Source organism: Saccopteryx leptura, chromosome 9 (assembly GCF_036850995.1).
Source record: "Saccopteryx leptura isolate mSacLep1 chromosome 9, mSacLep1_pri_phased_curated, whole genome shotgun sequence".
Lineage (NCBI taxonomy): Eukaryota > Metazoa > Chordata > Mammalia > Chiroptera > Emballonuridae > Saccopteryx > Saccopteryx leptura.
Genome location: NC_089511.1, coordinates 20,740,634 through 20,812,722, shown reverse-complemented (window position 1 = coordinate 20,812,722; position 72,089 = coordinate 20,740,634).

Genomic DNA, 72,089 nt, shown 5'->3' with positions numbered 1-72,089 from the left:
AAAGAATGATAAAGTAACTGAACATTTCATTTAGAGACTTAGAAAAGAAAATAACGATAATAAATTCAATGAAAACCAAAATGGACAAATTAGAAAATAAAAATACACTAAACTTGATACGTGAAATGAAAAGATCTATAAAACTGACAAATACCTGGCAAAAAAGAAGAGATAGAGTAATAGTAGGAAATAGAAAAGGGACACATTTCCACAAACTCAGGAGTCAAAATGAGATGATATTTATAAGTACTTGAAAACAGATGCTCGTGCAATTGTACACCAATACATTTCAAAACCTAAGTGAAACAGATGATTTTCTAGAAAAATATATAAATTACCAACCTGACTCAAAAAAAAAGGAAGCAAAAAATGTTTAAATATGATAACCATACAAGGAATTAAAAATGGTATGAATGATCTGCACCCTTCAAAATTCTTATATCAGGCTCAGCTGGTTTTATAAATGAGCTCCTTCCTCCTTCCCGGGGAACCATAGAATGTATCACCTAGAGTGAAAGACGCTACTGTTACTAACTAAACTGGGTCAATATAAGAAACAGAACTGTTCGGGGCAAATCAGGACACATGTCTATACTGTTTGAACCAAATTTCAAAGGACAAATAATTCTAAAGCTATGAAAGTTACTTTATAGTTTAGAAAAAAATTAAAGATTTTCTAGTTTATACTCAAGAAACATAGAATACCAAAAAAAAAAAAAAAGAAGAAAAAAAATTCTAGGCCTCCTAATATATGTTCCCAAATAAACATAATGTGTATATTATATACATCCCAATAAGTACAAACAACACGGTAGAAAAGTAGTCAAAAGACACAAAATCCATTCATATAAAAGAAATATAAATCCACCATAAACATATAAAATTTGCTTAAACCTACTAGTAATGATTGAAGATAAGTAAAAAATGTGATATTTTATATTGTAACCCATCTGATTTAAAACAACAACAACAACAACAGCCTGACAAGGCGGTGAAACAGTGGACAGAACCTAGGACTGGGATGTGGACGACCCTGGTTCAAAACCCTGAGGTCTCCGGCTTGAGCATGGGCTTACGAGCTTGAGTGCGGGGTCACTGGCCTGAGATTGGGATCATAGACATGACCTCTGGCCGCTTGCTTGAGCCCAAAGGTAACTGGCTTGAAGCCCAAGGTCGCTGGCTTGAGCAAGGGGTCACTCACTGTGCTGCAGCACCCTCCTCTACCCCCCCCCCCCAGTCAAGCACATATGAGAAAGCAATCAATGAACAACTAAGGAGACTAAGGAGCCACAATGAAATTGATGCTGCTCATCTCTCTCCCTTCCTATCTGTTCCTATCTGTCCCTCTCTCTGTCTCTCTGTTTCTGTCACAAAAAAAAAATAAAATAACAACACTATTATATGTCAATTATATCTTAATAATGCTGAAAAAATAATATTAAATGTCAAAAAATATAGTCTGTCATGAATTCTTGGTAAGAATGCAAATTTGCACTACCTTTTGGAGGATAATCTGCATATTATTTGACATAAAAATTTCCCTGCTAGGAATCTACACTGCAAGGATACTTGGTCAAATTCACCAAGACATATGTGAGGGTGCCCAACACCATACTGTTTCAATAATAACAAATAACTGGAAACAGCCTAAAGTACTAATTTTTCAAGGAATGAAACACTCTCAGAGAAATTAAATAACTTGTTATAAATGGGTATATAGGACTAAAAAAAGTTTTACATAAGCAAGGACTTCAAAAACCACAGGGCAGTGCACTAATATAAAATGAGAATATTATAGTTTGACTTGTCCCACTGTTGGACAAGTTCCATTCTAAGGTTTCCACAGTCGTTTATAATCCCTTGATTAGAAACATACTAACTTCTTTGCACCAATGAGCTCTCACCCTCCAGAATCACCTCCACCCTTGGAATGCATAACTTCACTCCTTAATGTTTTCTTACTTTCAAATATTTAATGGAAATAAAGACTACTTTTCCCAAGCTTTGAAGTGATGGGTTAAAAAGCCCTCTAGATGAAAATATCTTTATATTTGGGCATTATGGCTATCATTTTCAATGTTATAAGCTGTGAAATAACTACTATGCTCAGAAGAAAAAGATCAACAGAAACAATGTATCACTACAGTCCTTGACCACATAGGATAATACTTCCTATGTTAACCATCATAACTATCTCTGTTTCAGAGAGAACAAGTGTTCTCTCTTTATAAGGATGTTCCATAGGTAAGTAATGATTTGCTGCATAATATTAGAAAATATAGTGTGTCCGTAAAGTCATGGTGCACTTTTGACCAGTCACAGGAGAGCAACCAAAGATGATAGAAATGTGAAATCTGCACCAAATAAAAGGAAAACTCTCCCAGTTTCATACCTATTCAGTGCAGTTCGATGTGGGCTCACACACAGATTTTTTAGGGCTCCTTAGGTAGCTATCCCGTATAGCCTCTACAGACTCGTCACTGACTGATGGCCTACCAGAACGGGGTTTCTCCACCAAACTGCTGGTTTCCTTCAACTGCTTATCCCACCGAGTAATGTTATTCCTATGTGGTGGCGCTTCGTTATAAACGTGCCGATATTCACGTTGCACTTAGGTCACAGATTCGAATTTAGCGAGCCACAGAACACACTGAACTTTCCTCTGTACCGTCCACATCTTGACTGGCATGGCCGTGGGCTGCTCCTTTGTATACACGGTGTTATGTCATCATCTGCACATGCGCACTTGCAGCCACATCATCCTACAGAAACTGGAAGGGTTTTCCTTTTATTTGGTGCAGATTTCACATTTCTATCGTTTTTTGTTGCTTTTCTGTGACCGGTCAAAAGTGCACCATGACTTTATGGACACACTGTATTTAGGAAAAAAAAGTTATTTTACTCTTTCTCCCTAAAGTGAAGCTTGCAATATCTTAGAAAAAGCTCCTGGCCTGATTTCCTGTTGCTTTCTGGCTTTGATCTCATCTATACTGTTCCCTACCTAACATGTAATCATCAATACTGTAATACAGTGCAGTATATATATATATATATATATATATATATATATATATATATATATATATATTTTTTTTTTTTTTTTTTTTTTTTTTTTTTTTTTTTACAGAGACAGAGAGAGGGATAGACAGGGACAGACAGACAGGAACAAAGAGAGATGAGAAGCATCAATCATTCGTTTTTCATTGCGCGTTGCAACACCTTAGTTGTTCATTGATTGCTTTCTCATATGTGCCTTGACCACGGGCCTTCAGCAGACCGAGTAACCCCTTGCTGGAGCCAGCAACCTTGGGTTCAAGCTGGTGGGATTTTGCTCAAACCAGATGAGCCTGCACTCAAGCTGGCGACCTCGAGGTCTCAAACCTGGGTCCTCTGCATCCCAGTCTGATGCTCTATCCACTGCGCAACTGCCTGGTCAGGCCTTTCTAGCATATAAATGTAAATATAAAGTGTGTGTAAATGCATGGAGAGTTTGGAAGGATTTTCAAGTGATGATCTCTAACTGGGTATACTCACAAATATCCTCTATTTTCTTGGCTTTGCTCATTTAGATATTCTGAGCATCTATAATGAATACGCATGAGTTTTATAGTAAGAAATGGTCTTAATAAACTTGTTTTGTTCTATTAGTGGGCTTTAATAGTTACAAAGAGTTTGGGTCGGTATATCTGATGCAGTGCAGAACTAGTTAGATTCGTTTATAACATCTTTGGAACATAATCTTTCCTGATGTTTACTACTCAAATTTCTGGGGCCAGAGACTGAGAGCCAGGTAAACCCCAGGAATACCAGCCTGTGCCTACAGAGGCTGTGTGGAGAAATAATTCATAAGAGACCAATGGCCAAAGCCATGTGGTAAAAACACAAGAACAGTTAGAATAATTTTGAACCCGCTAAGAGTGTGTGTGTGTGTATATATATATATATATATATACACACACACACACACACACACACACACACATATACATATGATTGAAATCACAGGTTGTAGTTTAGATAGGTCTGGGTGTGAGCTCTATCTCTTACAAACTGTGTCATGATAAGCAATTTATCTGTGCCTCAGTTAACCCATTTTCAAAATGAGGAAAATAATTATAAACACACCTTATGAGGACTGATGAGTCCCACCACGATCTTAAAATGGGATCTTAAAATGAGAGCTTCCGTTCATACATGTTCTGTCTTTTGGCTCTGGACTGTCTCCCAAAGTTGAGAGCTGTTAAGCATTGGCGGCCTGAATTGGCAGTGCAATAAGAGCTTCTTTTAAAACTCAGGCTTGAAACTCTGCTTTCTGAGAATATGGCAGGATAGGTTATTTGGATCCATCTTCCCACTGAACATAATTACGAGTGACTCCGGACATTTTTAAAATTAACTTCTTAAGATTATCAAAGATGTGATAAGGCAGTAAAATTATTACTTCAAAATATTACCGAAAGTAGAAACCCAGAAATGGAAGCAGAACACTAAAATTTTTTTGCCCTAAGGGCATTTTCCAAACAAGCAAACTTCTCCAAATTAAACTGGATTCCCAAAGGCTCACACGCTCAGAATAAGAGTCAGCCAGAAGTAAACACACCCACCCCTCCCTACCTCTCAGGGCACGGAATTAAAGTTGCCTGGGTACTAAATAGAGCTGGAAGGAAAAAATGACACTGAGAAAAAGCAAGTGAGCTCTCCTCACTTGGAGCTGCAGAATAAATTCGCATCAGCTAAGTAATTCCAAAAATCCTAATGTCAAAAATTCAATTTAGGATGGTCTTAAAGGTAATTCTAGGTTTCTGGCTGAAGCAAACTCAAATTATCTATAGAGGGAACCCCTTTTATCCTAGGTCTCAAATGATACCTATAAGTAATTACTATCAAGGATAATAAGCAACTTAGATTTAAGAATACTCAAGTACATAAGGGAAAATGGTAATATAGAAAGAATAATAGAAAAGAAAAAATGATTTTAAAAGACATAAATTAGAATTATTAGGCACAAATTATGAAACACTTATGCTTGTCAAAGTTAAAGAAATAAAAATGAAGGTGAAAAATATATTCAAGGAACTATAAAATATATTCTAATAAATTTGATAAGGTACAAATTAGAACTTCTAGAAATAAAAAATACAGTAACTGAAAAAAACACAATACATGAGTAAAACAGCAGATTAGAAATAGCTGAGGAAAAAGTAAGTAAATAGTAATACAGGTTGGTGAAATTATCTAGAGTGCAACACAGAGAGGAAAAAAAATGGAAAAGACAGAAGACAATTAAGAGTCATAGGATGATAGAGTAAAAAGGCCTAACATTTTATGGGGATTCAAAAAGAAGATAAAGAGAACGAGAAAGAAAATATTTGAAGAGAGAGTGACAAACTTTTCTCGAAGTGATGATAGACAACAATCCATAGGTTCAAGAAACTGTTCAGATCTCAAGCAGTATTAAATTAAAAAAAAAAAAAGAATAAAGCAGCACACACTTAGAAAAATGATAGTGAATCTACAGAACACCAAAGATAATGGGTAAAGATTTAAAGAGCAGCCATTCAAAAAAAAATTATGAAACAAAAATTAGATGGACATCTAATACCTCAATAGCAACACTGAAAGCCAAAGGACAATAGGATTCTTCATTATGGTGAAAGAACATTTTTTTAAAACTAGAATGTCATTCTTAGAGAAGGTATCTTTTAAGAGTGTCTTGGGCATTACTACAGGTTGGCAACTGGGGCCCTTACTGAAAATGCGTTTTATATGCTAAGACCAAGGAGACACACACACACACACACACACACACACACACACACACACACACACACACGCACACAATCAGTTGGTTATAAAAGGGTTTATTATTTATGTAGTTGAGGGACTCTGGGGGAAACATGGCAGGCCTCCCAAAGCAATCTAAAACTGGCTTGAGAAAGCAAGGAAAAGAGACTGGCCCGGAGATCTGACTGTGGTAGAAGACAGGCCCAGGGTGAGGGCTCCCACACAGGGAGGAGTTTGTGTTGTTTGCATCTGATGAGAAAACGAGAGAGCAACTTAGACTTTCTTACCAGCCTATCCAGATGTGGGCAGAAGGGAAGAAGGAGAAGATGAGACTGAAATGCTGTCAGTGGTCAAACATCAAAAAATGGAATCATACTCCTTATTACAAAGTGTGAATAGGAAATAAAGACATTTTTAAATAAATAAAAACCGAGAATGTTTATAACCAGAATATTTTTACTGAAGAAAAACAATAATTCAAAAGAAGGCAGGAGTAATCCCAAGAGAAAGATCCAAGATACAGGAAAAATATAAGAAAACATAATCTATGAATTCATTTAAACAAATATTGACATAAAATTAATAACATTTATAAAAAAATTAAAACACATGCTTAACAAAATTATGTAAATCTGAAAGGAAATAAATGAAGTTAAGAGTGTCGAAGTCTTTTTCTTTTTTCTGGAGAAAGAGCAAAAGTATTGATTTTCTTTAGATTTTGATAAGAACTCATACTGCAAATTTTAGGAAAAATTAATAGAAGAAGAAAAGCAGAGTGTATAATTTCTAAACTAGTATAAGAAATAATGATGAAAATAATCCAAAAGATAGCAGGAGAGAGAAAAATAAACATATAGCTTGGAATAGAGAATATAAAATATGATGACAAATTTAAAAGCAAATTTAACATTGGTTACATTAAGGCCACATATTTCTAAACATACAAAAATAGCAATGAAACAAAACAAACAAAAAGCAATAAAAAATAAAGTGCAAGTGGAAGGAAGAAAAAATTATGTAAATTGGATTTAATAAAATTGAAAAATATAGACAAACCAGTTGGTTCTTTAAGAATAATAAAAAAAATGGCAAAGAAAATTTAAAAAGCACTAAAGAAAGCGATACTCGGAATGAAACAGAACGTGACTATGGATGCGGCAATCATTAGAAAGATAAAATGAGAATGTGAAAAGCTCTATCTCAATACATGTAAATGTGCAAACTAAATTCAAGAAAAATGCAATAGAAAATTTAACTATTTAGGTAGATATTTTACCACTATTAAGAAAATTGAAACAGTATTCAAAAATATCCTCACCATAACCATTCAGACTCAGATAGCTCTATCTTACTTTGAAGCATAGGACAAAAACAAAAGCCTCTTACACAAATTAATCCAAAAAGCAGGAAAATCTGAAAATCTTCCCCAATCTTTTTTAATGAGACCAGTTTTACTTGATACCAACTCATGAACATAGATATACAAGTCCTAAAAAAATTACTTAATTCCACTCTAGTAATATACAAAATTGTGCTCTGATTAATTAGCACAAGGAATACAAGGTTAATTTAAACCTTGTATTTTACTATACTTACATACTAAAAGAGAAAGTTTATATAATCAATTAAATAATACGCAGAAAAATTGATAAAATTTAACAACCCGTTTATGATAAAAAAATCTTAGCAATCTACGAATTATAAGGACTTTTTAGTTGTTTTTTTTCTGTATATTTCTGAAGCTGGAAATGGGGAGAGACAGTCAGACTCCTGCATGCGCCCGACCAGGATCCACCCGGCACGCCCACCAGGGGTGACGCTCTGCCCACCAGGGAGCGATGCTCTGCCCCTCCGGGGTGTCGCTCTGCCGCAACCAGAGCCACTAGCGCCTGGGGCAGAGGCCAAGGAGCCATCCCCAGCGCCCGGGCCATCTTTGCTCCAATGGAACCTTGGCTGCGGGAGGGGAAGAGAGAGACAGAGAGGAAGGGGGGGGCGGTGGAGAAGCAAATGGGCGCTTGTCCTATGTGCCCTGGCTGGGAATCGAACCTGGGTCCCCCGCACGCCAGGCCGACGCTCTACCGCTGAGCCAACCGGCCAGGGCATAAGGACTTTTTAAAAATAAGACAAAGCAGGGAGAAGAGTGAAGGGTGCCAAATATATGGTGACCAAAGGTGGTTTGACTTTGGGTGATGGGTATACAATGCAACGAGTAGTCCATGTTCTGTGGGAATGTACACCTGAAATTTAATTTAAATTTAATTAATTTAAAATTAATTTAAAATTAAAAAATAAAGACACAGGTTATCTATCCCAAAACTGCATCAGTTGTAATATATTTAATGTTGAAATACTGAATACCACTTTCCCCCCTGAGATCAGGAAAATATGAAGATACTTATTAGCCCTTCAACTTAGCATTGTAGTAGAGGTTACACCCAATATAATAAGGAAAGAAAAAGATATATAAGGAATGGAAAGAAGAAAACTAAATGGTCATTATTCCTAGATGAAATAATTGTACATGTTAAAAATCCAAAATAATCTAGTGACATATTATTAGAATTAATAGGAGACTCTAGCAAGTCTCTTGATATAAAATCAATCTTCCAAAAAATTGCATTTTATATATCACCAATAAAAAATTAGAAAATAAAAAGGATACCATTTATAGTAACATAAAAAATGTTGGATAATTAGAAATAAATCTAACAAAAGGTTAATTTCAAAACATAATATATGAAAAGCTGTAGAATCTCATTAATAATCACAGTATGCAAATAGAAAACACAAAATTATACCATAATCACTAAATTGGCAAGAATTAAGAAGTCTGACATTACCAAGTGCTGATGAGGAAGTTGTTAAATAATGGACATTTTAAAAAACTTCTATGAGATTATACATTAAAAAAAAAACACTTTGAGAAACCAATTGACATGTAATAATCAATCTAAAGACATCATATCCAGTGACCCATTATTCCTACTTCTAGGTATATATGCTCTAGAGCAGTGTTTTTCAACCAGTGTGCCGTGGGGAAATTAAACATGGGTCCCCAAACTACGGCCCACGTGCCTGATACGGCCCGTGGAGGCTATTTATCCGGTCAGCTGCCAGCCGCCTCCATCCGAACATAAACATTCCCCTCACAATCCCTCCAGCTATCAGCGACAGGAAGAGTGGAGGCACAGGGAACGCTCACTGACCAATCACCTTCTAGGATTCATCCCGACCACTAGCGATGAACCAATAGTAGGCCGCCTCTCATCCACACCCAGGAAGGTCCCCGCTCAGGCTGCCGTGCACTTGTCATTGTGTGGCTGCGGCAAGTAGTTGAAGCTGCTACTCCTCCCCATGGTCCCGATTTCTAATCCTGGTCAGGACTGGAGGTAAATGTTGCCACCACTAGATGAAGCCTCAGCCTCAGCTGGTTATGTCTATCCTGATGGTATATATAGATATTTGACCTTTTTCTTTTTAAAAGAGGCCCCTGCCTGACCAGGTGGTGGCGCAGTGGATAGAGCGTCGGACTGGGATGCGGAAGGACCCAGGTTCGAGACCCCAAGGTTGCCAGCTTGAGCGCGGGCTCATCTGGCTTGAGCAAAAAGCTCACCAGCTTGGACCCAAGGTCGCTGGCTCCAGCAAGGGGTTACTCGGTCTGCTGAAGGCCCGCGGTCAAGGCACATATGAGAAAGCAATCAATGAACAACTAAGAAGTCGCAACGTGCAATGAAAAACTAATGATTGATGCTTCTCATCTCTCTCTCTCCATTCCTGTCTGTCTGTCCCTGTCTATCTCTGCCTATGTAAAAAAATTAAAAAAAATAAAAAAATTAAAAGAGGCCCCCGCAGAGGGTGATATACAATGCATCACAATGTTATCTAACTTTAAAGCTAAAGTTTGCTGATCTTCCTTTGGACAGTTTTTGGTTATCTGTTGCCAAGGAGTTCCCCATTCTGGCCAAAAAAGCTATTTTGACATTGCTCCTGTTTTCAACCACATAGCTATGTGAGCTGAGCTTCTCAAGCTTGACTGCGATAAAAACTAAAAACAGAGAGAGACTGAGAACTGTTGAGGAAGAGCTTCGTGTATGTCTTTCTACCATTCCTGCCAGGATATCCCTTTTGTGTTCATCGAAACAGAACCAGGTTTCACACTAAGTGAGTATAAATACATTTAGAAACTATTAATATATTATTAACTATATGTATAATATGTACTGCGTTAGAGTGTCATTTTGGTAGGTGGTGTGCCCCAGGATTTTGTAAATGTAAAAAATGTGCCGCGGCTCAAAAAGGGTTGAAAATCACTGCTCTAGAGAAACTGTTTCGCATTTGCACCAAAATACATACGTAAGAATGTTTATAGCAGCATTTTTGGTATCATTGCCAACTGCAAGAAACCCAAATATCTATAAAAAGTGGAATTATATAAATAAATTTTGGTACAATTATAGAAAACTATACAATAATAGAAATTATATATCGTGGCTTTGCAATCACTAAAATTAGGGGTTGGCAAACTATCAAATCTAGCCTGTTTTGTAAGTAAAATTTACTGGTATACAACCACTCTCATTCATTAACCACTAACTCTTGTTCAGAGGTAGTGAGAATGTTCCCCAAACCCACGAAGATCCTCAGATAAGGAATCCAAAGGATATGAAAGAATGTTGAGCCTCTCTACAGCCTTCAAAAATACAGTTTAGAACTAGAAACTACTGCTCAAAATTCAAAGTGGAAAAGAAAGCAACAATAGCTAGAAAGAAAGAGAAATATGAGAGAGGTTAAGAAGCATTAAGGAGATTAGGAGTTAAGGGAAGTTAAGGAGAAAGAGAGAGTAAGAAGGAGAAAAAAAAGGCAAAAACAAGAAAAAGAAGGTTTGGTTGAATTTCACCAATGATGAGAAAGTCTGCCCAAATATACATGGTTTCTACAATATGTACTGTAGCTGGATCTGCAATTAATAGACAAAAACCCAGGACAGTAATATGGAAAAACAAACAAGCAAAAAAAAAAACAAAACCCCAAACATCATGTTTGGCCAATCGGCCCCAATAACAGACATGAATTCACACACACTCCAGAGCAACATTTCTGCAGCTCAACATGGATGTATGTGGGAAGCTACCAAGCGCGTCTGCAAGAGGACTCAGGGAGCAGAGGGACTCTGAAGCAGGTTTAAAGAAAAACAGCATCCTTCCATCTAATTAAAACCTACTTTTACTTCATTTGTGTTACGGTGTCAGGTTCAGTCAGAGGACACATACAATTTGGCTGTGAGAAGAATGGTGGCTTTCTTTCATGAAGGAAAACAGGGGAAGAGAAGTAATTTCTAAATGTTATCATCAAAGGTTCTGAGGACAGTGTGCCTACTCACAAAGTCATTAATGTCCCTAAAGTGGGGGCTAACGGGTCTGTTCTCAGCTGTATGGAAAGATTTCAGGTTCCCCTCAAATAGAAATAAGGTATCCCTACTTAACTGGACGCACAAATTCATTAAGCAAGCAAAAGAATGGCAAATTTTACCCTCAGTTTGCAGTTCTGGGCCCCAACGGGAGAACAATGTAACAGTATTTGCCTTCAGTTTCTGTTTATCTGGGTGTACTCATCTGGGTATCAAGTAACATGCCCTCTTACTGTAAGCAGTTCCAAAATACTTAATGCGAGCTTCCTTATTAGCAGCAAGTAGGTCTGTTGAAGCTTAAGAAAAACCATTTAATAAAAAATAAAGCCACCCCAATGAACATGGAATGAAGAAAAGAAAAATTAGATCAATGGGGCTAGGTTGGTCACTGCAATTACGGAAGGTGTATCATTTCCTAAGCTCTCTTTGCATTAAGTGTATGCCATACATTTATCAGACATAATTAGCACTTTAGGTGACAATGATTTGATTTCTTCCCTTGTAATAAAAGCTCTCTGTGTTGGCATATACATTCAGAATGGGAAATTGAACACGGTTGCTGTTTATTCCCCCGAGGCAAAATTTAGGACAAACTGGAGAAAATATGAAGAGGGCTAGAGAACAGCCCTTTGTGAATTTTGCAAACAGAAAAAGAAAATAGTTCAATAAAGGCTTTTAAGGATCACAGTCAAATGCGTGCTTTTTGAAAGCGAAGGATATCTACAGAACGTTTCTCTACTTTCAAAGTCAGCATTTAACTTTCCTTTAGATGTGAACAAACCCACACTAAATTGATTCATAGGCACAACTGCAAAACTGAACACATTTAAATTACTGTGTCCGAACCAGAAAAGTATTTGTGCTGCCATCTCTGAGGGGACAGAGAACTGTTTAAAAATATTTTTCCAAATAAATATTAATCCTTTTATTTCCTTAATGGCCGCAATTAAGAATCATGTTAATCCACTCTTCTGTGGATTATATTTATATAAGTGTTAAGGTTATTTTTTATAAAGGGTAAAGGAGAAACTGAAATGCAAGTTGATCTTTTGTATATAGCTCATAAAGGTTGCTACATCCTGTTGAAATCTGTAGCCCCACGAAAAATGCTATGAAAATTTATATATCATATATATTTTTTAATTTAAATCTTGAATTCTCTTCTCTTTTTCATAAAAAAAAGTACAGTTGGGTCAGTTAATTACTTTGATTGCATAAATTAATCACAAATTTAGTCATGAGCAATTATTATTAGAAAAATTATTTCTGAAATAAATCTAATGTTATTAATTAACTTATTGCAAACCTTTCCACATAAGTTGAACTTGCTGACTTTAGCTGAATCCCAGGATTTGTTCTACTTAGATGCTGACACCCAGAGATATGATCTGCTCAAGTGACTTGCATGCCACCCTCTATTCCAAAGATTCTGAAATCTCACAATATTGCAATCATGTATGCAGAAGATGCTCAGACTGTACATAGCACACCTTCCCCCAAGGATGTTTTAATATCTTCTTAAACTTACATGGATCTCTTACTGATCTAAATAAGGACAGCTTTATAGAATGGGTCCTGGTTTTTATGTGAGTTCCTATTTTTAAAATGTATAAGTTATAAACCAGAAACACACAACAAAAACCTTCTAAAAATTTGTATGAAGAGAGTGGGTTGTGGCATAAACACATTTTGCTTATGTTGTAAAAAAGAGAGAGAGAGAGAGAGAGAGAGAGAGAGAGAGAAAAGAAAAGAAAAAAAAAGCAAAGGAACTGTTTAGAGTATTTCAAAATGAAGTTATTATAATTTAGAAATGTATACTCGTGAAAGATATTCAACAGTTGTATGCATCATAGTTGTCTAAGCATTTGGTCTGACGAAAGGATACGTGAGACAAAATAATGGTTTCAAAAAATAATTTCTCTTAGCTAATTTTTAACTCGAGCTCAGTGGAGGGTAAGGCCACATAGGGAAGTACCATTTGTGTATTCTCCCTCATAGCTGGATATTGTGTTGTTTTCGCAACATAAGAGTGATTTGGCTTAGAGATGCAAATTTGATTTCTGCAGGTTTGCATCTGTAGCCTAGGTTTTCTTGAGCACAGACACAAGAGACCAGAAATGAAAAGAAACGAATGAATCCCGTTGCAGGAGAACTCGGAGTGACCAGACAATGCTGGCTTGACAGAACGCGGAGGCAGGTGACAATCCCACATTCCCTCTCATCCTACGTGCTATGTGAAAGTGTCATATGACACTCCAGAAATTACTACGTGATATAATCATCTGTTACAGAATAATATAATACTTGTTAAAACCAACCGGTTACTAAGCAGGTTTACGACCAGTTTTTGTTAGCACTTTTGTTCAAATGCAAAGCCGTCTTCAAGACTTTTTTTTTTTTGCTTTTTCCATACAATTTTGTATTAATGTCATAAAATGTTTTCCCTCTCATGTGAAAATATTAAACAGCCGTGACCTATCATCATGAAGTTCCTTACTATTTCTCATTAGATGGTATCTTTTAAGCTTTAAAACACATATGCACATATATACAGAACATACATATGCAATGTCAGACGGCACATTCGATTTTGCTCCTATGTTCCCCTAGGATGATGTTGGGACCCTCCCTCATGTCAGAAACCCTCACTTTAGAACAATAAATAAATAAACCAGCCACTGCCTTCCTCAGGCTGGCCAACTCTAGCATAAGTAATTCAAGAGGCTGAGAGATGCCAGATAAATTTGATTACTATAAAAGATGGGAATATGTTTCTTTCCTTTGAGAATTCACAAAAAGGGGTCAAAAACAAAGCAACGCTGAAAGCGAACAATTTCATTTCGCCTGCAATTCAAGGCGAAAATTCAAAGGCAATTTTGCAGGAACATTTTATCACAATTTTATAGACCCTCATTTCCTGCACACATCACAATCTTTAATTTCTGAAAGAGGAAAGCAAGAAAAAGGGGAAGCAGTGGGGAGAGAGGGTGAGGAGGCTGAGACCAACCGTGAGGGGCTTTTTCTTCTTCTTCTTTAGATATAAATGCAGATATTTATAAAGCAGTGAGAGATTTGTAAATCTTTCTTCAAAGCTGAACCTGCCGCTGGGATAGTGATTTGCTAAAAGCCGTTATAGGCATACTCCAAAACTCAGCAGGGTCATCCCTCCCCTTCCAAAAAAAAAAAAAAAAATAGAAGAGGTGGGGAGAGAAAAAGCCACTCTGATTAGTAGTGTCTCAGCCACATGAGTTTTGAAAAACTGTTTTCATTTTATACCTTCTCCTTGAATCATATTTTTTCCCTTTCCAAATATATATATATAAAAAAATTAAAACCCAATACTTTGCTTCCCATCTTGCTGTCTGATTGGACTCTCTCCTTGATGCTGTTTGAAAATGACAGGTCATTTTTCAAAGACAAGCTGTTAGGTGGTCCTTTGGAAGGTCACAATCCAAAGACAAATGCAACAGCCAAGACCCAGAAGGTACCTTGACTCCCTCTAGTCCCCACCCTCAGGTCCTGTCTGGTATAATAAAGGGTGGGTGGGGTGAGTTAGCTGGGAGCACAGAGACACGGTTTCCAGTTCTAATCTTGCCAATAACTGTGTGTGTGATCTCAGAGGAAAGGCCACACTCTCGCTCTCATATCCGAGTGAGGATAAGAAGTCCTACTGGCTTCCCACGGAAGTAAGGGTAACAAAAACAAAAACAAACAAACAATCAAAACAGCAAGGGGAAACCAGTTTGCTTATTTTGAATATTGATGCATCATTCCCCAAGACCCAGAAAGTGTCTGGGACAGAGAAGGTGGTGAGTAAATATTCCTGAACAAAAGAATGAATGCGGTTTGGAAAGCATCAGCCATGAAATGCGGAGTAAAACTGTGATAGTGGATACCAAGCGAAATCAGTGAGGGAACCTGCTATCTCTAAGAGGGCACCAGACTGGCTTAGGATACAGCCGGTGTTTCTTCCTCATTGGAGAAATTAAATTCCATTAGCTATATCACCTCCCACTTCAATTTCATGCCCTTACACACTTATCATCTGTACGCAACAGCCTCAATAGACTGGAGAACCTAGTGGGACTGCAGAGAGCAAGGCCATTTGGAAATGTGGCACAGTGATTTTACATTATTCTCCAAATAGATAGATACATTGTTTTCAGGGAGACGTGGATAAAATAATCGTACTTTGCAAAGGGAAAGTGGTTTAAAAAGGAAAAGAAAAAAATAGGAGAAAAAGAAAACACTTTGGCAAGTCACTGTTTTCCAAACTGAACCAGGTACTGCTTGCTGCCAGCGAGGAGGGAACGTGACATTGCCAAGCGGCGTTGCTGACCTTCTCCCGCACGTCTGGCAACCTTGCCTTCTGGGGGAAGTTCTTGGGATGCCCTGGTACTGCTCAGGGCTGACCTAAATCCCCATTAAAAACAAAGAACTACAGTAAATGGAAGAGCTGGGTTTTGACAATTGCAGTAATATATATATATATAATACAAAGATCCGAGATGTTTAAAGTTAAAGGCTCTACATCCAGCACAGTACTGTATGGATAGTATTAGAGAAGGTCTACGGAATGGCTAGATGTTGACGTCCTTGCAGAAACCTACTTTGTAAAATGCCAGACCCTAATTCAGTGATTACAACTGGGAAACAGGTCAATCAATCTCCACAACTAGCCCCAGATCTGTACTGAGATTTGAAATTCCATAGCGGCTGCCGTCTCAGACTTCCCATCCTGAGGAGCAATCACGTTCATTTACATGCCCAGAAGCCACTGAGCAACTGCACACTCAGTGCTACGATGAGACACAGCGCGGACTGCAGAAAGCACTCGTTTGAAGTAGCCACCACCTGGTTACATCCCAGCCAACAGAAACAGACCGACACACAAACCATGTACCAAAGAGGAAATTTTAACAAAAACATTAAGATACACCAAAAACAAAAACAATTGTAATGGCAATAACTTTGCTTTTCCTTACCGATAATATTCTGCAGGTAGATGATGGCTTAGTTAAACTATTTCCACAAGTATTTTTCTTTAAAATGCAAAATGGCATAAACATGGAGTAACACAACTGGGGCCCGTTAGGGATGGCAGATGCCCCTAATTTATTTATTTATTCAAAATATGTATATTTTGCAAGAGCCGTCAGTCTGCTTAAAATAGCACAGCGAATAAGAGAAGCATGGTCCCACAGAGCTTAGAGTCTAATGTAGGAGATGAACAAATAAGTAATTAATTAAATACAGTGCGACAAATGTAATGAAAGGGGACATGAGTGCTTGGGGACCAACGAGATGATCTCTCGGATCATCATTTCCCTCTTCACTTTTGAGAAGACAAGCTGAGGCCCAGAAAGAGGGCGGCCGTTTCCCACGGTGAGGCAGAGAGAGGGCGTGAGCACAGCGAGGAGCGTGGGAGTGGGACTGTGGCCCAGTGAAACGGGTAAGTTTCAGGGTGTCTGCTTTACCAAGAGGAGCCACTGCAAGGCCACTTTAGAAGCAAATGAGATACAAATAACTTTTTAAACCACAGATATAATACAGGGATGGTTTGGCATCATTAAAGAACATGTTTTACCATATGGCTTAGGATATAGCATATGGTAAGTTTTGTTGTCTTCTTTTAATAATGTTTAAGCACCTTGAGTGGAAGTTTAGAGACAGTAAACTGGAGAGTTTATTTATATCTGGAAAAGTGGATGTGCAGATTGGGGTTTTTTTTCTGTTTTTTTTTTTTTTTTTTTTTTTTTAGAGAGATGTGAAAGACAGAGAAAGAAAGGTGTGGGGAGGAGTGGGAAACATCAACTCATAGCTGCTTCTTGTATGTGCCTTGACTGGGTAAGCCCAGTGTCTCGAACCGGTGACCTCAGCACTCCAGGTCAATGCTTTATCCACTGCGCCACCACAGGTCAGGCCAGATTGGTTTAAAGGATTCAAATATCCACAGGTTGTAAGGCCTGTAGATTTGTCACTCACACTGCAGAGAAGTTACATGGGCTTTGATTATGTCATACCCGTATCTCGAAAGAGCCATCTATTCGTCAATCCTTTTGAAGCCGTGCTTCTTTATTTATATACAAGATACTTGTGTTTCAAAGAGAGCTTTTTACCATTGAACTCAGTAGCGATGTAAGGATCTCTACCAAAATTCTGAGTTTTAAATATTCCTTCAAGGGATGATGAAGTTTATAAATAAAACCTCATAAGATGGAGAAGACGCTATCATGTGAAGAACTGAAGATGCTACCACAGGCCACCAGTGAGAGGAGGTCATAATGTCAGATATATAAACATAAGACTGTTGGTCACTTCTTTTTTAAAGTCAGGCTTACTGAAGCATAATTTGCAAGAAATAAAATCCATACCTTTTCGTGTACAGTGCTATGAGTTTTGTCAAATGTATAGCCAGGTAACCACCACTACAATCAGGATACTGAAATATCCCATTACTCCCCCAAATTGCCTTGTATTCTTAGTCAACATCTCCCCCCAGCCCTAAGCTCCTGACCACCACCCATCTGCTCTCTATTCCTGCAGTTTAGCTTTTACCAGGATGCAATGTAAATGGAATCAACAGCCTGGAGATTTCTGAGTCTGGCTCCTTTCACTTAGCGTAATGCATTTCAGATCCATCCATGTTGCTGAGTGCATCCGTGGTTCATTCCTTTTCATCGCTGAGTAGTATTCCACTGTATGGATATAGCACTGTTTATCCAATTACCAGTTGAAGGACATTTGGGCTGTCTCCAAGTTTGGGCAATTATGAATAAAGGCGCTATAAACTTTCACAAACAAGCTTTTGTGTAAAAAGTAAAGTTTTATTTCTCTTGAACAAATCCCTAGGCATGGCTTTTCTGGGTTATATGATACATGCATGTTTCACTTTATAAGAAGCTGCTAAACTTTTTCCCAAAGTGGCTCTACCGTTTTGCATTCTACCAGTATATCTGACGGTTTAGTCACTTAACGAATATAAGAAGCAAAGGAATTGCGAAGCAAGATGAGTTAAAGGTGTTTAAGAAAATACGGGGCCCTAATGTTTGAACCTATAAGAATATTTTTTAAAATTTATAACAACAGAAGGGATAACAATCAGCAAAAGAAAGATTAGTACTAAATTTCGTTTCATATCATATAGGCAGATCCAACACTTAATCGCATTAATGATTCTTTAGGTAAGAATCTACTTTGGGCCCTGGCTGTTTGGCTCAGTGGTAAAGCGTCAGCCTAGCATGCGGGAATCCCGGGTTCGATTCCTGGCCAGGGCACACAGGAGAAGTGCCCATCTGCTTCTCCACCCCTCCCCCTCTCCTTCCTCTCTGTCTCTCTCTTCCCCTCCCATAGCCAAGGCTCCATTGGAGCAAAGTTTGCCCCGGCGCTGAGGATGGCTCTGTGGCCTCTGGCTCAGGTGCTAGGATGGCTCTGGTCGCAACAGAGCAATGCTCCAGATGGGCAGAGCATCGCCCCCTGGTGGGCATGCCGGGTGGATCCTGGTCGGGTGCATGCGGGAGTCTGTCTGACTGCCTACTTTGGGAGTCACAAAACCTATTGCCATGGAGCTTTGTCCTCACTGAACTGGCAGACTTGCCGGAGCTTGTCTACTCGCTCCCTCCTCTTCTCTCACTTCCGCGCCACTTGTCCAAATCACAGGAAGCCTAAAGACCCAGTTCAAACACCACCTTCTCTAGAAGCATTCAGGGCAACAGTAACCAATTCTTTCTCTGAATTCCTATAGCCCATATAATTCCTTGTAATTTATAACTTCATTATATATCCCATGGCTTGTTTTCTATTAATAATATGTTTGTTCATTTTTCCTCCTTGAGAATCATAAGCCTCCTATTTTAGGGCTTCCAAAGAAGCTCAAATCATTTCTAATGTAGGTCTCTGTAGGCCAAAGCTTTTTTCAGTACACATGTCCATCATGCTCAAGGTCAAATGCACCAGCCACTCTAAATATCCAAGAAGACAAAGAAATATGCAACTCCAGAGATAATTCACATATGCTTCGATAGTCAATACATGCAAGTCAAACTGCTATGTTTACAGGATCTGGCTTAACTCAATTCCACTGGAGAAATTTCCATGTGATCTTCAGATGACTGTCGGAAGAAAATTAGAAGACGCCACCACAACGTTGCTGGTTGGTACTCCAACCAAGAGACTCAGGAAAGCTCATCGATCTGAACCAGTAAAGAAGTATTCATCAAAAGAGGCCAACTACTTAAAAGGGTTAGAGAAGACTAGCAGAAACAATCCCAAGAAAAGATCTTGGTGCAAAGTACCGGAGGCTAAGAAAGTGAACATCATCCCTATGTTTTATCTGCATTTCCTCTCCTCTAGGTCTAGTAAATGGTATATGAACTACTTTCACTTTAATTTCAACTGAGCTTACTTTCTGATCTCTCAGACGCCAACTCATTGCTACTGTGGCCATAGCATCGTTAGTGAGAAATATCATAGTCGAACCCCAAACAGCTTTCCTGAAGTCTTTTTTTACATCCCAGAAAAAAAAATCACCTTTTATAAACTTTGATTTTAAACTGTGTTCTTGAGCTAAACTGTTGTACTTGACTATGTCCTTTTAACCTAGGAACTCACTGCCAAAAAAACTATTATTGAGCGCAACAGCTTAATAAGTTTTATAGAAGATTAAATATTTATATGAATAAAAATAGCACCTGCAGCGACACCAGGAAGGATAAAATTACAAGGGCTAAGAAATCTTCATGCTTCAGGGCATGAATTGCTTACCAGCCGGATGAGGCGATTTTCACAACAGAACAACACTGTACTGCTAATTCCTCAGAGGATCTCAATGCTGACCACTTCAAGGACCAAAGACTGTAGCAGAAGGGCCATAAAGATCTTGGTATGCGCCCAGTTCAAAGTTGTTCAGGAATTTAGGAGATGGACATGATACTATCTCAATCTCAAACACAAAAATAATTATATGAGAGAGCCCAACAGCTCCATTCAAACGGAATATGATTAAGATGGAGTGAAATTATAAAAAAGGAAAGGGGCTCAAGAACAGAAATGGCTCCTAATTTTGATGGCCGTTATAGAGTCTTTGTAGTAAGGAACTGAGGACCTTAAATCTTAATGTGAAGACAAAACAGGGAAGGAAGCAATCAGTCAACTACTTAGGCTAAATGTTTCCTTTCTTTAATATGCTCCCCAAAGTAGAAATGGAATATGAACATTATTAATAAGACCTTATTCTTCTCACCTCGCTAGAGCAAAGGCCAACATGTAACTAGAGAGAAAAACAACATGGAAAACATAATGAAATTTATTTCAAAATCAAGAGAGACTAACAGAATATGTGCACCAATTGTCGTTGCCAGATTTCACGCCTCCCAGCGCCAACTACACAACGGTGTTTGCAATTGACTCCTTTCTCCTTATGCATTATCGGAACGATAGTAAATATCAGTTGATCCATTTTATAAGTAAAATATTCAACAAAGTAACGAGTAGCATCCAGCCAGGCAAAGTATGCTAATAAGGTTAATAACTTACTAGCTTTATTGAAAATTCACTTGACTTGGCAAGTTTAGATAACCCGAAGTGCACAAACATCGATGGTTCCTAAGACGACTCGATGTTCAGTTACATAATTAGTTGCTTTCTACAGACAGATTATTTAAGAAATAGTGATGGGCTCCAGGAAGATGCTCTTGTGCAAAACAGTGTTTGGAAGTGCATAATGGGGGGCCCTCAGAATGATTAAATGAACAAAGGGCTCCTGTGGATTTTAATAACACTGATCCACTTATGAATCATAAATCAAATGGGAACCTTCTTGCAGTTCAAAGATTTCCAGGATTTCTGGGGAGAATGCTCCAGCAAAGCAGCATGTTATCATCCAGGATGAACCACGTTTGCTCGCATTTTTTAAAAAACAGTGTTTTGCACCTGAAACCCGTAGAATTTGGTTAACCAGTGTCACCCCAATCAATTCAATGAAAAGGGAAAAAACAACAACAGTGTTTTGCACTCTAAGACAGGTGCTGGCAGGGACTAGCAAAAGGGCGATGGTGGGGAAGGTGCGGAGGAGGGGCATAGTGAACAATAGGACCTATGGTGGGTGTTCTATTTATTTATGTATCTATCCTTTTCATTAAAATTTTGGAGTGATACTGGTTAACAAAATTATACAAGTTTCAGGTGCACCGTTCTATAACACCTTATCTTGTCCACTGTATTGTGTTCCAAACCCCAAGTCAAGTCTCTGTCCATCATCTTCGCTTCTACGCCTCTCCCCGCCCCCGCACCTCTCCCCCACAGCAATCACGCACTGTTGTCCACCTCCATGCGTTTTCTCTTTTTTCTTTTCGCTCCATCCCTTCACCCCGCCTACCTGACCCCCCCAGCGCCCCCACCCGACAGCTGTCAGCCTGTCTCTACTGTATCTCTGAGTCTCTCCCTATTCTGCTTGTTAGTCCATGTTGTTCGTTAGATTCCACGTATGAGTGATGGGTCCTTTAGAAGCCACAGTTCGCACAGAGAGGGCCAGAGCCCAGAGGAGCAGAGACGTGCAGGCTGATAAAGCGCTGGAGCCATCGCGGCCTCAGCCAGGGAGACAAATAAATGGTTGCTATTAACAGGAGCCGTTTCTTATTATTTTTAGAAAAAGCCTTTAATTTAATGCATATTTTCTTTGCTGAAAAGGAAATAGTGATATTAACAAATTGGTTTTATTTCTAACCTGGCAGGCTGCCTGCAGTGAAATGTAAATACATGTACATGGGAGCCAGGATTAGCATTTACTGAAGAAAAAGAGTAGTCAATATTTTAATGAGGAAGTCTAAGAAAGCAATTGCATGAAACACACTCCGATGTCACAGGGGAGCTTTTTACGTTAAGCCGACTAGTTCCAAATTACTACTTTTCTCAGCTTTCCTTTAAGGGGAGTTTAGACTTACTTAAAAAAAAATACAACTGTGGCATTTAGTCTTAAATATCATAAAATTGCTATAATATTCATCTCTATAAATACATACATTAACCTATATACATCTCTCTCATTGTGTATGTGGAAAAAGACTGTCTGACACGCCATTCTTCAGTTAAATGGCCCATTTAACAGTGTCATCCCTCTGCTTTTTTCAAAGACAGAAACATTAGGTGAAGAAAATGTGTATCCAAGATCGGGAGATGGATTTCTCAGGGCGGAGGTAAGGGTAGGAATGCATGATAAAAAATATGGGTAATCAAAACAAATAAAAATCAATGATATTGTTTGAAGACAGAGTTGTGTACATAAGACAGACTCATATAACAGATAAAATCTGTTAGAAAAACACTATGTATCATAAAATTTATGATGTGGCATCCCATAGGAGGCATATTTCCATTTTAGAATCTGATTTTATCAAGAGTTAGGAAAAAAGAAAGAAAGAAGAACATTCTGGGAATCGACTGGGTATGGTAGAGCCAGGAGATAAATAAAAGACCTAAAACATCGTCAAGGTCTCAGAAATGATTACTCATGCCTAAGTGAAGTCAAATGATTCTAAGTGTAGAAGACTGCTATTTTAACATTTCTGAACTTCAGCGTATCTGATAGGACCAACTACTTTAACAACACACATTAAAACAGTATTTCCTACACTTTTGTCAATGCTATCAAGAACATTGTATGTATGACAAAGATATAAGCATTTTAAGTTCTTAAATTGGCCAAATTTTACCTTACCCTTCAAAACACAACACCAACATCAAATTGTAAAGAGCAGAAATTAGTAAAATTAAAAATAGACATCATAGAAAATGATCAACAAAGACAAGAGTTATTTTTGAAAAGAAACATAAAACTGATAAACACACGAGATAGAATAATAAAAAAGAAAAAGTATGGATAATCAACATTAAGATTCTGCAGATATTAAAGTGATCATAAAAAGGACCTTATAATTATTCACACGTTATACTTTTTTTTAAATTTTTTTTTTATTTATTCATTTTAGAGAGGAAGGGGTGTGTGTGTGTGAGAGAGAGAGAGAGAGAGAGAAGGGGGAGGAGCAGGAAGCATCAACTCCCATATGTGCCTTGACCAGGCAAGCCCAGGGTTTTGAACCGGCAACCTCAGTGTTTCCAGGTTGACGCTTTATCCACTGAGCCACCACAGGTCAGGCCTCACACGTTATACTTTTAAAATTGATAATTATATAGTTCTATGAGTGTGAGATATCTGTATAACCAAAATAAGTTGTTACACATGAAAACTAGAAAAAAATATATCAAAATATTCAAAGCAATGTTATGTTTATTAAACAAAAAACAGTGTTTTTAATTTAATTTATAGATTTTTCTAAATGAGGTGTTCTCACAAAGGCTTACTGTACAACAGTGGAAATGAATAAAATATATTTACATGCCACAACATAAATGAATCTTGGAAACATAATATTAAGTGAAAATCCATCACTGGTATCAGTCTACATTCAGTATGATACAATTTTTATAACTCAAAGCTTTAAAAACTCTAAACAGTATCTATTGTTCAATTCAGCATATATATTAAATAAAACTTTTTTTTGAAAGGCCAGGGGGTAGCAAGCACAATATTCAGAATAGTAGTCATCTCTTGGGAAGAATAATGTAGGTTAAGGACTAGGGAAGATGCATACAGGTCGATGCCATGGCCTCTCTAGTGTCCTTATTTTTTTTTAGAAATTACATTTAATGGGGTGACACTGGTCAGGAAAAATACATAGGTTTCAGGTACACATCGCCATAGCATTTGAACTGTTGATTGTGTTGTGTGCTCATCACCCAAAGTCAAACCATCTTCCATCTCTGTGTATCTGTCCCCCTTCCTCTCTCCCCCTCTGGCAACCACTTCACTTTTGTCTATGCCCACAAGTCTCAGTTCTGTTCTTAAGCTGGCTCTTACATTTATGGCTAGTCATTTTATTATTATGCTTTGTACTTTACACATACATTATACATTTCATTTATATGTATATAATATTACTAATAAATCATTAAATCATACACACAATCAGAGTAGACAGGAAGAGATCTCACACTTTTCCTTCTGTCAAATGACCTCTCCCATCCTCATCACCAACAAGTGAGAAACTCCTCGGGTCTCACAGTCTGCAGACCAAGAGGCTCAGAAGACTGGCTGCTGCCTCTGTATTAACTGAGAGCTGTCTTATGAGGAGATGGAATATTTCTTCACAAAGATCTATCTGCTAACCCATTTACTATCCATTCAGAAACACTAAGTATAGAAAGAGAAACGGGGGATGGCATGACATCCCCCCAGAAAATAGTATCCTCAAAATTAAAGTATAAAGCTAGGACAGGACAGAGGACAGGAGTGCATGCTGGGAGTTGGAGTATTTTATATATTCCATTTGAACAGATCTAGACTTTGGGGTTTAGCTTTCTAGGTGATGCTCTCTGAAGATTGGAATTAAACTAGGAGGTATGCATATTTACACAGCCTCCATATATATATATATATATATATATATATATATATATATATATACACACACACACACACACACACACACACACACACACACACACACAGATGAAAAAAAACAAATCTGACTATCACACCAGAGGACAAAGAACAAATCCCTAAGTCTGTAGCCAAATACCAAAGAAAGAGTCTATTAAAGACTATCGCAGAAAAAGCGAACTAAAACATCCCACAAACTCAGAGGAAGATCACTACCTCTGAAAATATTATACTTGAGGAAATCAGAAGTCTTACCCAACTGTAAATTCCTGAAAGGCAGGAGCCAAGTCTTGCTTACTACTGTGTTTTTAACATTAAAGCAGTACTTGGCATAAAGTATATAATAAAGTATATATATAGTCACTATTTTTAAAATAAAATCAAACCAGTTAGCATCTACAACAAAGAGCAAAACACACCTCATATGGTTTTCATGGTCCCTAATGGAAATATAGTGTGTTGTAAATGGCCTCAAATTTGTTGCATTTGTGACATTGCAACATGACATGACAGCTCTTCCACTTAAGAGCTAGAGTTTATTTCCCCATCTCCTGAATCTATCTGGGCAGGTCAGATGACTTTCTATGGACAGTAGAACTTTAGCATTGCCTTAGTGATACGATCAGAGGCTTGAAAAGTGATTGTGCACTGGAGTTTGCTTTCACTTGCTGTAATTCTCAAATATGTGGTTCCAACACCAAACACATGAATAAAGCCATCAAGACCACCCCTGGTTGACCCACCAGCTGACTGCAGTGACATGAGTGTGCACATGAGATTTGCAGAAGAACAGCCCAGCTGAGCCCAGCCCACTACTGGCCTACAGAATCATGAGCTAATAAATGATTGATGTTCTATGCCACTAAGTTTGGGGATGGTTTGTTATGCAGCAAAAGTTAGCAGCCACAGAGGCAGTCAGTTGTCAATGATATGCTCTTCCCAAAAAGGGGCCTTCAGATTTTGGCTAAATCTGTGCCACCTCCTCCTTATACCTAGATTTGATCATCACTTACGAAGAACATGATCTATTTATATGTTAAGATGCAATGTTTCAGACTTATGAGACTTTGCTGGTTCTCAAGACAAAGACAGTTCCATTAAAACAATGGCCTTGTGAAAAGGCAGACAAGGTAGATGAGGGAAGCAAAGTGAGTACCCAAGTAACCTTGAGCAAGTGACCTTGAAGTATGAACTTAACCTTAATGATATCCTGGAAAGCCTATTTACCAAAACTTTTCCAAAAAAAAAAAAAAAAAAAAAAACCAGAGGAAAAAAGAAGATAAAATATATCAGAGAGAAAATAATACATATGAAGTTTAGAGATAGAGTTTATCATTCATTCATTCATCTATCTATTAAAAAATATTAATATTTACTGAATGCCAGGCACTGGCCTGTATATCTAGGTTTAAAGTACTGAATAAAACTGACATGGCATCTGCTTCATAGAACTTACTGCTTCAATATCTAGATCCCTGGGATTCCTAAAAAGATCAGGATAAATGGGACAAAACTAATAATTTAAGCTATAATAAATGGAAACACTCATCAACTAAAATATTCCAGTGAACACAGAAGAAAAGAATGATTACTATCAAGGCAAACTCAAACCTAAATGATGAATCCTGTCAAAATTTCTGAGTTATAAGAATAAAATCTTACAAACATCTAGGCATGGAAAAACAATACACACACACTTAACCACATTTTAAAAATCAGTCTTGCCTCAGACTTCTCCTTTGATGCATAAATTTCACTCTGTATAATGTTAATAAGTAAATCAGAAAAAAACTAAGAACTATATGAATTCATACATAGATGGGACATAAAAATGAGACTCAGAGACATGGACAAGAGTGTGATGATAACGGGGTGGGGGGTGGGGAGGAGGCGAGGAAGGAGAGAGGGGGAGGTGGGGGGAGGCGAGGGGCACAAAGAAAACCAGATAGAAGGTGACGGAAGACAATTTGACTTTAGGTGAGGGGTATGCAACATAATCAAATGTCAAAATAATCTGGAGATGTTTTTTCTGAACATATGTACCCTGATTTATCAATGTCACCGCATTAAAATTAATAAAATGTGCTCTTCTTATGCAGAAAAAAAATTCAGAAATGGCATAACTCGAGAACTGTAACCCTAAGCAAAGAATAGAAAAATATCCTCACAAATGTACAAACTGAAAACAAATAGCAACGGTGCACCTTCTTGGGAAATTATCTAAAGCCATAAGCAAACTCACTGAGAGATTAAGAAAAGCTAAGAGCTCAAAAACAAGAACTATAAGGTTTAATGATCTAATTGTAAATAATGAAATCAGTTCAATAGAGAAATAGCAAAGTAATTATAGCAAATCTATTTTAAAAGCTAAATACAAATCATAAAAGTTATTCTTGTCTAATTCTAATTTTTTAATTGAATATTTGGGGGGGTGACATCATTTAATAAAACTGTACGGTTTCAAGTGCACAGTTCCATAACACATCCTCTGCACACTGCGCTGTGTGTTCACCAGCCCCAGTCAAGCCTCCCTCCGGCATCACCTACCTACCCTCCCACCCTTGTCCACCACCCCCACCCTGTCTCCCTCCTGCAATCCCTGCACTATTGTCTGTGTCCATAAGTTTTATTTTCTTTGCTTCATCCCTTCACCTTTTTCATCCTAAACATTATTATTGAAAAATAAATCATATTCTATAAGAATAATGATTTCTTTAACACATCTTCTCAAATCAGAGATTATAATAACAAAGGCCAAGATAGGGGACCGGGGGAGAGAGGAGGGGGTGGGAAGTGTGCTATATATTCTTCCATTTAACTAGAAGTTGTAAAAATGCTGTTTGGCTTTAAATTTGACAGAGACATACAGGTTAAAGAATGTATTTGAGAAACTTAAATAAAAATAGGATTTAACACCAACCGTATACTCTGAGATGTTAACAAAGAACGATGTAGTCTATATGCCTAAAGATAGAAAAGAATGGGTAAAAGAATCACCCAAAGAATCAACAACAGAACATAATGAAAGAGGTAAGGCTAATACTTTGTTTATAACAATATTTGTAAATGGCTTAAACTTCTCTGTGAGAAGACAAAAAGTAGAGACACAAAATAAAATCCAATTATTACATACTTATTACAAGAGATACATGTAAGACAAATGAGTACAAAAAGGATGAGTGCGAAGATGAGCACAGATATATTAAAGAGATCAAAACAAAAATATAATTTTTCATATTAATAATAGACAAAGAAAAATTCAAGGCAAAACACATTAAATGTTCAAAGAGAGCTTATATATTTAGGAAGCGCAATTCAAAGCAAACAGACAATGTTTATGTGTCAAATAATACTGCACTGTCAGGCTGCACATCTCTCTATAAGAGTAAAAGAAAAATAAGAATTAATAAAGAACTTCAACATCTCTCACAGTTGGTCAAAGAAGATCAAAGAAGACAGCAAGGGAACTATGATGTAGAGGAGTTTGATAATATAATTAGTAAGATTAAATTCCCTACTCTAAATAAAATAACTTTCATCTCCAGTGCTCATGGACTCCTTCCTGGAGATGATCTTACATATACTCTTCCGTAAGAATAATGTCAATAAAATTCAAATAAAAGTCATAGCAGGTATATTTCATAGAGAATTAAATTAAACTAAAAATTAATATTAACGAATGGAATCTTAAAATACAGCCCCTTTAAAATTTAAAATAATTCTTTTTAAAGACAGAGGATAGCAAAATGGTACTTTGGATTATTATGCAATGAATAAAATAAGAATACAACATATTAAAAGTTATATGATGTAACTAAAATAAAATCATAGGAAAATGTATAGTTTGAAATATTTTAGTTGTAAACAAACAAAAAAGATCAATAAACCAAAGATGCAACTTAAGAAGCTATTAAGAAAATACAAAACTTTGGAAATAATAAGTAAATTAATAGCTAGTTCTTTAAAACGACCTATGGCAAAGTAAATTCAGAAAAAGATATCTCAGTAGAAGAACAAGGGAAACAACAAGATATTTATATGATTATTTTAAAACTGTAACAGAATAAAATACCCTAAATATTTTATTTATAATAACCTTGAAAGGAAATTAGAGGTTTCAAAGAATTTATACCCCCAAATGACCCAGACACAGACATTAAGCCCTTCACATTTATAGAAGAGGAGGGGTCACTCCATTCCTTGCTATTAAACTGCCCCAGGGCATGGTGTGAGGGCAGAAGAGCTGGGGAGGCCGGGGAAATCTTGTTAATTAATATTATGAGGCTACAGTCACCCCTGGTCAAAAAATTAACAATGGCATGAAAAAGAACATCACAGATATGACTCAAACATTATATGGAGAAACTCTAATAAACTATCATGACTTAGGAAGACTTATTTCTGGTATTCAAAGATGAATCCATGTTAGAAAATCTACCAGTAAATAGAGAGACACAATCTGATCGGCAGTGGAATAACAATATTACAGGGATGCCAGGTCCACTCCAGCCATTTATAAATATAATATCATCCAGTCATCATTAAAATCCAACACAGAAAAACAATACAATAACCAAGAAAATTTTGAAAGAAAAGAGACAAATTTGGCATTACCAAATAAAATACCAAAATGATAAAAGCCACATAAACACTGCAGCACTAATATAAGAAATTATTTACATTAGCAAAATTAGAAACACCTACACAGTCACTGGTCAACAGGAATGGATAAAAATGATTCTGCTATGCGTATGAAACTGAATAGTATGCAGTGATTAAAAGTTACATTGTAGAAGAACATGCCAAGATGTTCAAGTCTTATGGGTAATTGGGAGCAAAACTTTACAAATCAGTTAGGAGAAAAGGTCTTTTCTAAAGAATGCAATCTCATCACAGGATTCTGAACCTTAAAAGATGTGTGCTAAATGTTAACAAAGGATAGTTTCCCATAATTGAATTAAATGATTTCTATGTTACTATTTGGTCTCTTCAATTGTTCTCCAATTTTTAAAGACAAATATCTATATATTGCTACTGTTTTCATAAAATGTTATTTTTTAAAGGTCAAATCCTATAAAATCCAGCATTCCATTAATTTAAGTACACTTATACACGACTGAAATTCATTTGAAGGAGATATAAAGAAAATTCGTGCTCTTTGCCAATGGCAAACATCTGGATATGACTCACCAAAAAAAAATTACTATATGTCTAAAGGAAATATTCAAACAAATAGCCCAGCACTGCTGTGATTGCACGGAACTGTCTACATTCACTCTGTGCACTGGACAGGAATTTTTCATTTCATACATCATTTACAACTTGCTGCAGTGATTCTGTACAATCAGTCCATACCATTAGCAAACACAAAGAGAAACACCCAATGTTCTCATTTTTTGAAAATTCAAGTGTTTTGGGCTTCAATGTGTACAACTATCAGTACCTCATCTGAGCAGCTCTGAGAACTAGGATGAAGGCACCAGGTGACCAGTACCACAGTTAGGATCAAATATCCTGGGTGAAGCACACTGACTTTAAAATCTATAGTCCAAGCTTGGCTTGTGCTCATAAATATACTTAATTAAAAAAAAAAAAAAACTACTTGAAATAAATGAAAACAAAATGGTGAAAGTCATAAGCAATCCTTCCAGGAGGGTTTATTTTTTTTAATGGGAACCAGCTTTGATTTCTAAAATATTTTATCAGGGCATTTGATACAAACCATCTGGTTTACTCAACACCTCATCAAATGAATGATGCAGTCACTTAAGTCCCTGCTCTTTCTTAACAGTATCGCTATTTTCAAATCATAGCATGGAAGAGTATATTTCCCCAGAAATACAAAATCTTGCCTTGTATACTTCAGGCCAAAGAGAAGGGTGTGTTGCTATATAATGAAATGCACCCAGGGTCAAAAGTGTTCAAGGATAGCAAAGAGGCATAGGAATGGCAACTGTCAGCTTGGTTCTGCTTCCAACATACCTTGACACTCAAACTTTCCTTCTCTCCCCTTCTTTTCCCTAATGTAGGAAAATTCAAGCCACAATTTTCTGGTGAGTGTATATGCCATATCTTCAAGTCTAGCTATAGCCATGGGAACGGATACCAAGCAATATCCAATGAAATCCAAACAACATCTTATTTCACTGCTCTATGGACTTTCTTACCATTGCGTTTCATTCATTTCTAGAACAAGGTGGATCCAGAGTTATATTCGGTCTCAACAGGGAATGCATCTATGAGCCATGCACAGGGCACTCACCAAGACCAGCCATAGCCAACCACAGAAAATATCAAAGCTCATGACTTCAATCAACAACATCTTCCTTAGAAATTACTGACTGTCCCTAGCTATAGAACAACAGAATCTTTAGCAACTGACCTCATTTTTTTTTTCAGGATCAATAATTTAGCTGGCAAGTACATCTTAGTGTTCAGAGGGCATCGAAGCACTACTAACAAAAGTAGAAATCATGCCAAAATATCAGAAAAAAAAAAGAATAATAAGAGTTTGGAAAGTGAAGTCACTAACGTTCAAGTTGCTTGTTTTCATGTCACGTATATTGAACACCCTCCTTGTTGAAATCAACCTGCAACTACTTTGAGTAAAACAAAGCATTCTGAGGAAGATCCCATGGGTAATTCTAGGCCATCCCAATTGGGATGTGTGTACATACCAAGATAGGAGTTCTTCAATTTATTCTTTGTCTGTTCACAGAAGAATTCAAGAAATCCATAAATCTGTAAATTAAAAAAAGAAAAAAAAAAGGTTTGGTTTAAAAAAAAACATCTAGAAATTAGCAACCAAAAATGATCAAGAAGAACTGAGAGCTTCTCTTGTGTGTTCGGCTAAACATGCGGCATTCTGAGTGAGTGGGACGTTGATAAAAATCTGCAAGCCACGGAGGTCATGGCCAGAACGAGCACTGACTGCCCCACATCTCCAAATGGAAGCACTGTTTCCAGCTGAAAAGAAAGCCTGTGAAGTATTTATTATTCATTGCCCTCCCCTTCCCAAAAACATGGTCATAGAAATTTATTTCACATAAAATGATAAATTGCTAATGATAGATACATTTTAATTTATTAGTAGTTTAAGTATTCATTTAAAAAAAAAGACTGAATTTGTGATTTTTTTCATAGGTGCCTATCTGGGTAAAGCACAAAATAAGTGACAGCAAATTTCTTCTCTAAAAAACAATTACAGAAGAGTTCTAAGTTGAGGATGAAAGTTGGTAGTAGGAGTATATTATGTAATTCTGCCTAACCATAACATAATTTTTTTTTCAGAGACAGAGAGAGAGAGAGAGGGATAGATAGGGACAGACAGACAGGAAAGGAGAGAAATGAGAAGCATCAATCATCAGTTTTCCGTTGCGACACCTTAGTTATTCATTGATTGCTTTCTCATATGTGCCTTGACCGTGGGCCTTCAGCAGACCGAGTAACCCCTTGCTCCAGCCAGCGACCTTGGGTCCAAGCTGGTGAGCTTTGCTCAAACCAGATGAGCCCACACTCAAGCTGGCGACCTCGGGGTCTCAAACTTGGGTCTTCCAGCATCCCAGTCCGATGCTCTATCCACTGAGCCACCGCCTAGTCAGGCCATAACACAAATATTTAATTAAAAAAATAGCCAATCTAAAACTATATCAATTTTTGGCAAAATATTTGAATTTTCAGTGTACCTTGGTCTCATTTATCTTCCTGTGAGGGAATAAGAGCTTTACATACTATGTGAAAACTAGCATGGCTGACACAATATACTGTCTGCCACCAGCATCATGCAGACAGGAGCATATAGAGCACAGGTAAAAGATAAAGTATGCAAAGAGCGATTGCCAAGGAAGAAACAAGAAGTCCAGAAATCAAGCAAGCAGAGCCAAGGTAAAGAGTAACTACAGATGCTTTAACTATTCCACACAAAGTTAGTCCGGAATTAGACTCCCTCTCAGTGGATTCTATAACAATATTACCATGATTTCCAAACTAAAATGGGTATATTAAATCAGGTGAGCATAGAAGAAAAAGTTCAAGGTAGAATTGGAAGAGCGATAGTTTGGATGGTGATTTAAGAATCAAGGTAGAAGTGTCCTGCCAAAGGAATGAAGCAGGACTAGAACCAATTTATAAAAAGTAAAACACGAACCTTAAAAGTTCTAGTTACTGGAAACATGGGGAGAATAAGATTCAAAAGGGTATGGATCACCAAGAATGCAAAAAGAGAGAGCCAAGAGGTACAGAATGAAATTTCATTCAGAATAGTCAGAAGTCGGGAGCAAGCCGAGGCTTAGCCTTTGGTTAGTGTTCCTTAGTTATTACGTAGATGAAAATGCCTTTTAAAAAAAGAAACAAATCCTGCCATTTATGATGCCCTTCATGAACCTAGAAAACATTATACTGTGTGAAATAAGCTAGTCAGAGAAGGACTAATAATATATGATTCTATGTATACGAGGTATGAAATATAATCAAGGCTCACAGAAGCAGAGAATAGAATGGTGTACGCACTGACTAAGGAGAGGGGAAAGTGGGGAACTGCTTTTCAGTGGGTACACAAGATAAAGAAAGTCTAGAGATCTGCTGTACAACATGGTACCTGTAGTTAACAATACAGTATTGGTACTGTGCACTTTAAAATATGTTATGAGGATAGATGTCACGTTAAATGTTCTTACGGAAAAAAAAATAGAAAAGAACGCAAGGAAATTGTTGGAGGTGATGGATAAATTTAGTTCTTGGGTTAGAGCGATGCATATGTCCAAACTGTCAAGATGTCTGCATTAAATGTGTGCATTATTATCTACCAATAGTATCTCAATAAAGATTGAAAAAGAAAACACCTTGCCAAATGCTAAGCCTAGTTAATATTATCTAACCTATGCACTCTCAGATAGGAGGTGTTCTGTGACAGGTAACTTCCTGTTCTTCAGATTTAATGTCAGGTGTTTCCCTCCACATTCAAACTGCATTTAAAATTAAGGTTTTTAGTCATAAAGTACACAGGAATGTTGCTGTAAAGATTGTGCAAAATGCAGAAGTCTTTTAGTAGAAATTTCAAATCTTCTTCATTGGGAGTGGTCATAAAGAATGTCATTTACACAGTTCATAATTTACATTATATACACTGATTTCTAAAAAAAAAAAGTAAATAACAATTGCATGATATTTGGAAATAGACTGTACTCCAGAGATTGCCAACATTTTTATTCTCACATGTGTCTTTTATTATATTTTTTTCTAGTAAACAAATGGTATTTATTAAAATGTTGTTGTTCTGTTTTGAAACCACCAAGGATGTATATTATGGGTTGAGTGATTACCATAAGACTTGTAAAATGTTAAGAGCAGCTCAAACCCACAGTCACTTCCCTCTCAGGCATCCAGTGGTTGAGCAGAGGGGACAGCAGGGTGTTTGTACGTGTATACATGTGTGTGGCCAAGGTGCTAACCACCCATAAACAAAACCTAATCAGAAACTATGCGGATATAATCTGACTTAATAAAGTAAACATGTCATTTTATTTTCTCAAGTGACTTACATTATATTCACATTGTCCGGACTTCCCTGGGTAATTCTACAACCCTTGACTGAAACCAAAACCTAAAAATGACAATAGAGCTAACTGTGCAGCATGTTTCAGCGATTTTAAAGCAACCCAACTTCTTCCTTTGCATTAAAGAAAGAGACCAGCACACCGTTAAGCCTCCAAGTATGTAGAACAGGAGCTGGCCACCCCGCATAATCGCAGGGGTCCTTTAAACACAGAAGAGGAAAACAGAAGAGCAAGAACCAGGGAGTTGGCATCGTGACAAAGACTGGACTAGTAGTTGCTGGCTTTGAATATAAAAGGGGCCATGAGCCAAGGAATGCAGGCAGCCTCTAGAAGCTGGAATAGGAAAAAACACAACTTCCCTTGGAGCCTCAAGAAAGAAATATAGCCCTGCTGTCACCTTGACTTCAGTCCAGTGAGACCCATCTCAAACATCTTGTATCCAAAACTGTAAGATAATAAATGTGTGTTGTGTTAATCTACCAACTTTGTAGTAATCTGTTACAGCATTAATTAACACATGGGCAAATAATATAAAGTAGAAATTTCTTTGTGGGTCTTTATAATGGGAGTATACCATAATATTATGGGTTGCACGCTCAATGAGAGGCACACAGGGAATAGAGTGGCAAGTTCCTTGCATCTCTTTCCTGAAATGACCCTTAAATCGGATGCTGGCTGGCCAGTAGCAAATCACAACAGAGCAAATACTCTTCTATACGAAGTCAATGCCATGAGATTCAGCTATGACATTCTCTAAGAGTCTGGCTTAATGTGAAGATCAAACTTAGAATACCTAGAGAAATGTTCTTTGAAGTGTGGGATATTACATGTCAAGAGAAAATCTGTGTTCACAAATGTGTAGGAAAAGATAGCTTAAACAAGATTAAAGTTGTCTTATGTCAAACTTCTCTGAACCTTTAATATGCTTACATGAATCTCCAAGAGGATAATAATATATTCAAACCATCCTACCTATGAATCCTGTTTCTTTTCTGGGAGTATCATGGCATGGTGTCCTGCATAACCCATTTTTTAAAAACTGACCTACAGCAATAGACAAACCCAACAGACTCTTAGGGAGGGATTCTTGCACGTACCTCAGGTTAAAGAAAACTGATGCTTCGTGCACTTCAGTGAGGGGTCTCTAGAGCTGCTCAGTATGATCCGTACAGAAGGTCTCCGCGTCTCATCCCTGCTACGAGTATCCTGGCTGAGCCTTCCCGCGATTCAGGATGAGTGTCAGGGCTCCCCCTCGGCAGGGCATGTCTGGTATACTAACTCACTGCTCTAACCATAAAAGTAGGCATGTCTTTACTTGTGGGACACCCACTGAAATAACTATTAAGTTTTAACACATATTTCTGGATTCAAAATCCTTTCTTTAGAAGTCCCAAAGGCTATGGCCTTAACACAAAGGAAGGGATCATAACAAAGCCACTTTGTTCGTGGGCTCTTAGCCTTGGCCCACCCTCTCTGTTTATCACCCTTGTTGGAAGAGAGCTTTGATACATCTCCGGAGAGAAGGAGCACAATTTTTAGCATCTCTGTTTAGCGGGAAAAAAAAAGGGGGGGGGGATGTTGTAAGAGACAAATTATATTTTTTCCTTTAAGTTGTGCTTTTTTTTTTATTTTAATGGGTTTCCGAAACTCTGGATCTTTTATTAATGAACTTCTACTGTGTTGTTAAATGTTAAGAAATGAAATCTAAGCTACAAAATGACCTTATAGTGTATTTTTCTGTTCGTGTACAACAGACAAAGAAATACATTAGCATACTTGAAAGATTTAGTAACTGTTAATATTAAAGATCATTCTTATGTTAGCCCCCCCAAAATTTCCACAATATGTAGTTTTGTCTTTAAGACAATGAGGTTTTCCCCCCAATTTAAAACCCAAATCCATAAGAGACCATAACATGTACATTTCACAGGACATGTGACGCTACGGCAAAGTTTAGTGACTTCAACACCGATCAATTCATCTTAAGTAATCCAATACATATTGGCCAAATGTTCGAGGCAGGTTGTTCCAAGACATAATAAATGAAACCCAGAGGCTCAAATTTAACAGAGGTTATCTTGATGAGATTGTATTTCCTTCCATCTGAAATATCAAAACAAGAGCTAGTTACCTGAATATTTCAAAGTTCTATTTAACTATTATGAATAATGCCATGATTTCACACTGTATGCCATAGGAGAGGATGAGTTTAGGATAAATCTGCTAAATTTCTAAATTTACTCAAAGCCTCCCAGGGGCCCAGCCCCATGATCATACAGGTTGATTTCCTGGGGATGGGGGAGGGGTGCTCACTGATTTTGCAGCATCTCTGAGCTGTAAGGTTCAGGTAAGGAGGAGCGGGAACACAGCAGGCATTTTCTGACCTAAGAAGGAAGGGAGCAGGCTAGGTGCCACGCGTACACTTTGTTGGCTATGCAGAATTAGGCCCGTGTCCTACCTCCCTCCCACTCCTCCCTGGCTCGCTCAGCATCTAACTAGCTGCCTCATTTAGACACGGAGCGAAGAGGGTGGGGAGTCAGAGAGAGATGGGCTGGGCACAGCACGGTAGTGCCCTGTGAAAGCCGTATCAGGAGTTCTATGCTATAAGTGAGATGGAATAAATGAAATCTCTCAGAGTTTCCTGGGGTTTTTAATTTTCTTAAGAAACCATGGAAAACATGACTCTATGAAGTTTCATTAGCAAAGCTTACCCAGCTCTGGAGAAATTCAGTATTTAAGTATAAACAAGGCTTTTGCGTCCACCCAGTAGTCCCAGGCTAGAACTGCAAACTCTTAGATCTATTTGCATCTTAGCATTCACATCTGTGTGCAGGGTATGCGCATTAAGGTGTCAGTTGTCACTAACAAACACCATGTGATCCTCCAGTAACTTGCTTGAAGCTGCTATGTGAGCAGCACATTTCAAATCAATTCTGTGCCTGGTTCAATTTTGAGCTGAAACCCACTCAAAGATTTTTAAGGACTTGCATCACACTTTGCAAACACGAACTTGGAATTGCAACTCTTCTCCACACTATGATAACTGTTCACAAAGATGGCCGCAATGACTCCTCCCATCCTTTTCCAAAGCACTCCCCTTTGCAATGTGACTCTCCTGTCAAAAAGTGGAGAAAACAGTCAATAATATTGTGATGACTAAGTATGGTGCCAGGTGGGTAACTGGAAATATCAGGAGGAACACTTTGTACGGTTTGTGACTGTCTAATCACTATGCTGTACACCTGAAACTAATACAAAATAATATCAGATGTAAACTGTGATTAAACAGTAACAAAAAAAATTTTAAAGTGTTTTTTATTTCTCCAGTGTTTGAATCTGGGCTTGGCCATATAACTTTTTAGCCAATGTGATATTTGCAAACCTGATGCAAGCAGAGTCTTAAAAAGAATTTGTGCACTGGGACTTGTCCGCTTTGGGCTGCCACGCTGTGAATACGCCGCGGCTAGGTGCAGGCGACAGGTGGTCCAGCTGACAGCTGGCCAGACATGCAGGTCAGGCCATCTCAGACCCCTCTTTCACTCCAGTCATCCAGCCCCAGGGCTTTCTCCACATCATCTTCTCCACAACCGAATTAAAAAGCCCAAAGCTTGGGCCCTGGCCGGTTGGCTCAGCGGTAGAGCATCGGCCTGGCATGCGGGGGACCCAGGTTCGATTCCCAGCCAGGGCACATAGGAGAAGCACCCATTTGCTTCTCCACCCCCACCCCCTCCTTCCTCTCTGTCTCTCTCTTCCCCTCCCGCAGCCAAGGCTCCATTGGAGCAAGGATGGCCCGGGCGCTGGGGATGGCTCCTTGGCCTCTGCCCCAGGTGCTAGAGTGGCTCTGGTCGTGGCAGAGCGATGCCCCGGAGGGGCAGAGCATCGCCCCCTGGTGGGCAGAGTGTCGCACCTGGTGGGCGTGCTGGGTGGATCCCGGTCGGGCGCATGCGGGAGTCTGTCTGACTGTCTCTCCCCGTTTCCAGCTTCAGAAAAAAATACAAAAAAAAAAAAAAAAGCCCAAAGCTTGGGTAAAAACCAAGTACTGTAGAGCTTCTATCAAAATAGTGACTGAAGGGGCCCAATGAGTGTAAATATGAATATTACTACCTTTGAAAGAGACATATTACTTCCAAGCTTGATGGTGTGAAAGTTAAGGTTATAAACTCTTGAATAAGACAGATATGAATTAATGTAGTGAATATATCACTTAGTAGCTGAAGATTTGAGTATTAAAAATAGTTATAATAATAGCTAACATTATTTATTGTGCACCAAATATACCCAGTTATCAACATCAGGTAATCCTTAAAATAACTCTGTGGAATGGGTTCTAGTAGTATGCCCATTTCTACTGAGATTTTGAGAGACTGAGTGACTTCCCAAGAAAACATACCTGGTATGTGGGAAAGCCTAGATCTGAACCCAGGCAGTATGATTCCTAAGAACATCTTCTTTACCACTTTGACATGCTAGCTCTTAAGTTATATAACCAAGTCACTCATTCTCAATAAATTTTTCACTTATTGAGTTACCAATTCACTGATTCAGTCATTTCAAAAATATTTAAGGAGCATTTCTTATTTGCAAGGGGTTTGAGGTGCTGGGAGGTGACAGCGATGCGGTCCTAGCCTTAACAGGGTTCAATGGGTCAAGGAGATTTGACTCAAATAATAAATAGCCTCTCCTTTTATCAGCATCCTCTGGACCCAACTTTTAGACCAACCTTTTTCTATTGACGATCTACATCGCCCCTTTGCTTAGAATCCTTTAGGATTCTGATAGTTTATATACAAGATATATAAAAATTATTAGATTTTTCTCCCTTCCAGAACTAGAACTTAATTCTCTTCTTCTGACTGTGGCCTGGACTTATCAACTTGCCTCTCATGAATAGAAGAATGTGGTGAAAGCAACCAGGAGTGAGGAAAGCAGGGGCAGAGGAGAGGAGGTAGCAACTGTTCCCTGAAACTTCACGAATGTCATTTTTTAAGAGATTACTGGAGACCGATGCAATCCTCAGAAGGGGAAACTACAGAGCAGGCCCCGCGCATCAGGCTGGGAGCAGCGTTACATTCTTTCTATATGAATGAATCCAGCCAAATGTATAGCGAGATCCCAATTTAACTTGGATTCTCTTTCGTCTCCTACTTGTGGCAAGTCTAGAATATGGAGGGGGGAGGGGAAGGAACTAAATAAAGATTTAATGGAAGTAACGAGTTTTAAAATGTCAAAAGATGTCAACACAGTAATGAAGGTCTCCTCTCTCTACATAAATATTGGTGGCACATCACGCAGCTTTATTTACTCTTAGAGTCCTTACAGCAGAATCACAGATTGGCATGGGTAATGGCTGAGTCCATCAGCAAATTGGGAAGTACCGAAATGCCTCATCCAAGCTCTACATATTGTTAATTGAAAGAATTACTCTTCCCTGGGAAAAAAAGTAATTACTACCATTCTTCAATTGAATTACAGTGCCATATCTTTGTCCAGGTGCAAAATACTTTGGGATCTATATGTTAGAGTTCACAATGAATTATTTACCCATCTCATTTAAAAGGGGAGGGGGCGCGTAAATTGGACTAACTATTTTTGTAGGTGAGAATTTCAATTAAAACGTGCCTTTTCATTTTCAGAGCATCAGCACTTAATTGTCTAATTATTCCAGGCATGAAAGAAATGAAGTTAAAATATGATCAAGGCAGAAAGACAAGCCAACTGAGCTCCAAATGAAAAAATGTTTTGAATTGTATAAATAGTCTTGAACAATGCTGTTTTATTTTGACTGGCAAACAATAAGATTCTTACCATGTGAAATTAGACCCATTGAAGAAACTAAAGAGGATTGCAGATGAATGCCAAGTTGTTCAGCAAGAAGTCACACACACACACACACACACACACACACACACACAAAAAAAATAGCAAGAGCTACCATTCTCTTGAGGACCCCATAGGTCCCAGAAAATAAAGTTAGCAGTAACTGGTCAACAATCAGGAAATGTCAGAAAGACTTCTACAAGAATGGCAAACCCTGGAACTCAATCAGCTTATAATAAATAGCATTTCAAAAGTAGCACTTTTCAGAGATAATATATAAATATTTTAAGTAGTGAAGTATAGGTGTGGGCTATTTTTTCCCATACCATGTCCAGAAAATCTGCACATACGCATCAAATTCTGCATCTAGGGAATCTGTTTATTGTGATGTTTGCATTTTTAAGCAATGTGCCTGACCTATTTGGGGATTAATATAACTAAATGGAGCCTATTTGCTGTTTATTATTTATAGAAGATTCACTTTGGATTAGGGCTTCTCAAGACATTTGTGTTTGAGCTGCATCATGAAGTGTTCCTGGATAGCTCTCAACACCACAGCAGGCAAGAAAATGACAAGTGAGAATACAGACCATCCTATATCCCACATTATAAGGGGAAAATGAAGGTCTAGCTCTTTCCTCCTCACAAAGGCCACACTGGCCTCTCTCTAATAAACACAAATTCAGGTTCTTAGTTAGAGTCACACAAAGGAAAACTCCGCAAGTCACTGCAAAATGTTCTTCTCTTAAGTGAGGATCCCAATCCCAATGTACAAAATAAAATACCAGTTTTTTACTTATGAGATTTCCTTAGAAATCTTTTACCTGTTTTATGATGACTTCAGGAAGCAACCCATAAGCCTGAATGTCTCATGACTGATTAAAAAACACCTACAAATGGCTTCTATGGTGAAAAGATACAAAATTATAAATGAATTAGTGCTAAAGGGAGCTCTGTTATCAACCGTGTCTATCTGACAGGCTAAATCTGAACGAGGTTATGGTTCCAATTCTGCAGACTCAAATAACAATGAATATTTTTTTAATACATATGTTTGCAGGTTCTTTTCGTTAAAAGGAGAAATTCTGAGAGCAAGGACGGCCTCTCTAAGCATCTCTCCAAGTCTTTCTGCTAGGAATATGAGTTTCTCTCAATGGAAACTGACCCAGTCACCCCCTGCGTCTTTCCCTTTCTCCTTATGGTAATGAATGCTGGAAGCTCTCCAAAATACAAAGCCAACTTGACAGTGACAAATATGAAATGAAAGGCCCTATGATGATTAAGCCATTTACTGACCAATGGAAAAAACAGCCATGATGGACCCAAGAGTTTGAAAAACCAAGTGTTTTACTAAGCTGAGGTCGTTCAGATCCATGGTGTGGCTGCTACCAGAGGCAAGGACAACTTGCTCAGATACATGACTCTGCCTCATTACTGTAGAGCTATTTACACAGTGATGATTTAAAAGCCATATATTTAAGGGTAAATGATGACTTTTGTCCACTCAGCTCCATCCCCTCCCACCCATGGATTGGTCCCAGCTGATAAATAGTTTTTAAGAGCTCTATTAACCAAATATATCTAGATTAATTTTTTCTCTGCTTCAAAATTATCTCAGAGCACCAAGCTGGCTAAATAAAATGTTTTATAATGGTAATCACCTCTTACTCCTCACTTGATAGATGAGAAAACAAGTCCAGAGAAAGTAAACTACTTGCTGATGACCACCCAACTGATAGATAGACTATCTTGGATTCAAACCCAAGTTTCCTGGTTTCTGGTTCAGGTCTTTCTCTAGGAAAGCAACAGAGCAGGTACGAAAGGGCATAAGCTTAGGTCCCAAACCTAATTCTATTTATTAGCAGTTTTGTAACCCTATGAAAATCTCTTGATCCCTCTGAATATCAGCTTCTTTCATCTTCAAGAAAAGGGATAACACCACCCATGCCTGTCCTCCCAGCTCTGTCAAAAGAATGAGATGAGATAACCTGTGTAAAGCGCTTAATATACAGTCCAGCCCTGGTTCACAGAAATTGCTCAATAAACATATGATTCCTCTTCCCTGCCCTAGCTCTATACTTGTTTTTCTCAGTCTGTTCACTGCCTTCTGTTCTGCTCACCTGCTCATACCCAAGCTCTCGAGGAAGGAGTCAGCTAGACAAGAAACCAGAAAAACAAAGTAGACTTATAGGAACAGCAAAGAAGAGGAGGTAAGAGACTTGGAAACTATTTTATGCCAAGAGATAACTTAGAATTTGTCTGGTGATAGTTTAGGTTCTCCCAGAAGCTGACCTAGTAACAAGAATTAGATTATATGTAGTTTTTTCAGGGAAGTGACCCTGGGAAAAACCAGTAGGCAATTAGGGAGTAAGACATGGGAGGGAAGAAGGCCAGTAAGGGTGCATTATCAAGTAAGAGGGCAATTGGAGTCAAAACCAGTGAGAAGTCCAGGAGATAATGAATGTAACTTTGCCCTAGAGTTATACCAAGCAAGGGAAGGATCAGGGCGTACACACCACACCCTCATTTGTCATTGGACGGTGGTTGTTTCTGATGGCATCAAGTCTCTGATAATTCTGGCTTGCCTATATGCTGCCCAAGGTGAGCATACAATCAGAAAAAAAATATCTTCTGACACAGGGTCACAGCTGTTGTCACTAAGCAGACTTCAGTGTCAAGAGGTCAGTTCCCATAGAATATGAATGGGGCACCATCAGCGTCTGCCATAGTGACTAACTTGACTTGCAACTCGTAAAGTGGTTGATATAAGGAGTAGCATCTTGAGCTTCTTCCCGAGCTTGACATTGTGACACTTGCCACTTCCGTGATGGCTGTTGGGATTGCCATTAGCCAAGAAAAAAGTATGTTGAGTCAAGAATTCTGACTCAAAGAGCCAATGATTGAAGATGTATTAACCTATCTCTTCTTCAGCTTGGAAATCACCTCAAACAATTTGGTTTTTAAGACACACCAACAGGAACGGAAAGCAACACTTTGCTCAGCCAGTTCACTGCCCCCTGGGGTGTGGGTTTGTGTGGGTAATGTCAGCTCTATCAAAGCCCCAGTTTGCAAACATGGCAAATGGTGGTCTGATTTATCCTCTGGCCACTTCCCTTCTCGCACAGGGATCCTACACAAGAGCTCTTCCTTAATTTCCATTTATCCATTCGACTTGTGGCTGTCATATATTCAATTTTTCCAGAGACTTCTGGAAATAACGAAAAGACTATTTAAACCTAAGGTGAAAGGTAGAAATAAAGCATTGGTAAATTCCAAGCTTAAATTGTAAAATAATAAAAAATAACCATAATATCTAGCATGTAGTAATTAATGCTAATAACAGCTGTTTGCTTGCAGACCATCAAAAAAGAACAGAATAATGAACAAAAGCAAAGAGACAAGAAAAACACATTAAAAAAAAGAAATAATAGGAAGGTTTAATTATTTATAAAGTATTTGTTGGAGAAATAAGAGATAGAAAAAAGTAACTTAATTGAATGAACTGTTAGAAAAACCAATTCTGAGATCACTTGTTTCTGGTGTTTCAAAAGAGAATTATTCTGTGACTTTGCAAAATATATCTATTTCAGAATTTTTAACTTTTAAAATTTAAATACTAAGAAAAATCAGGAAAATAGATAGGGCAGCTCAGGGTCTGTCACAGGGATTAAACTGATTTTCAACATGTAAACATCTTGACACACAGGTGTTTAAAACATGGATAAATTTTTTTTAATTATTATTTTTTTTAATTCATGTATATTTGAATAGAAATGAACCATATTTTTAAAACACAGACGCAAAAATGTTTTGTTTAGCACATATAAACATTAAACTGTTACCAATTATTAAAATATCCTCCCAATTTTTTATTATTTTTATTAGATAAATAATTTGACATTGTTTCCAAGTTGACAAATACCTGACAATGGAATTCAAAGTGTGTCATCAGCAGGTCCCCAAGTCACTGGTGCACAAAGATTGTTAGAAAGTTCTTATTCTGTTTCATGCAGCAAAGACTCAAGACCGTCTAACATCCTACAATAGGTCATAGTCCTACCTTGGATATATGCTGAATTCCAGCTTTAAAACTTTTCTATCTATATAAATTTCACCACCTTTCTTGTTTGTCATTAAAAAAATAATGACAGACAATTTTAAATTACTTAAGAATCCATAAACAAATATAGATGTGCATGACCAGGCTCTATTTGCTGAGGCTGCCTAGAAGCAATGATTTCCTGGTAGTAGTGAGCACATTAATAGTCTAGAGGTTGGTGTCTAAATACCATTATCCAACAAAAGGACCCAGGGCTCCTTAAGTCCAACATAAGTCTGGAACATCTTGTGGTGTCAGAGAATAAGAAAGTCCTAAAATACGATGGGAGTATGTCAAGAAAATATAAGAACCAACCTGAAAGAGCTCCCAATAGCCAAAACTAGAATAATTTGAGCAAATAAAATAAAATAATAATAATAGTATTGGTTTATCATCTAAAGAATAAAATAAACATCTATAAATTTATTTTGGTATAAATAACTGAATAAATAAAAAATAGTAAGGAAAACTCTTACTTTCAGAAGAATTCTAATTATTCAATGTCGAAGAAATCAGAAAAACAGAAAAATCACATTAGAACATCAGTTATAATTGTTGCAAGTAAGATCCACTGATGGCTGCTAAAATTAGGAGGTAAAAATTTGAGAAGAAATAGGATATTTGAATAATTTCAAAGCAGCTCTCTCGAGATATTTATCGTGGTATCACCAAGAGAAAATAGTATACTTGCAGTGAAGAAAACCAGCATTTACAATTTTAATCAAGTAACTAAACTTAACATCATCAGTAATGAGACCTATCAATGATCTAATAAACTCAGGATGCAGCACATCTGTGGTATTCTTCCCAACAATATAGGACTTCAATCTAAGCATGAAAAAAAATTAGAAAAATTAGAGGGGCATTCTATAAAATAACTGACCAGAACTCTTCAAAACTGCCAACATCACAGAAGTCAAAGACTGAGGAACTGTCATAAATTGGAGGATACTAAAAAGACCTGACCACGAAAAGCAATGTGTAATCAATCCTAAATTAGGTCCCAACCCAAAAAGAGGACATGAGTGGAAAAAAACAGTAAAAATCCATATGAAGTCTTAAATTTGGTTCATCACTGTATTCTATTAATGTTAATTTCTCAGTTTTGGCAACTGTACCGTGGTCATGCAAATGTTAATATTAGGACATGCTGAGTGATAGGTACACAGGAACTTTCCCTACTATCTTACAACCTTCCTCTTAGTCTAAACTTATTTGAAACTAAAAAGTAAAATTTAAAAAGACATGAGCATTGAATATAAAATGACAGACTAACATTTCACATGAACAAAAAGAACTATGTTTTGTGGATTGCCTTCTGAGTTAGTTACTCTCCCCAAGTGGTTTGTGTTACTTCACCGACTTTGCTTTCAAAAGCTTTTTATAGGTAGGTCAAAATTTAGATTGCTAAGTTTTTATTACAAGCCTTTAATAGAACATTTCTGTCAATATCTGTCTAGTGAAGCTGGTCATATGCTATAAGTAATCAGAGAGACCAGCTAGTATTTACTAAGTACTTAGTATATGCCAAAAAATATTATAAGTGCTTTGTGTGTATTAACTCATGTAATGTGCTAATAACCCTATGAGGCAGATACTATCACCATACCTATTTTTACAAATGAGAAACGGGTAAGTCACCTGCCCAAGGTCATGATGCTTGCCTATGCTTTTACTCGCCACTGGCATTTGCCTATTAAGTAATGTTGGGGCCATCATACCAGGGTGAATTCTGCCTCATGTTTGCCGGACAAAGACCATAGGATAAGAAACTTCAGGTTAATAACAGTATTCAGAAGGACACTGTTACATAGCATGTATTGAAAATAAAAAAGCATCCCTCTCTTTTGAAACATTATGGTTCTGCTCTTCCTAAAAGTTTCATTCCAAAGCCTACTAGATACGTTTTCAAAAGTAAGAACGAAGAAACTTACTATGTGATCAGAGACTGATAAGATAAACGTTAAAAGATCTCTGTGAGACATTAAGATCTTGCATAGAACATGTATTTAGACAATCCCTGAAGTGTATGCTCTTTACTCAATGAATGGTAATGATTTCTGCTATTAAAGAAAACATATTTAAAGAATTTGTAAGATACATGTTGTCATCTTAATATACCTGAAGTCTATTATGTAAATGCACAGAGCGCTTTCTGAAACATGCATTTTTTTACCCAATAGATTAGGTGTTTAGTGAAGAAGCTATTACAGCCTATTGGAAAAACAGGTATTTAGACCATTTTCAATCAATTATTTAAAACATATCATTAAAAGTTTATTAACATGATTGTTTTTAAAGAACCACCACCAAGATCATTAAAGCAATCAAGGTAATATGGAGACCACTCAAATATAACAATAAGTGAACAATTTGAATGATCATATGTAAATGCAAGCATCACCCTAACAAGCAAGATATACTTTCATTTTTTTTTAAACAACTCAACTGTTGAATCTCTCAGCCCCAAACACCAACTGAATTGGCCTGATCGTGAGACAAACTTTCAGTCACGATCGGTTTTGTAAAATGGCTGACTTAACTTTGAAAGCTTGTGAAAGAACTCTTGCAGCAAAGAATTCCGCTCTTTCTCTTTTAAACTTGCCCGCCCTTTTTTATTTTACAGCAGAAAAATGCCTCCCCTTCTGCAGGCTCTCTGGTGGCTTGTTCCTATCCATCCCATAGGGAAGCTCTCACCTCATCCCCAAGGGAAACACAGACCGATAGGTAGAAAGGAAAAGAATCGACAGATACCAGAGGGCCCACCTGCCTGGACAGAAACCTCTGTGATAAACAAACAAAGGAAAATCACCTATTTTTCCACAATAAATAAATCAGGGTTTTTAAAAATGGTTGTTACGGAGGCAGCGTTTTTCTCAATTTTGATAGCTCTGAAACACAGCGCCAAGGGTTGAAAATGTTATTTTGGGAACGTGAAAAAAAAACAAACAAATGAAAGATTTTAATTATTTTTTAAAGTCTTCAAAAAATGTTCTCTATATAAAACTAAAAATTTCTGTGCCATGTTTTATCCTGAAAAAGAAAAAAGAAAAAAAAAGATAGCTAAATTAGAAGCCCTTGAAAAATAGGATTGATAATGGAAATACCCACAGCAGGCAGGCTGCAATTGTTCCACCACCGTAATACAATCTATTCCGGAATAATTTTTCTTTTTATTATTTCATTAAGTTGTATCTCACTAAAGTTCCTCTTAGAATCTCTCGGCAGCACCAAATTTTTCATTGAGAAAACGATAAATCACTGGCCTAAATTACAATTTAATTATAAACGCCTTTGCCTTCTAATGCTGCCTGGGACCTTTTACCCTGCGACATAATTCTAAAAAATGACCCCTGTCATAATTTCCTTCACTAGAATAATATGGGGAGATCTAATCCTGAATCCTGCTGTATTATAATTTAATATAAGAGGTAATTATTATTCAAAAGATAATGTTGCAGATATTGAAAATATTCTGAAGTTTGAGACTAAAAAAAAAAAAAAAAGGCAGTCTTAGGTATGTGGGAGCTTTCTGTCACTGCACCTAGCAAGAGAAGCAAGAGGCAAGAAGCAGAAGGGTTTTTAATGAAAAAAACATTAGCATCTATATACAGCTGGTGTTCCGTACTGTGTGAAATGCATTTATATAGTCTTCAAACCATGGTTAGAAATGAAATGCCTCATTTCCCAAATCAAGGAAGCAGAGAGAGCAATGTTGCCATGAGCAACAATTTCTTTAAGTCTGGAGCCTGCTTTAGTGCTGGGGGAATAAACACGCATCCTCTTTCACAGGTTCAGTGGGAGGATTGGGGTGGGGAAGGGCTGCACAAACAAGGGGGCGAGTGAGCGGAGTGGCAGAGTCCTGAGGTGTGTGTTAGGGTGAAGCACAGAGAAGGGGCTTCTTGGGGACATTTTATTGGGATCATTCCCAAAGCCTTAGTGGGGTACACACCAAAAACACCTTGGCTTCTCCAGAAACGTTTTAAAACTCTGCTGAATGGTGGTGTTTTCTCACTCCTTCCAGAGTTCACACAGAGATAAGCCAAGAAGAAAGAACAGGTAACAAACAGTAGGTTTGCTGAGCCCTCCTCAGAAGTGACCTGCTCTTTCACTCTCAATAGCAGGAATATAAGTCACATTCAGTTGGTGCTCAAGAAATGACAACTGCCCCACCTAGGCAGGTATCAGCCCTTACACACACACACACACACACACACACACACACACGTGCTTCAATGGCGCAAGTGAAAAGTCAGTGTGTGGGTGGGAGGTTCCTCTTAGTAGGCGACCTGGCAATCTGGGGCAGCAGAGAATGCAGGGAGTGAATCCTGTAGATGAAAGTAAGTGGCACTTCAGTGGCAAACTGAATCCAGTGCTTGACTACCGTTTCACATAAAGGGGGAAAGACAAAGGGTCTCCATTAAATTACAAATGTCCTTGAGATCAAATATCTAAGAGCTTCATCCACTTGGGCCCAACTGTCTAAAATAAAGAGGCCCCTTTGACACCTTGTCTCCCCCCACACACTAAAATTCAAGTAGAATGATAAAATAAATCATCATAACTATCTAAAGACATGGGTATGATTATCTGAGGAACATTCTGATCGCTAGGGAGAGGAGGAAGAGGTGGTGATAGTGGTGATGGTCCAAAATTAGAAAGAGCTAAGGGGAAACAGAATGCAAGCAAGCAATTCAAATGAAATGATAACTCATACCTACCAATCTTAGACTAGTCAGCAAACGCCCATAAAGTTCAATAAACATCAAACTAAACAGTAGGCACAGCTTTACTGCCCTTTTGTTTTGTTTTGTTTTTGCTTTGGGAGCAGTTCATTTAAGACGTAATAAATTGAAAAGCACAAGCTACTTCCCCACCACCACCCACAGTCCCTCCATAAATCTCAGGACAGTGCAAATGAGTTATGCCTCATTACGGACAGAAAGAAAGGGGCCTCCCCAGGTGGGGACATCCTCAACTACCATTAAAGCAATCATTAAAAATAACAACCCACCTAAGGGAGAGAAAAAAAGTCATTCTTTTAAAAGATAGATATTAATTATCCAATAATATTAAAAATAGATTCTGTGGGTTCAAATAGGAATTAAAAACAAGAGTGCAAGAGAAGGCAGAAGAAGGATGTGGGGAAGAGAAGGGGGAAGTTTATAGGAAGGAGGTCTATAATTTCCAACAGCAGTAGCAGAGAGAGCCATGAAATGGTATCCATAACGAACTAGTAATAAAGAAGTGTGCAGAGATTGGTAGACTGTACCTACCTGAATCATTGCACTGGTAACAAAGATTTAAGAGTCCCGAGAGGTTCAGGGCAGACACTGGAGTGGACGTTCCAATAACTAAACAAAAGTCCATTAAGGTGGACCCAGAGGTAGATGGATCGGAAAGCACAGACAGGCAATCTTCAGGTTTAAGATGCACTAAAAATTTTCTGCTTCACCGTGGTAAGTTTTCAAGGGACCCCAGTTGTAACGAGGCAGACCGGGTGAGTTAAAAGTCGGAAAATAAAAAGCAAGATCAAACTGGGCATTCGGTGGCCACAGCACGCAAGCCAAGCCGAAGCCGTCTTTCCTGGCCGACTCCCGCTGCTCCCACCTATGTTGAGAAGTACACAGTGGAATTAAGATCCTCCTACAAAGTGCTGAGTATCTGTGAGTTGTGAGCTGAGCACATGCAAATTTGTCTCCTGCCAGCAGTCACAAAGAACCGTAAGGTATATAGCGTCAGATTACACGATGCTGGACTGAAAAAGTGACAACCCTTTGCTCTTTGGTCCCTTAAAAAACATAAATCCCAATATTTAAGGAAACAAAAAAGGCACGCGTCGTTATTAAATGTCTTTCTCCCCACAGCAATACACGTCCGGGGATGGGAACTCAGCTCCTGAAGAGTGAACAACCATCCATGCGCCATACTATTCTTCAAGGAAGGAACAAGAAATTCTACTTACTGAGTGCTCCCTAAAACAGATGGAGGACACGTAAGAGGAAAACATACAATGAGGTTGGAAGCCCATTGTTTTTAAGTTACTGTGACTATACTACAGAGAGAAGAAATCTGTTGGTGTTAGTCCTCAGGGAGCATGCACTCCACAGGCCAAGGAGCTGCCAACCATGGGGTCGCTTACCTACCTCGTCATTTACCCTTATTAGAAAGAGGAAAGATTCTATTATTTGTCTTAGTTTTGACCGTCCCAGAAGCGGACACCTTGAAACAAAGAATTTAATTGGTAAGTGTGTTATTTTAGAAGTGGTCCAAGAATTACTGGGAAGGAAGTTAGGACAGTGACACAAAGAAAGAGAGAGAAGCAGCCAAAGATGATCTGTAATGAAGGAAGTTACCCAGGTGGGAAGCTGGACCTTCTCCCACTGGGGAACTCGGCCAGTGTACACCAGCTCTCAGAACTGTCCCGCCTGAGGGGTCAGGAGCTTGAGTGTGTGTTTACCAAGTCAGTAGTGTGCTGGTAAATCTTCGACCACCAGTTAGTTCTCCAGCAGGTGTGGGAGCGGGGCTGAGTGACTCATAACGTTTGCTGATCTCCATGGTGTACTGTAAATACTCTCCCACCACGGCGGATTTCAAACCATCCACCTCACACTGCTGAACACAGGAAGTGGGAAAGAGAAGCTTGGCGGCGGCCACTGTGGAGTACTGCTGAGTAGAGATCCATAAGATGGGAATATATGGACCCATAAAATGTAGTAAAATAATTAGAAAGTGGTAGTCAACTACCTTCACTTTTAATATCATTTACTTAATTGTAAGTGTATGCAACTTCATTTTTAATAATGGCCGTGTTTTAACAACAGACTCGCAAAATTCCTGAAAATTTTAACAACCAGGTCTTGGAAGCCAGCATGAGCCTCCATTGTACAAATTCCCCTAACTCGTTGGTTCAATAAGGAATAAATAAGGAATAAAATCCTAGTACTTCAGGTCTGGGGTGTGGGCAGCAGAGTGGACCCCAGAAGCCAGACAAAGCAGGCACCAGCACTTGGATTTTCGGCCAGTGTGCACGGAGGTGGTCAAGGTGAGAGGGTGCGTGCAGGCTCCAACAGTCCGCGCTCCACGGGCTCGCAGCCCGGCCGTGTTTCCTCTGAGGCCTTGATGTATTTCTTTATGGCTTTCTGCGGTGTTGCTTCTTTCCACCTCGAGCAATTGGAGCCTTTGCCGGACAGTCTCCTCCTCTAGGATTACTAAGCTCAAACCCCATATTCTTCACTGAGTGGTCCTGTTTTTTGCTTTAAAATTAACTGCAGGGTTAACCAAAAAGCAACAGGGTGACAGTAGCCAGCGGGAAAGGGGACGTGGGGCAGGCGGAGGTGGCCAAGGGACGGGAGGAATAGGGGTGGAAAGAGACATTTCTTGGGCCGGAGGGTGCACGATTTCTCATGAACTCTTCCTCTAGACCAGGGGTCGCCAAACTTTTTACACAGGGGGCCAGTTCACTGTCCCTCAGACCATTGGAAGGCCGCCACATACGGTGCTCCTCTCACTGACCACCAATGAAAGAGATGCCCCTTCCGGAAGTGTGGCGGGAGCCGGATAAATGGCCTCGGGGGACCGCATGTGGCCCGCGGGCTGCAGTTTGGGGACACCTGCTCTAGACCATTGTCTTATGCCAAGAATATTCTCATTTGTCTCTCCTCAGTAGATGGTGTTATATTGAGTTATACATTTTAAACCTGTATGGTTTGATGAACCAATGTTGTCCTGATAAATTTTAAAAATATATGGGCAGAGCATCGCCCCATACGGGCTCGCTGCGTGAATCTCGGTCGAGGCGCATGCAGGAGTCTGTCTCTCTGCTTCCCTGCTTCTCACTTCAGAAAAATTTAAAATAAATAAACAGACACTAAAAGTAAAATTGCGTCTGTCCAGAACCATTGCCTCCGCTCTGCTCTCCCCATCCCACACACTCCTCCTCCTCCTGCCGTCCGTGTTTTGTTGAGGAACTGCTCTGGTCTGAGGAAGCCTGCCCACACCCTCAACTTTGGATTCTCTCTTGAACCCATATCCAATCAGCTCTCCTATTCAGTCAGTCCCCAAAAAGGTCTCTTTCAGTTTCTTGCTACAGTCCCTTGGACAGTATACTGGCCCAGGCCCGTGTTGTGTCTCACAGAGACTCTGTCAAGTGCATTCTAAGTCTGTCCACAGCTACCAGGCTCCTGATGGGTATAGGCTACCTAGACATCACTTAAGGGGGAATGTTTCCTACATACCTTCAAGAGCATCGCAGTGATCACCAAGGAGAAACCTCAAACTGGCATTAAAGTCTGTATGTGGCTTTAGGCCAACCTCCCATCGCAACCCTACTCCACATACCCTCTCAGACCCTGGAAGGTCTGACAAACTAAACTGCTTGCTGGCCGACTCTGGAGCAATACGTAGAGTTTTTCGGCCGCTGCTCCTTTGCCCAAGATGCTTTCTTCATAAGCAACATAGCTGTCATTCTTTCAAAAGCTATTTCATAAATCATCTCCTGGTTCTCCCAGCACCAACCCAGAATCTCTTCCGCTTTTAACGATCAGAACGCTTCCTCATCCCCCCTCACCCCACCCCCGCAGTGGGGCCTATTCTGACTAGTATTTCAGTTCCTTGTCTTCTGTTCTCCCTACTTTATAATTTCTTCCTTCCCTGGTGCGCCTAGGACTGCGTATTGCACATACTAAGATTTTAATATTTGTTGAATTAATACGTTGTGTCCATTTCAATTCAAATAAGGTAAGACTGAATTGCCAGTTAAAAACCTAATTCAGCAGCCAATATTTCTCATAATATATACATATCATGTGTATTGAATCAAAGATTTAAAATTTTTAAGTTGAACATATTAGAAGTTATCAAGCTGATTTTTTAAAAAAAAATCCTTTTCTGTCCTGTTTTCTCAGGATTTGCTTTTTCCCTTATGATTTAAGCTATAACCACTCCACCTGGCATGACTCCTTTGCTAAGAGCACGACAGGGAATTTAGTTAGAAAACAAGCCATTGGAATACTCTGCAGTAGTTAAAGTCCTAAACACACCAACATGGGGCTATTTTTAAAATGTAACGAGGAGTGAAAAAAGCAAGTTACCAATAGCTACATACAGTATGATAACGTTTATGTAAAATTTAAAAAACTATATGCCATTTATCGTGGCACACATGTAAGCATTAGGAAAAAACTGAACTCAGTAAAGGGTTCATTATTGTGGGCAGAGAAGGGGGGAAGAAAAAGCAATGAGATTAAGGAGAGGCAGGCACACGTGGAAATCTTCAAATGGACTCGGAACATTTTATGTATTGAAAAACACAGCCTGAAATAAATGCGGCAAATGTTCAGATTTGACAAAGCTGGGTGGGTAAAATAGATATTAATTTCTATATGTTTTTCTGTACAGCTGAAATATTTCATAATTAGAAAAAAAATGTATTTACTTATATTGGAAGACTATCAAATGGTTTTATAGAGATTTGTAACTTAAAGAACTGTTGCATGGCATAGGGAAAGACTTATGAAAAATAGCAGGAAGCCTGCTTAGCTGTGGGTTCGATCCCCAGTCAGGGCACATGCTAGAATCAACCAGTGATGGCACGAGAAAATGGAGCAACAAATCCAAGTTTTCTTTCTCGCTCCTTCTCTGTGTCTGGCTCTCTCTCTTCCTCTCTCTAAAAATAAATTTTTTAAAAGTGAATGACTACTCAAGTAATTTGAAGTCTCAGTTACATCAATACTTTTTGATCTTTTAATCTAACTAAACTGATTACAATCATCTATTTTTTGGTTAATCACTCAAATTTTGCTTTAACTAAATCACTTGCCTCTCAGTTTAGACTATATAGCTGATTTAAAGTAACAGAATACCCCACAATGAATTGGAAGGTCAAAAACAAAAGCCCTAAATGATGCCAGTGTAACAAAGGGTGATTAAAGAAAATCCATTACTCCAGCAACAACCAGTGGGGTAAAAGATTTCTCATGAACTCTTCCTCTAGACCAGGGGTCCCCAAACTTTTTACACAGGGGGCCAGTTCACTGTCCCTCAGACCATTAGAAGGCCGCCACATACAGTGCTCCTCTCACTGACCACCAATGAAAGAGGTGCCCCTTCCGGAAGTGTGGCGGGGGCCGGATAAATGGCCTCGAGGGGCCGCATGTGGCCCGCGGGCCATAGTTTGGGGACACCTGCTCTAGACCATTGTCTTATGCCAAGAATGTTCTCATTTGTCTCTCCTCAGTAGAATTACTATCAAAACTGCAATCATATATTATTCTATTGGTAAAATAATAGCACCTCCCACATGGGGTTGTTTTAAGGATTAAATAAGTTAATAATGTAAGCGCTGAAATCAGAGCTCACAGTTCAGAATGTTTATTATTAGTGATTATCCTTAAAACAATAATGACAATGTGATCACTTTAAATGAGACATGCCCAAAGTCCACAACAGAAGCTAATTTTTATTCCTAAATCTATCCTTTTAGATTTTGGGACTTCCACCGATGTAACTCCAATAATTGCCAAAACCCAAGTTCAATGATCCACTAGAGTCCGGCACAGAAGCAGAGGAAAGATTGCACAGAAAACTGGGCCACACAGCAAGCAGGACTGAGCATTGGACCCCTGGGGAATGTGAAAGGAGCCCCAGTGTCTGACTTCCTAGACTGACAAAGGTTGGCTTTCCAGAGAGATCCAGGCCAGGTCTGCCTCCCGTCTGTCCACCGCCTGCCACCAGCCCCAGCCTGCTTGGTCCTGCTCAGTAACCGGGCATCAAACAAGAGTAATTGACAGCTTCTCTCCTCCAGCCTCCCCTGTCGGAGCAGGCCGTTTCCCCAGGAGCCGCCTCGTACAACCTCAAACACTTTATTACTGGTCAATTTGGGTTTCCTGCCCACTTTAAGTGGCAGTGCTGAGGGTCTGCAACTCTCTCTAGCCCTCATTGATCAATATTAACAGTCACTTTCACAGCATTTCCCTGCTACTCAGCAAGGCCGGGGACCGGCTGTAAATTACCACGGAGCCTGGTCATTATACCCAAAGAAATGCTGTAATTCAAAAGTTAGGGCTAATTGCAAAAATAATTTCTTTCATGCTTTTCAGTACCCAAAGCAAAGAAGGTGAGAGAATGTGGAGCTTGTCCATTTGGGGGATTATTGGTTTAACTAAACTGCTAAATTCTATGCACCCTTGAAGATGTACTCTCTAGCTGGTATTTATGGATAAGGGTCCAGCTATTTCTAATGCCACACAATTAGTTCTCCAGAGGGGTGGGGTGAACAAACCATCCTATAAACTTGAAGTCTTGGGTTTGAAGTCAATGCATTATAAAAAGAGAGAGAGAGAGAGAGAAGAAATCAGGGTTAAGCAATTATTGGCTGGGGTTCACATACTAATATTTGTTTATGAGGTAAAATTTAACAAGGAACAAACAGCAAGTGTTGTTTATAAGCAAATGTGAGCTGTTTAAAGGCATAGAGAGGCTTTATAAATGCAAATATAGAACCTGGCAAAGAACTAAACGGAGATTCCCTGCTGCTGGGAGCTGACTCAGGAATGCTGAAGGTGACAGAGCTAAAAGGTCACCAGGAATCAGCCTTTCAAAGTGTGGGTGCAGAGATCGTTCCTGAGGGGTGTTAGGGGCACACTACTGAGCTGGGGGGGGGGGGACTAAGCCCAGAGATCACACTGGGCTCAATTTTGAAGCAAGACTAAAGTGTGAGTATAGCAGACAGAGAGAGAGAATAAGAGGCTGATGGAAAGAAACAATTATTATTTTCAGGCCCAAGAGGGCCCTGCTCCTCCAAAGATGGATTAGGTGTGTCACCTAGAGCCACCTCCACTGGGCTGTTTTTGTGTTGCCTTCCAAGCGTCGCCACAGAATGCTCAAGAGAAAACCCTTACTTTGGCTGAAAGGAAGAAATAACAAACCTTATAGAGAGGCTCTCCGGCAGCCGCCTTGTCTCAGGGACATCCTCTGGAGCCCTGACAGTGGCCACCCCTCTGGGAAGCCATGTGCTCAAATGGTGTGGGGAGGGAGAGAAGCGGAGGAGAGAGAAGGCAGGGACCTGCCAAGCATGTAAAATAGTCAAGTTATTTAGAAAACAATCATTCTGCTCACTCTCTTTATACACAAGGCACGTGTGGAAGTTGAAGAGCGGTCAGGACTGGTCCTACACGACCAGGGTTCATCTGGGGCCTGAGTTCACAAGAGCTTCGTTCCCCCCAAGTCAGTGAGGTGGAGCTTGAGCTCAGCTAGCCACCGTGGCTTTAAAACGGGAGGCCTGTGCCGGCGCGGAGGGACCCTGGGCTGCTCCCCAGCCACCATGCTCTGCCTCGTGGTGGCAAGTCCAAGCTGCCACTCCCTCCGGGGTCCAAGGTTCCCCTCTTTTTGGCCTTCTCCTCGGTGTGTCCTCAGGAAGAGTCTCAACGCAAACCCAGATTACTGAACTCACCCTGCCCAGGTTGCCATCTAAAGTTACCACCTTTTGTGAGCTAACCTACCTACCCGTGCAGGTAGCACGGGCCCTGCTTGACTCTTGGCTTGGGAACATGCCTTCCTCTCTGCAGCCTCTCAGTGCCCAGTGGGCCAGTTTGAGCAGCCGGCCAGAGGGGCACAGCGGGGCCCTCGCAAGAACATTCCCCCCGCGGAACAGAAGGGACCAGGCCGGGATGATCATCAGAGTCTGGCTTCTCCAAGCTTGGCTTCATCTCCCACATGCATTTTTCCCCTAAGAGAGGAGAGGTCATCTTGGCTGCTCAAAACCACAACGGAAAGAACCCCCAATTCGCATCCCCGCAGCAGGCAACAACTCCCCTCCTTCAGGAAGAGCTGAGGGGCCCCGGGTGCCCACTCCGGGGACCCGTGCGTGGCGGAGACGGAGGGCGGGCTGGCTGCTCAGAAGGCTTTGCCGTGGCTCAGAGCCCTGGACCCTGCACCTACGTGGGGCCGGGCCACCAGCCCGTGATCAGCCTGGCCGGTCTCCCGGCTCCAGGGCCCGAAGGGGAATTAGACACCAGCCACCCCATGCTCTCTATTGTTTGGGGGAAAAAAAGGAGAGAAAGAGAGAGAGAGTGAAAAATAAAATCCTCAATCGTTTAGTACAAGTCATTTTACATGCTGGGATAATGAAGTATAAAAATGCCTTCAAAGAACTGATTTCCTACTTTTAACTCACTGCCAGCCAAGCTCTTTGTGAGGCCTCTCTGGAACAGGCATTCCCGTCCCACTCAGACAAAAGAGCTGCGAATTCATTAAACTATTTAATTATGCCTTTTTATTTTTCTCCATTAGCAAGTCCTACCAGCACAAAGTAAATAAAGCCACCGTGGTCTTTCCCCAGCAGACACACTGACTGTTTTTATTCTTTATTCAGTTTACAATATAAAGGGCTATTTTCCCCCCCTCCTATTCTTGGCGAGTTTCCTAGTACAAACCCTGCAAACAGAAGCACCCACTGTACACGCAGCGCAAGGTGCCGGCGCGGAAGCGTTCAGCATTGCAAGCACATACCCGAGACAGCTTTCAAAGTACCCGCAGCCAGAGGCGGCCAAACAGCACTTTACAGCCAGGCGCGGAAAAGATATTAGCTTTTTATTTTTTTATACTCTAGTAAATTTGCTTTTTACATCTATTTCTTTTCAGAAGGGCTTGTTATTGAGCTCACTGTCCACAAATTCCATTGATCTCAGGCTGTGACTCAATCCATATGCTCACGCTTTGACACCAGCACAGCAAGCAAGCGATACAAATCCTGTTCAGGCTACAAACTTATTGATTTTATAGATTTCCCCCAAAGTTGTGATAATGATATATCATTGTTAAATTTGGTAGAACAAACTGCTTTCCCAATCTGTCAATGCGAGCATGAAAACCAATTCACAGCCTTGTTTAGCAGGCTTTCCCATCAGAAGAGGAAGGACCACCGAAGGGAGCAGACCCCGGCACCCAGCGGCTGGCACCAGCTTGATGGACGATGCCTTCCTCGCTGCCCTCTTCCGCCCCGCGGCCCGCTGGGCTGCCAGACTGTACTTACTGACTACAATTATCCACAGTGATTTCTCCCCAGGATGCTCGGTATTAATTATTAACAACTGGGAGCAGGCTGCTGGGGTGACCCACATCAGTAGGTTTTAAAAGACAATTTTGGTAATTTTAATATGCTATTCAGATGCAGTTGGATCCATTAGGATCCTGGGATTATTGACTTTAATAGGTCAATTTCCCCTCCCCCCCCCTCTGCAGTTGCTCTCTCTTCCCCACCTTAAGGAACCAAGGCAGCTGCTTCCAGCAGGGGGCAGACGTCAGACATTTCCTTTGGAAAGCAAGTGCCTTTGCTTCTGGACTGTGCTGGGGCAGGTGACTCCATGTGCCTCAACTCGACTCATTTTCTGCAGTAGGGACTAGATCTCACAGTGCTACCAATCCGGTAGGATTCCATCAACTTGACTCCTTCCTAGGGTGTTTGTGACTGTGTTTCTCAAGTGTATCCTCACATGTCCACCCCAGTGCCCTCTAAATCACCCCACTTTCTGAGTCACCTCCTGCTTGTGCAAATTCTTTATTGCGCGGAGACGTCTGGCTAATTCAACACGTGTGTTACCTTCTTTTCCCAACTTTCCAAACAACTGAGACAAGTTTTCAACCACTATTTCCTCGGGTCATGATGCTTGTGGTTATTTTTTATTCTTCCCAATGTGTCTATTTCCCTTACTTCTAAAACTTTAGTCTTTGTGTAGTCTCCTTTCCTCCCCCTTGTCTCGCCAACTGCCCTTTCCTGTTTCTTACTTTCTTACTCACGATTCATACAAACTCCTCGCACTCACTAATCTGTTAGTCCTCTTTCCACTAATTTAAACAAAACAACTTAACAACACAGTAGGAGACTCTAACAGTCTCATCTCTTCAGATGAAATCCAGTCTCTCTCTCTCTCTCTCTCCCTCTCTCTCACTCTCTCTCTCTCTCTCTCTCTCTCAGAATCTTTCATTGCCTTTTAGCAGAACCTTTTGTTTCTCGGATGCCTCCCTCCCCACTGAAGTTTCAACTACGTCTTAATTGACGATACACTACCCACCCCCCAACCTACCTGCCTGACTCAAGCTGGATGCCGTGGAAAATGTGGTTTTGTCAGATAGTGGTATTCAGCTAAAATTCCAACTACCTGAATATCCACGGTTTCACTTACGTGCTCAATTCTAACATGGGTTGAAACCTAATTTTCTGATCCATAGGAAACTAACCTTAATGAATAGTACTCAATAGCAAATGTTATTAAGTATGCTGGCATTGTATGGCTGTGGACAGACACACCTGGCATTCCCCTTCAAGTATACCAAGACCTGACCTGACCTTCTTTAATGCTAATAATAATTTATATAACCCTAATATTAGCAATGGGTTTCATACAATTTTCTTATAACCTTTGAGAGAGCTTAAGGTGGTATCACCATTCCCATTTTATGGATGAAGACATTGAGGACAAAGTGTGCTATGGGTGATGGTAATAAGTGGCATAGCTGATCCTTACATGTAGGTTTTTTGGCCTCTAAATCCAGTGGTCTTTCCAGCAGAGCATACTTCCTCTCAATCTTAGTTATTTAAACAACAACCTACATAGAAACTTTTGCATTCCATGTACTCCATTATCTCCAACCCATCAGTTAAAAAATGCTTTTATTAATATCAACTCGTATTGCATGGCAATAATTAATTTTTAGGCTCCTCCTACTAAACAAAAAAGTAAATCTAGCAGAGGCCCACAAGAATCATCATTACGAAATGATTCCCAAGGCCCTGGCTGAGTAGCTAAGTGGTTAGAGCATCATCCTGATACACCACGGTTGCGGGTTTGATCCCCAGTCAGGGCACCAATGAGTGCATAAATAAGTGGAACAAAATTTGATGTTTGTCTCTCTCCCCCCCCTTTCCTTTCTCTATAAAGTTAAGAGAGAGAGAGAGAGAGAGAGAGAGAGAGAAAATGACTCCCATTTCCTTCTATAATTCAGGAGGAGGGTGGGGTAGGGTGGGGTAAGAGGGAGTCATAATCTTATAGAACAAACAGTCCCTAAAGGAACTTGTGATATATTATCTTTTCAAAGATCACTAAAATGAGAGACTTAGATCGTAAAAAAAATGTTGAAACAGCCAAACATACAAAATTGTTTACAGCCATAGATCCAATATGGAATTCCCAAAGCCCTTGCAAGAGACTTTCCAGAAAAGAGCCAGAACAATAAGTCCCCAGCCAGGAAACCAACAATTAAATAAGCTGGCTATTCTCCTTAAGCCACTCATTGCAACTTGCCAAGGGTTTACTGGGGTAACTAGACTCCAGGCTCTCCCACCTTCAGAGGACAGATGGAAGGATGCACCGGAGAGAAGTGGACAATTAAAATTTTATGATGAGTAAGTTCCCTCTTTCCCCAGAATTCCTATCTGAATGCGCGCGCGCGCGCGCGCGCGCACACACACACACACACACACACACACACACACACCAAACAAACCACCCTCCTGTTCATAATTGCACTGGTCCAAGTGTGCGGAGCCTTCACACAGAATGATGGCTTCCCCTGTCTCCTGCATTTGTTCGGCTCCTTTGGGAGGAGCAATTTACAGAAAGCATTATCGATTTTTGCCATAATAGGTACAGAGATGCCTCACCGTCCCTACTCAGCCGCTCGCTCTCCACATCACAACTGTCAGGCCAGTTTGTGAAGCCCCGTCATTATTTTTTTTCAAGTAAATCCATCACAAGATTGGGGTGGGGTGGGGGAGGTGAGGGAAGTGATGAAAATAAAATTATTTTCACCTTGCCATACGAAAGAATGTTCACGTCCTTCGTTGGAAATGAGTGCAAGCGCCATAGACCCAGCCAGAAAAAAAAAATAAAAAGAAGGGGAAAGGAAATTTGCAGTATCTCAGAAAGAAAAGATGAAAGACAAGGTGATCTAGTTGGGACTTATTTGAAATGTTTTTAAAGGCAGTTCTACCTGGGCTGCGGCTCACTGTCTTTTCTCCTCAGGGAGCTCAGGCACCTGCAGACGTTGCATTTTGTGGGGAATAAAGGGAAAGCAAACCAGCATGCACGTGTGTATGTATGTATGTATGTATATTTACATGAGTGTATCAGGGATGGAATTCGCCCTGAACCGCCTTCCTCCACAGAAACAGAGCATCCACCTTTCACAGAGACTCCCCATTCTGCTTCATGTCTCTGTGCCAGAGGTTTCTAGGCCCCCCCACGCCCCCCACCCCTGCTCCCCCCACCCCACAAACACGGACGCACCACAGTTCACCAGAGGCTGTCATCATTTGGCTACTAATCAGCATATGAATGTAAATGCTTTTTTTTTTTTTTACTTCAGATATTCCTTAAAACAAGAAAGAGCCTCTTAGAAATCACAAGGAAAACAAACGAGGGGAGAGGGGGACCACACTAAAAGCCCCACTGACACTCCAACCAGCCTTTTGATATTCACCCCCCGACTGGACTGGTCCTTGGTGCGCTCCTCAAGCAGGTCTCTAGGCTCTGGGAGAAAGGTCAGAGTTTATCGCCCTTCATCCCCGAGGTCCAGGCTTCCACCCACCCCTCTCCCTCGTTCTCATACACAGCGCTGTTTGAGGCTCAGAAGATTTAACCCAAGAATTGGCTGTGGATCTCATTCCTGGTTCTGCAGTTCATTAGCCATGAAAAGTGATAGCCGCTTAAGATTTTTATGAGACAGTGTTCCAAAAGGCGGACCACAGAAAACTGCACAATTACACAGCACTTTGCATACAGACCGCCAGCCTCTGGCTCCGACCTACATCGTTCAGCAGCCGTCAAACTGCAGAATGAAAAGTGGCCGGTTTTGCTCTTGGTAAAAGGCGAGGATTGGGTGACATTTTGTCCAATTGGCGCCTTTCTTGAAAAGACAAACTTATTCTGATATGATTTTGACACCTCACATCTTATCCTTTCTCCATTCTCTCCGGCCCCCAGGTCTCTCCTCCAAGAACAAGAACCAACCCATAAAAGCAAGCACCTCCCTTCCTCCTTCTCACAGCTCCTATTTGGCAGGAAAATTTGCAAACAGACATGGTGAGAGGGACTGAGGTCAAGCTGAAATAGGCAGATCTGGAATCTGCTTGGACTCTGGCCGTCTGTGGCTAGACCATGAACTGAATCATGCTTCAAAACAAACCAGCCCTTCTGTATCAGACCATATGGAAAACACATTGAAATCAGGGTAAGGAAGGGGGATTAGGCCCATCAAACCCATAATTCTGATCATGCCTGCCTGAGTCCTGTCACCCCTGATGCCTCGTGCTCTGCGCACTGGATGAAGATATCCTTGTGTGGCAAAAGAAGAAACAAGAACCTTGGCAATTCTGAACTGTACTTCAATGATCCCACCCGAACATGGGGTCTGCGGGTGCTATTCGAGCTCCCGAGACCTACCCCACCCAGGAGGAGAGGAGCTGTGAGGCCCCGGGAGAGGGCGCGGTCAAGAGCCATTTGCTTTTGTGAAACACGCAGAAGAAAGATACACTCTAGGCCAGGGATCCCCAAACTTTTTACACAGGGGGCCAGCTCACTGTCCCTCAGACCATTGGAGGGCCGGACTATAAAAAAAACTATGAACAAATCCCTATGCACACTGCACATATCTTATTTTAAAGTCAAAAAACAAAATGGGAACAAATACAATATTTAAAATAAAGAACAAGTAAATTTAAATCAACAAACTGACCAGTATTTCAATGGGAACTATGCTCCTCTCACTGACCACCAATGAAAGAGGTGCCCCTTCCGGAAGTGCGGCGAGGGCTGGATAAATGGCCTCAGGGGGCTGCATGCGGCACGCGGACGTAGTTTGGGGACCCCTGCTCTAGGCGATCATTTTGGGCTGCTGCCTCTTTTCACCTTGACCCTTCTACACTTCCTTTCACATCAGGTGCCCCTGTGTGGTCACCAGCATTGTGGAAATCCGATGACAATTTAGGGACATATATTCAGAAAAATATAAATATATCTAGGTGAGGTTTACGGTCCTGTCCATAGACACCTAAGTCATTGCTGGCCAACTCAGCATAGGAAAAATTCCAGAAACATCTTGCACCCAAAATAGTAGCTGATGCTCCTGGCACAGAGACTCTTATAAGTCCACCAAAAAGGAGCGCTCGCTAACTTCCTGCAGTCTTGTACGAGTCAGACACCACTCTGTTCAAGGTGTTAGAGACATGATTTCGTTTCATTCAATCTGCCACGTCCTTCACTGGTTTTACCAATGCCTAGAACAGTGCCTGATGATAAATATTTGTGAAACTGCTGAATAGTACATAGAATAATGTGCAAGAGCATTAAACTAAGATTCACAGAGAAGAAATATAATGCATCAATAGATACAAATAATCAGTGAAATGGAAAGTGAGACAGAAAAGGTAACATTTTCTGTCTAACACACTGGCAATTTCATTTGTTTCACTTTTTCACGATAGGCTCTGGTGTGGAAAGAGCTGCCCACACGGGCTGCAAGGGTATAAACTGGTGCAGCCTTTATGGGTGACAATCAGGCCATGTTTATTAACACTCCTAAAAGTATTCATATTGTTTGACCGCAAAGTTCAGTGTCTGGAAATTGATCCTAAACATGGGAGAATTATACATAGGTGCTATCTTTATACGAAGATTTTTTTTTAAATCACAATATCATTTAAAAGAAAGAGAAATAATATATACTCTAATTGTCCATCTCAGTGGTTAAGTGTTAAATGGTAACATAAAATCTTGTCCATTCATATGATAAAATGCCATGTAGCCATTTAAAATCATGCTTTTAAGGTAGCATTTAATGATATAGGAGAATACACTAGTTATATGAAGTTAAACAAAACAAATTATATTGTAGGATCTCAATTTTGTACATTCCTGTGATTTCTGTATAGTTGCATTGAGAGAACTCTAAAAGACTACACAGAATATAAAGAGTAGTTATCTCCATGTGATATACTTTTACAGGTAATTTTCTTTTCTCCCATACTGCTCCATGTTTTCCAAGTTTTCTAAAATGAGCCATTTATTTTCATAAATATTTTTGGACCATTTTATTAATGTAAAAATTAGTCCAAGATCAAGGTGCCAACATGGTAGGGTGCTGGTGAGAATCCTCCTCCTTTTTTTTTTTTTTTTTTTTTCAAAATGAGAGAAGGGGAGATAGAGAGACAGACTTGCACATACACCCTGACCTGGATCCACCCAGCCATCCTGGTCTGGAGCTGATGCTCTGCCCATCTTGGGCCATGTTCACAACTGAGCTTAGCACCTGAGGCAGAGGCTCCATGGAGCCATCCTCAGCACCTGGGGCCAATGTGCTCAAACCAATCGAGCCATGATTGCAGGAGGGGAAGAGAGAGAGAGAAAGAAAGAAGGGGGAAGGATGGAGAAGCAGGTGGTTGCTTCTCCTGTGTGCCCTGACTGGGAATTGAACCTAGGACATCCACATGCCAGGCTGATGCTCCACTGCTGAGCCAACCAGCCAGGACTGAGAATCCTCTTCCTGTTTGTAGACTGCCTACTTGTCCTTATAGCTTCTCATGGCAGAGAGCAGAGAAGGAAAGCAAGCTCTCTCATGCCTCTTATAAGTGCACCAATCCCCTTCATAAAGGTTCTACCCTTAGGACATCATCTAATCCAAGTCACCTTCCCAAGGCCGCACTTCCTAACACCATCACATCTGGGGGATAGGGTTCCAGTCAACACCATAAAGCTTGTGCTTGCTCCTATTTCGTGAATGTCTAGAATATGCTAGAAAACATGCTAAGTGTTGATAAGCATCTTTATTCCTTCCAAGAATCATAGAAAGTTTATTTGACTTTCATTGTGGAAATGGTCAAACAAGCACAAAAGGATTAGATAATTTAAATCGACAAATATTTATTGAGCACCTATTATGTGCCAGGTCCTGGGCCAAGGTTGTAGTGACAAAGACTAGTTCTTTCCTCTGTACCACACTGCTCTCTGCCACAAAAGGTCCTCTATTTTTATGACCCTTCACTGCTCCCAAGAAGGGTAACGCTTCTTCAAGGGATGGCTTAATAAGCTATTATTCAATTCTAAGTGACTTGTCAATTTTTTCATAAATAGGTCTGGAATAATAATAACGAAGAAGGACGATAGAAGACTCAGATCTGGGTTAGGGATGAATGCAGGATACACAGTCCCTTTCGTAAGCCAGCACCAGCACAAAAACACATCATCTTTCTTCTTACTGACCTCCTTGTTTTCTAATTGCTGACTACATGAAACAACCGAGAAGTAATCAAAGAGGACAATTTACCACGACTACAATACAGAAAACAGCCAGTGAAGAAAGATACCCTAGAAATCATAAAGACAGCGAATTATTCTAGTACCTAAGGCTGATTGCACAAGTGTATCTGAGTACCTAGGCACAGAGAAAGTGTCCCCAAGGAAGAAACAGTAACGGGCAGCCTTGGGTTTTCTTCTGCAACATAGCTCCCTTTCAAGCCACGCTTGGGCGAGGCCCTCCCTCTCGTTCCTGCCTGGGCTTTATTTCTTCAGTTGCTATTCAGTCCTTCCTACACGCTTAGCACTCCACTAGGTACTGAGCCTGTAACTGCGAACAAAAGAACAAGGTCTCTGCCCTCACGGAACTTACATGCTAATTTAGCAATAGACAATTAAAAAAAAAAAAAGTATTCACGTTCCGCTAAGAGATAATAATTCTAAGAAATCAAGGCAAAGGAAGTCATACTCCACTGAGTGACAGTGTCTTGGAGCATTGCTCATTAGGACGTAGGAGAAAAAGTAGAGCGAATTAAACAAGTTCCATCCACTAGAATTCAATTTCCAGCTATCTGGGACAGCAACATTATTTTCCCAAATTAACCTTGACTTTGTGAACCAAGAAATCTTCTCACACTCGGTTCTGATTCTTCGGCACAAAATTAAACTTCTTTCAAATGCATAAGTTCTTTTCTCTCATCTCCATTCAAAGTGCAGTAGGCAGAGTACTCGGTAAAATACAACGGCATGAAAATTAGATATGCCCAAATCTACAGAAAGGGGTATTTTTTTTTCCTAAGGAAGAACTAAATTGTAAAGGCAGGCCATGCAGTGAGAAAATTCTGAATGGGAATATAAACCATGATACATTTAATGAAACTGCCGCCAATAATCTGGATAAGAAGGGCTCACAAGGAAGATTTACATTTCGGTACAAACTGGATCTAACAGAGAAATATTCTACAGCGCTCTAGAAATGATACATTTTATAATTGTTTTAAATCTATTAAATAATACGGGAAGATACAACCAGAGCCAGGCATTTCCCTAGCAAAATGGTTGAATCCTGTGGTACTGACATCCCCAACTGTCTCAGCATAGAACTTGTCAATCCTCCCGATCCAAAGCTAAATGCTGAAAGCTGGTTGACATGGTGACACTGTTTTCCCTTCCAGTGATGAGACCAGTACTTGTCATCCATTTAACCACCGTGGTCCACATATTGGTTCAGACTGATTACCTAATAATATTCGCTATGAGAAACAGCCCCAACTGACCATGGAGTTTATCTTTCACTGTTGATTGCCTAAACAGTTCACAGGTGGTTTAGACTGGGAATAGAGAGAAACTGAACTGGTCTTTATATGTAAGGGGTTTACTGCAATCACACAAGTCAGAATGGCAATTATCAAAAAGTTAACAAATAACAAGTGTTGACGAGGATGTGGAATAAAGGGAACCCCCATGCACCGTTGGTGGGAATGCAGATTGGTGCAGCCACTACAGTAAGGAAGTTCTTCAAAAGCTAAAAATAGATCTACCATAGGACCCAGCAATTTCAATTCTGGGTTATTTATCCAAATGAAAAGAAAACACATTCGAAAAGATATATGCACTCCCATCTAGGTACATGGCAGCACCGTTTACTACAGTCCAGGCATGGAAGCGGCCTAGGGGTTCACTGATAGATAAATGCACAAAAAAAGATGGTATACACATAGAATGCAATATTAGGTAGCAATAAAAAGTAAGGAAAGTCTTGTCATGTGAGACAGCATGTATTATGCTAAGTGGAATAAGTCAGACAAAGACAAATATAAATACTTATGGTTTCACTTATGTGCGAAATCTAAAAAACAAAACAAAACAAAAACAGGCTCATAGAAATAGAGACCAAATGGGTGGTTGAAAAGGTGAAGGCTAATATAGTTATTAATATGGTGATAAGTTTGCACAATGACAGATGATTACTAGAAATAGAGGGGTGATCACATTGCAAGGTATAAAAATGTTGAATCACTACTCTACACCAGAAACTAATATAACTAATAGAATGTTCTAGACCAAAAATACTTCAATTAAAAAATAGGATGAGCAAAATAAGACACTCAGAAGGTGGTTTCTTCATTCTGGTGCTCTTTGAAAAATTCAAAATGAGAAAGAATATGAACATATAACTACAGACATCAAGATGTGCCACAAACTATAAAGTCAGACATTAAAAAGTTCTGTTCAGGATTATCGAGTAAAGAAAAATGTTCACACTCTATTGTTGAAGTGAAAACACAGAGAGCACAAACAGTCGGATCCCAAACAAAGACACAATTAGAAGAAAAGATGAAGAAGGAAACACCAAAATATTTATGGTGGCATCACACAGAAATAGAACTGAGGCAATCTTTATTTTATTCTTTTAGCACGCATTATTTTTATAACTAACTTTTTTTCTCCCACGTGCGACGTAAATAATTATATTTCCAGTTATTAAGCCAGTGATCTCTATAACCCACTAAACAGTTTTTTAAATGTGGGATAAACTGGCTGAATTCAATATTCTTTAAGGTTCCTCCAACTCTAAGGAGAGCTATACTTCTGCTAAGGGACAGATCTATAGATAGCAAGAAGGGCAAGAAAGATGACAAAATCCAAGAATACCCTAACGGTATAAAGTAGTTGAAGAAAACAACGTATGCTAGTATTATTGATAAGTAGGGTATCTTGGGCAATGATCTGTAGATCACCATTGGTGTGTGATGAAGTGTTCACTAGAAAATTAAAAACAAAAGGATAATTGGAATACTTTTTTCCATAAACATAAAGTTGTTCACATTAAAAGCTGTCCTTAAGTCTGAGATGGGATATTTCTTACTCTTTTTGGGGGTGTGTAAGGATGGGATTATTTAAATATCCTTTTTTTATATATAAAACATGTTGGTAATAGTAAATAATAACAGTGTCTATTTAATATCCTTACACAACAGAAAAAAGACTGACAACTCCTAAGTCAACTTCCAAATCTTAAAACCATTTATTTTTACTGGTCCTGGTAACTCAAAGTTGGGTTTACCCGTCTACAAATGGTACATTTCTATTTACATACAATTTGCTAGAACAAAGCTTGTAAACCTGTGGTCCTCAGGCAGACTAGACCCCACAGACAAACTCTGTTTGTTACCAATTGGGAAATTTCCTTCTTCTGAACTCATTTCCCCAGGAGGCAACAAGCTGCTGTGGTTGAGGACCTCCTGCTCCTCTGATGGGGCCTGGGATCCCCCGTTAGCCACAGTGAGCATTTTCGCCATCTGCCTAGTCCTTGTAGACATCTGAGTCTGCCACTCTTTTAGGGAACTAATGATCTGTTTTCAGGCGAGAACTTGAGGGGATTATAGAGGCCCATGTTCTACTTAATGAAACTAAGAAACCAGCCCTAATTCCTCTGCACAGTAACTTCTTGGATTTTGGTCCAAGAGCGTGGCATCAATGATCAAAGTTCTAGCAGTGGCCTTCCAGCTGTAGCCAGTGGCCAGGACTGGGAAGCTCACCAAACACAAAAGAACAGACCTCAGCGGCTCCTTGTATCCCTCCGCCCCCGCCCTGACCCACACTAACCCTCTTGGGGATGACTCATTTGAATATTTCTTTGCCTTGGCTTTCTCCTTTAGAATCACTCACACCATAAAGACAGAACAAGAAAACACCAAGAATTTTAAACACCTCAGTCTGTAATGAGATTAGAGCATCTGTAAGGTGTAAAAAATGATTTCATTGTTTCCTATAAACCTGCTCCTTTTCTCACCAGAAAGGTCCCCGCTCAAGATGTAGAAAGCAACTTTTTAAACAGCGTGTATTAAATCTGACACACATCTGGCCAATCAAATTTACAGCAATACATAGGGTCTAATAAATGCTTATTTCTTCTTGAAGAACAAATTTAAAGATTTTTTTTTAAAGCTTTTATATATAAAAAGAAAACTAGACCCGCATTTATTTGCCCAGCCTGATTGCAAATGCTCCATGCTTTGCTGGGATCCAGCCACAGGGCTGTTTCCTCAAGGCAGCCAGCCATGAGGGAGACATGTGCTCAGGCTAGACGGCCAACAGCTCTCCTGCGTCACATTGCCGACGGAAAACTACCCACGATGGCCCAGCTAGGTTCAGAGCTGACTCTGATCCTCAGTGAGAAGTCCAAGTGGGAAGCAGGGATCTTCCTCCAATCAGCACAGCTTCTCATTGCTGCTTCGCGTGCATGCGTGCGTGCGTGTGTGTGTGTGTGTGTATGTTGGGGATCTACTTAAGTCTCTCCCTTTTCTCCCTTCTCTAATTCTCTCAAAATGAGCAGCAAGATTAAGAACATGATTTAAACGACTTGGAAATAGGGATGGGCGGTGGGACTGAGAATGAATGATTTGAGTTACAGACTAGGACAGCCACTCGGACACCATAACTTTCTGTACATGACACGCCCTTGCACCATATGCCCGCCAATAACTCTGTCGTAACCCCATTAGCCATAGCATAATGGGGCTGATATTTTGAAAATAATAAACCATTTAATTTTTCCCTTAAGTGGATTCCTCTCACCATCCATTAAATAAATGGGTTTCATTGTTTCAAGGGAAGGATGGGTAGGTAAAAGCTTCTCTTGGCAGAGCTAAGCCTAGGGCACCCAAATCCATTAGCTATGGAGCAGAGTAAATGTAGTATATGATAAAGAGGAAGCAAGCAATAGATCAGATACTAGTATCCTGAATTCCCTTTGGGGTCAAAACTCCAAAGAAAGACAGGGACCAAGGGATGATAGAAACCCTCACTTAGGGTGGTGGTCCTTCCATTACAATTGGGCTTGCTTTTTGATGATCAGGGTAAAAGGTCAAGCAAATTCCCAGTCTCCTGAAATAGGACCTACTTTAAGCAAGGCGCCAAGAAGACCTGCTACTGCCAAAGCGCTGTTTGGTATTGGCTGAAGGAAGTCTTAAAAAGGATAGACTGGACGATTTTCAACCTCAGCAATATGACTTTGGGCTTAGATGTTTCTTTGTTGTGGGGTGTTATCCTATGCATTATAGGATGTTTAAAAGCATCCTTACTTAGTCTCTGCCCATCAGATGCCAGTACAGAACTCCTCCTCCAAAAGTTGGGACAACCAAACATGTCTGCAGATATTGCCACTGTCTCACTATGGAGGGGGCAAAATCACTCCCTGCTGGAACCATGGGACTAGAGAGAGCACCCTCGTTCTCAGAGCCTGTGTCAGAACAGAAGCAACCAAGGAGGACCAGCGGCCTACAAAGGCATATGGAACTGGTGACCAAAAGATACCACACACGGAGGGGACCAGAGGCAATGACCAGATCAACTCCACATCTGGAAAGACTAGCTAGATTCAACGGAACCTCAATGGGTATCTAGACTGAATACCAGGGCCCACCCAAGACACCCATGCCACAGAGAAAACCCAATAAATAGCCTGCGGAAGAGGAAACTCTTTTATCGGCTCCTTTGAGAAAACATATTTTCCCATTGTACCCAGAGGCCACTGGGATAAAAGAGGTGGTAGGATTAGACAGTTTAAAAGGGGAAGAAAAACCCTCCCTGGAAGGATGTTCGAATCTTACAGTAACCTAATATTGTATATATGCCCTAAGCAGACTTAATCTAACTAGGGTTGTGGCAGTGCAAGAATAAGACAAGACCCGTAATAATAGAGTTGTAGCAAGTGTCCAAAGCCCTCTGCACTTTATTCTAGACTTTCTTCTGCTCCCATTCAGCTTCTAGGATTCAGCCCCTGACTCCAGCTTGTGGCTCTATTCTTGATCTTCAACCTTGAGATCTGCTTTTCAGTCTCTTTCAGCCTTAGATTTCACTGTGTACCAAAGAGCCATGGCTCTTTCTGATGTGGAAAATCCCCAGGACACAATTCAGCGCCTGGTATTGCAATTGAACCAACCTTGCCCTGAAGCCTGTTTTGAAGAAAACCAGAACTAAGACATCATAACAGACTTGGCAGTCTCTTCTACAGCCATGACACACCAAAGGAAAGGAACTGAACTTCACACACCAATGATTAATGTTTTCTGACACCTTCAGACCTGAAAACCTGAGGGTGGTCTCCTTTACCACAGGAACTATTGGGTCCCCTACAGACACTGCTGGGTCTGTAAAAGAAAGGTGGAATTGCTTCCATGGTATAATTTGCAGGCATCCCCAAACTACGGCCCGCGGGCTGCATGAGGCCCCCTGAGGCCATTTATCCGGCCCCCCGCCGCACTTCCGGAAGGGGCACCTCTTTCATTGGTGGTCAGTGAGAGGAGCACTGTATGTGGCAGCCCTCCAACGGTCTGAGGGACAGTGAACTGGCCCTCTGTGTAAAAAGTTTGGGGACCCCTGAAAAGGACCCTTATTTGGTGATATGCAGAGAGCGCTCAGTAGGAAAATGAGACCGAGAGGTAACTGTGCTTGCACCATAGCAAGTGGTTCCATTCACGATTCTGCTACAGCTCGAATTCAATTACAACAAAAACGACTCCACCATTCATCCTTGTATAATATCCCCCTTCTTAACAACAACAAAAATGTTGAGTCTCGGCGGGCAGCTTACTTAAGTTACATAAATATCCAGTGCATTATACATAAAGAAGCCAACATT